This window comes from Mustela nivalis, assembly GCF_964662115.1.
Source record: "Mustela nivalis genome assembly, chromosome: 15".
Classification (NCBI taxonomy): domain Eukaryota; kingdom Metazoa; phylum Chordata; class Mammalia; order Carnivora; family Mustelidae; genus Mustela; species Mustela nivalis.
Genome location: NC_139034.1, coordinates 89,274,883 through 89,326,699, shown reverse-complemented (window position 1 = coordinate 89,326,699; position 51,817 = coordinate 89,274,883). Strand labels below are relative to the sequence as shown.

At 46.3% G+C, this 51,817-nt stretch overlaps 1 protein-coding gene across 4 annotated transcripts; it reads right to left on the bottom strand.

The window, feature by feature from the left end:
- Positions 1 to 9,188: 9,188 nt before the first annotated feature.
- CFAP97D2 (CFAP97 domain containing 2) lies at positions 9,189 to 26,682 on the bottom strand. Of its 4 annotated transcripts, XM_082701209.1 has the most exons (5): positions 26,543 to 26,682; positions 22,121 to 22,308; positions 12,420 to 12,500; positions 11,497 to 11,615; positions 9,189 to 10,269 (listed from the first exon to the last, which is right to left on the bottom strand). In XM_082701209.1, the coding sequence occupies exons 2-5, from the start codon at positions 22,208 to 22,210 to the stop codon at positions 10,086 to 10,088; spliced, it is 474 nt and encodes a 157-aa protein (XP_082557335.1). In that variant the 5' UTR covers positions 22,211 to 22,308; positions 26,543 to 26,682; the 3' UTR covers positions 9,189 to 10,085. The 4 variants fall into 4 exon arrangements, 3 of the variants coding, with proteins under 3 accessions (XP_082557335.1, XP_082557337.1, XP_082557336.1); XR_014303410.1 differs by lacking the exon at positions 26,543 to 26,682 and having other exon boundaries at positions 12,420 to 12,587; positions 22,121 to 22,577; XM_082701211.1 differs by lacking the exon at positions 12,420 to 12,500.
- Between the last annotated feature and the right edge of the window lie 25,135 nt (positions 26,683 to 51,817).

Here is a 51,817-nt window from a genome sequence, read left to right as displayed (position 1 = left end):
ACTGAGGGTTGCCGGAGGGGAGGGAGTGAGGGGAGGGATAACTGGGGGATGGGCGTTGAGGAGGGCACGTGACATATTGAGCACTGGTGGGATATGCAACTGATGAATCACTGAATTCTACCTCTGAAACTGATAATACATTATCTGTTAATTAATTGATTAAGTTAAAAAAAAAAAAGAATCTCCTAGTAGGCTTATGGTGGGTGGGGGCAACAAGACTAAAGACCTGGTCAGTGGAGGAATGTGCAGCAGCGGAGTGATGCGGAGAGAGGGCAGGGGGCGGAGGGGCCGGCCCTTCTGGGCAGTCAGGAGAACCTGAGGGCAAGACAGGCCAGAAGAGAAGTGTGAGGGACAGTGCAAAGAGCTGCACCTGGAGAGGAGTGAGGTCCTCCCACAGGAGAGGAGTGAGCTCCTCCCACAGCACAGGAAGCCGCACACAAGGGACTCGCACTGGGGTCGATCGAACAAAATGGACACTTGTGCAGGCCGGAAACAGTGAAAAATCCCAATGATTGCATCCAACACAAAAAGAGCAGCACGGGAAAGAGTCTTGGTGAGCACTGGTGCATCTGTTTACAGCAGCGTGGACGTGGTGTCACCTACAGCCCGGCTGCCGAGGTACTGAGCACATCCACAGTGGGGTCACCCCACGGAAACAGGCCGCGAGCACATGCAGTGGTATGCAAGAAGACATTTTAATGAGGTGTAAACATTCTTTTCATTTAATGTTAGATGAAAAAATTTAGGATATAAGATTATATATGAGGAACAATTCTGACTATACTCAATACACTTCTATATGCACAAAAGTAAAACTATGAGAAAATGCAGACAAATAACACAAAAATTATCTCTGGGTGATGGAATTACACATAATTTTATTTTTTCCTTTATATTCTCTGATATAAATGCATATTACTTTCTAATTAGGAACCCCTGGAAATCCTGCCCAGAACTTCAAAGGGAAGCAAGTGAATCTGGCATCTGGGAAGTCACTGATGAGTTCTTCCGACTATTGGTCAACAAACATTTACTCCACACATGCTGGCGCCAGGCCCTGTGCTGGGCCGGTGGTCTGCACCTGTGAACAGCACAGACAGTGCCCGGTGATCGTGAGGCTTGTGGTTCTCAGGAAGATAGGAGTCAACAGGTAAACTCCCAAACCACAGAGTGTGCCCCATCTGATGAGGGAAAAGAGCGTTGTCACAGTGAGTGTCAACGGGGGTGTCTTTTAGAGAGGGTGTCAAGCCTTCCTCAGGACACACCGTGTGCACTAAGACAGAAGCTGAAGAGAACTTTCTAGATATCCACCCGCAGACACAGAGGGCCCTGAGATACTCTGGGAGGGAGAGTGTGGGGAGACAGTGTGTTCCTTGGCAATGCAGACCCGCTCGCTTCGCACCGGTCTTGCTTTAGGAGACCGCGGCCCAGACGGTTGTGTCAGCGGGACGACATCCAGCCGAGCCGCTGCTTTTCTTTTCACGTTGAAAGGTACATGTACAGATGACCTGTGGCTACTCGAGGTTTGACAGGATCCCAGGGTTTCACACAGTTAGGAGCTCTGTACATATTCTGGATATTAATCCTTGTCAGATCATATCATCTGTGACCAAGATCATTTGACTTCTTCCTTTCCAATTTGGATATGTCTTATTTCCCTTGACTAATTGTTCTTGAGAGAACCCCCAGTCGATGCTGAACAGAAGTGTTGAAAGCAAGACCTTCTTGTTCTTAGAGGAAAAGCTCTCAGTCTTTCAACCTCATCACATCCATGGCAGTTGTCATACATTACTTCTATCATGTGGAGGTACATTCCCTTCTAGTCCTTGCCTACTGAGTATTTTTTATCATGAAAAAATGCTGAATCATGTCAAACACTCTTTCTGCATCAATTGAGATAATCATCTTTTCCCCCTTTCATTCTGGTAATGTGGTGTATTATATCATTTCATTTTCTTATGTTAAACCAACCTTGTATTCTAGGAATAATTCTCACTCGGTCATGGTGTATGATCCTTTTAATATGCTGCTAGTTGGTTTACTGGCATTTTGTTGAGGATTTTTGCATCAATGTTCATAAGGGATATTGGTATCCAGTCTTTTCTTGTGGAGTCTTTGTCTGGCTTAGGTACAAGGAATGTTGCACTCAGAATGAGTTAGGAAGTAATTCCTCTTCTTCAATTTTTTGGAAGTTTGACAAGCATTGGTATTAGTTTTTCTTTAAGTATTTGGTAGAATTCACCAATGAAGCCACTGGGTCCAGGGCTTTTTTGTTGGGGGATTTTTGATTACTGATTCAATCTCCTTACTAATTATAAGTCTATTCAGATCTGTTTTCATGACTTAGTGTTGGTAGGTTTTCCAGTTCTATAAATCTGTCCATTCCATCTATGCATGCGATTTGTTTGGCATATGATTTTTCGTAGTATTTTCCTGTAATTCTTTTTTTCCAGATTTTACTTACTTGGAGTCAGCAGACTCCAGACTCCAAGCTGAGTGCAGATCCTGGGGCCCTGAGACCATGACCTGAGCCAAACGAACTACCCAGGTTCCCACATTTCTTATTTTAGTAATTTGAGTCTTTTCTCTTTTTTCCTTATTACATCTACCTCAAGGTTTATTAATTTTTTTAATCTTTTTGAAAAACCAGTTTTTAGTTTCATTGATTGTCTCTATTTTTTTCTACACTTTATTTCATTTATCTGTGCTCTGTGCTTTATTATTTCCTTCCTTCTGCTGGCTTTGAATTCAGTTTGTTCTTTCCCTGGTTCCTCAGGTAATAAAATTATGCTGTTCATTTGAGACCTCTCTTTTTTTTTTTTAAATGTGTTTATAGCTACAAATTTCCTGCTTAACACCAATTTCCTGCATATCCCATGAGTTTTGGTATGTTGTACATTTATTTTTATTTGTCTCTAAGGATATACTAATTTCCCTTGTGTTTTCTTCTTTTAACCATTGGTTGCTTAAGAGTATGTTGTTTAATTTCCAGAATTTTGTGAATTTTCCAGTTTCCCATTCTGTTACTGATTTATAATTTCATCCTGTTGTGGTCTGAGAAGACACTTTGCATAATATTTATCTCTTTAAATCTATTGATACTTACTTCATGGCCTAAAATATGACCTATTCTGGAAAATGTCACATGTACATACTTCAGAAGAATGTGTATACTGTTGTTGCTGGGTAGAGTGTCTGTGTATGTCTGTATGATCTAGTTGGTTTGTTGTGTTAAGTCCTCTGTTTCCTTATTTATCTTCTGCTTGTTCTGTCCATTGTTTTAAGTGAATACTGAAGTCTCCAGTTATTACTATAGAATTGTCTATTTCTCCCGTCTATTTGATCAGAGTTTGCTTCATATATTTTAGTGGTCTGTCCTTAGTGCACAAATGTTTATAATTTTTTATTTTCTTGATGTATTAAAACTTTTTGAGTACATAATATCCTTCTTGTCACCTTTTTTTAATCTAAAGTATATTTTGTTGGATATTAGAATGCTCTTATGCTTATGCTCTCTTTTGGTTGTGATTTGCCTGAGATATTTGTTTTTATCCTTTGACTTTCAATCTATTCGGTTCTGAAGTCAGTCTCTTATAAATGGTATATAGTTTGATCATGTGTTTTTATACATTATACCAATCTCTATCTTCTGATTGGAGAGTTTATCCATTTATATTTAAAGTAATAATAAATTACTGATAAGGAGGGACTTCTGGTATTTTGCTATTTGTTTTCCATATGCCTTATAGCTTTATATTATTTATTTCCAGCATTACTATCTTCTTTTGTGCTTAGTTGATTTTTTGTAGTAAAACATTTTAAATTATTTCCTTGTTTCTTTTTGCATATATTCTATAGCTATTTTATTTGTGATTATCACTAGGATTGCATTTAATATCCTAAAGTTATAACACTCTAAATTGAGTTTATACTAGATTAACTTCAATAACTTACAAAAACTGTTCCTTTACAGCTGTGTTCCCATCCTTTTTAGTTATTGATATCATAAAATTACACTCTTACCCATCATGTGCTGCCAAACATAAAATAACAAATCTTTTAAATAAATTAGTCTCTTAAACTGTGTGTATAAAATAATATTTAAAGTTCCAAAATTCCAATATACCAGCTTTGATATTTGCCCATGTATTTACTGTTATTGAGATCTTTATTTCTCTGTATGGCTTTGATTCACTGCATCATAACTAGTAATTTCACTCAGGACTCCCTTCAACATTTCCTGTGGGTCAGGTCTAGTGGTGATGAACCCCGTGAGCCTTCATATATTTGGGAGTGTCTTGATTTCTCCCTCACTTCTAAAGGACAGATTTGCTAGATATGGGGTTCTTGACTGATTTTTTTTTCTTTTAGTTCTCAGAATATATCAGACCACTGCCTTCTGGTCTCCAAAGGTTCTGATGAGAAATATGCTAATTCTCTTATTGATGATCCTTGTATATAATGATTTTCTTCTTTTTTGGTGCTTTTAAGACTCTCTCTGTCTTGTCTTTCTAAAGTATGATTATAATGTGTCTTGGCATGGGTCTCTCTGAGTTCATCTTACTTGAAGTTCACTGAACTTCTCAGATGGAATTTGGGAAGTTCTTAACCATTATTTCTTCAAATATTCTCTCTACCCCTTCCTCTCTCTCTTCTCCTTCTGGAACTCCTATAATACATATGTTGATCCACTTAATGTTGTCACACAGGTCCTTTAGGTTCTGCCTGCTTTTCTTCGCTCTTTTTAATTTCTGTTCCTCAGCCTGGATGATTTCCATTGCTTATCTTCAAGTTCACTGATTCTTTCTTCTGCCTGCTTAAATCTTCCTTTGAATCCGTCCAGTAAATTTTGCATTTCATTTATGTGCTTTTTCAACTTCAGAGTTTCTTTTTTAGGTTTTTTTTTAGGTTTTATATTTCCTCGTTGATCTTTCCATATTGTTCATACCTCATTTTCTTTTTTTTTTTTTAAGATTTTATTTATTTATTTGACAGAGAGAGATCACAAGTAGGCAGAGAGGCAGGCAGAGAGAGAGAGAGGAGGAAGCAGGCTCCCCGCTGAGCAGAGAGCCCGATGCGGGACTCGATCCCAGGACCCTGAGATCATGACCTGAGCCGAAGGCAGCGGCTTAACCCACTGAGCCACCCAGGCGCCCCCATACCTTATTTTCTTGACTTTCTCCACATCTTCCTTCAATTCTTTGAGTATCTAAAACCATTGTTTTAAAGTCTTTGTCTTGTATATCTGACATCAGGTCCATTCTCTGGGACAGTTTTTGTTGATGCATTTTTTCCCACTTTGAATGGGTATTAGTTTCCTGTTTCTTTGTATGCTTTGGTTGAAAACTGGATATTTGAATCAGTAATGTGGTAGCTCTGGAAAAAAAATTCATATAAGTATCTTGGATATTTGCAACCACCAGCATAGTCAATGAGAACATTTTCATCACCCTCAAAAAGAAACCGTGTACCATTTTTTAAATTTTATTTATTTATTTTTCGAGAGACAGAGAGAGCAGGGGTAGAGGTAGAGGGTGAGGGAGAGAGAGAATCTCAAGCAGACTCCCCACTGAGCACAGAGCCTGACAAGTGGCTTGATTCTACAACCCTGAGATCATGACCTGAACTGAAATCCAGGGTCAGATGTTTAACCAGTTGAGCCACTCAGGAGCCTCAGAATCCTTGTACGCTTTAACTATCAGTTCACTATCCCTCTGCGCACCCAACCCTAAGTAATCACTAATCTACTTTCCATTTCTCTGGAATTACCTAACCTGGACATTTCATATAAGTGGAACCATATAACATATGGTCTTTGGGGACTGGCTTCATTCTCTTAGCATGATGTTTTCAAGGTTCATCCATGTTGTAGCATTTTCAATACTTTACCCCTTTTATTTTATTATTTATTTTTTAAAAGATTTTATTTATTTATTTGATAGAGAGAGAACACAAGTAGAGGGGAGGGGCTGAGGACAGGGGAGAAGCAGACGCGTGCTGAGCAGGGAGCTGAAGGCAGGCACTTAACCGACTGAACAATCCAGGTGCCCAGTACTTAATTTAATTCCTTTTAATGGCTGAATAACATTCCATGTTATGGGTTTATTCGTTTTTCAGTTTTGAACATTTGGATCGTTTCTACCTTTTGGCTATTATGAGTAATACTGCTGTGAATATTCATATACAAGTTTTGCTTTTGGACATGTTTTCATTTCTCTTGTGTATGTATCTAGGAGTGGAATTACTGAATCATGTGGTAACTCTATGTTTAAATATTTGAAAAACGGTCAGACTGTCTTCCACAGTGACTGCAGCATTTTACATTCCCATCAGCAGTGGATAAGGGCTCCAGTTTTCCACATCCTCAGCAACATTTGTTATCTGCCTTTTATTCTTGTGGGAGTAAAGTTGTATCACACTGTGGTTGTGACTTGCCTTTTCATGATGACTAATGATGTTGAGCATTTTTTTGCATGTGCCTGTTGGCTCTTTATATATCTTCCTTGGAGGAATATTTACTCAGATCCTTTGCCTATCTTTTAATTGGGCCATTTTTCTTTTTATCATTTGACTATAAGAGGTTTTCATACATTCTTGATGCAAGTCCTTATCAGATATATGACTTGCAAATAGTTTCTCCCATCCTGCGGGCTGTCTTTTCACCTTCTTGATATTGTTCTTTGAAACACAAAAGTTTTTAATAAAAAAAAAGTTATTAATTTTGACTAACCCTAACTTATCCAAGTTACTATTTTCTTTTTTGTTCATGGTTTTGGCGTCATATCTATTAACGTTGCCAAATATGAGGTGAAGAAGAATCACCTCTGTGTTTTCTTATGTGAATTTTTATATTCTCAGCTTTATATTGTGGTCTGATCCATTTTGAGTTAATTCTTGTATATGGTGTGAAGAGTCCAAATTTATTCTTGTGCATATGAGTATAGAGTTGTTCTAGCACTATTTGTTGAAAAGACTATTCTTTCCCCATCAAATGGTCCTGGCACCTTAACTTGAAAATAATTGGCATAGACACATGGGTTTATTTCTGGACTCTTGATTGTATTCCATTAATCTATACTGCCTTTATGCTGGTACCACATTGTCCTGATCACCATTGCTTTACAGAAAGTTTTGGAATCAGGACACATGATTCCCACTTTGTTCTTCTTTTTAGAATTGTTGTGACAATTTGCTGTCCCTTGCAGTTCCGAAGAATGTTCATATCTACTTGTCAACTCCTACAAAGAAGTCAGCTGGGATTCTGGTAGGGTTTACATTAAATCTGAGATCGGTTTGAGAAGTACTGCCATCTTAACAATATGAAGTCTTCTGATTTATGAACATGGTTTTTTTTTTTAATTTAGATATTCTTTAATTTCTTTCAACAATATTTTATAGTTTTCAAAATATGAGATTTGCACTTCTTTTATTAAATTTATTCCCAAGTATTTTGTTCTTTTTGATGCTTTTGTGAATGGAATACTTCTCTTAATCCCATTTTCAAACTGTTAATTGCAAGTATATAAAAATAAAATGGACTTTCCATTAATCTTCTATCTTGCCACCTTGTTGAACTTGTCTATTAGTTCTAATACTTTTTTTTTTTAGTCGTTTCCTTGGGATTTTCTGTATGCAAAATCATATCATCTGTGAATGGAGGCAGATTTATGCTTTCCTTCCCAATGTGGATGTCTTTTATTTCATGTCCAATGAAGTTTGGAACTTGCCCACACTCTGTTGCAAAAGAAGTCAGTTACTTTGAGGGGACATCAGGAGCCATTGGTTTTATGGCATGTTTATCTCCCAGGCAAAATCTCAGAGCTCTGAAGCTCAGAGTGGGGGAGATGCCAAGCATCTCCATATGTGACACCCCATGCCCTTCCACTGTGTAGGGGAGGACATGTAGACCTTCATGGCTTCAAATCACTATAGTAATTGAACTAGGCCAAGGGGATCAGGCCCCAGGATTCCCAGCAACACTGCACTTGAGATAGAGCCTCCATTCTTGAGTGGGAGCTGGGCAGAAAGGAGCCCCCATCTCTGGGCCATACTCATCTGAGACTTGGTCTCAGTAGTAGGCAGCTGGGGACAGGATGATAAATGCTGAAGTCCTGCCTTTTCCAGGAAGAAAGCTCTCCAGCTGGGAGTAAGTGAGAGAAGGAGTCCTCTGTTGTCAGCTGTGGCCGTCTGGAACAGTCTCTGCTTTGCTGAGCTGGGAGGGAGGGGAAAAGGAGTCGGTCCCAGTTCCAGTAATATGAAACCTATCTGTTCTGGCCACATTTTAGCAGCTTTTCTTGGAAAAATGTTTCTTTATATGGTATATGCCCTTAGGGCCATTTCCATAAACTTAAATTAGTTGTTTTAAAAATAATTTTTACCAGTTTCGCTGGGGAGTGGGTCCAGGGACCTCATTATGCTGTCATGCTTGGAAGATCTTCTCTGTGTGACTCATAGTTGAGATTCTTCATTTATCATTGAATTTTCAGTCTTGGGCAGAGATAATAGGTTTTGATTTTTTTAAAAACGTGATACTCCTAGCAGCCTTATTTGTAATACCCAAGGACTAGAAACAGTCCAAATGCTCACCTGTAGGTGGGTGGATAAAAAACCGTGAGGGCAACTCGGCACAAAAAGGAATGGTCTGTCGACTCTCTCAGCCACGACATTGCGTGGAGTGAAAGGCAGGAAAATGCAGACACTGCAGGGAGATACTCCCACAAAACTCAGAAAAATGCAAGCTTGTCCCTAGGGACACCAAGCAGATTGTGGATGCATGTGGACGGGAAAGAGGAAGGGTTGGGTGATGATTGATGGGAATAGGAGACCTCGGGGGGGGCGATGGATGTAGCTATTATCTTGATTGTGGGGATATTCTCCCAGGGGTAAAGCGTGTCAGACTTGTCAAGTGGAACAGCGCACATACACAGTTTGCCGTATGCCGACTACAATCTCAATAAAGCCCTGAAGAATAACAGGAGGAGTGAAAGCCCAATTGCTGGTTATGTAGTTTCTCTTAGACTTGTTGAGTAGTTAGGTAGCTAGGTAATTTTATACTAATTGAACCAACTGGTTTGCAGTGCTCTGGGTGGCTTCCGTTCCACACCATTTATTAATTTGATAAGTGTCTTTTATTAACTAAAGGACAGAGAAATGAAATGGTCAGTTATCAGGCTCAAACTGATGAATTCTTTTTTTTTTTTTTAAGATTTTATTTATTTATTTGACAGACAGAGACCACAAGTAGGCGGAGAGGCAGGCAGAGAGAGGAGGAAGCAGGCTCCACGCTGAGCAGAGAACCTGATATGGGGCTCGATCCCAGGACCCTGGGATCATGACCTGAGCCGAAGGCAGAGGCTTGACCCACTGAGCCACCCAGGTGCCCCCTGATGCATTCTTTTTTTTTTTTTTTAACATTACCTATGCTTATGTATTTTTTAAGACATATTTTATTTTATTTATTTATTTTTTGAGAGAGAGAGAGAATGAGAGGAGAGAGGTCAGCGAGAGAAGTAGACTCCCCGCTGAGCAGGGAGCCCGAGGTGGGGCTCGATCCCAGGACTCCAGGATCATGACCTGAGCCGAAGGCAGTTGCTTAACCCACTGAGCCACCCAGGTGCCCCCCCACCCCGCGTCCCCACTGATGCATTCTTGACAAAAATCATTGACTTCCATTCTTGCTGGGGCTTCGTTAAACTAATCACAAGGAGACACGTCATTTCTACTGTTACCTTGTGATTAGCTCGGTGCTCTCTGCTTCAACACAGGAGTGATGCTGAACTGATCCTGAGTCTGAACATGCAAAGTGACCACACTCTGTTCTCGACATATGGCCCAGAGTTGAACAAAGAGAAGTGCATAGAAAGGCACAAGCGGGTCTTTGCTTTAAAATCCAAGCAGGTGAAGGAGGTGGCATGTCGCTTGCAGGGCCCGTGAAGACGGTGTCCTGGTGTGGGAGGAGCTGGTTGGCCTCGCAGCCCCCTCTGGCCCTCATGCCTTTTATGTTTCCGGAAGTCTGGCCCTGTCTGGCCCCTTGTTCAAGCTCAGGCACTTCCTGTGCCCTCTGACTGGCTGGCCCCTCCCCGGGATCACTTCTGCTCCCTCTTTTCCCTCCTTCTTCCCCCATTTCCTGAGTGTGACATATCAGGCAGGCGAGGAGGAGGAGAGGGAAGCCACTCGATGGTGTGGGGTGACCTGCAGGCTGGCTGGGACTTGCGTTTTTCAAAGAGAATCCAGGCAGCAGGTGGGGGGCTCTCCCTGCAGGATCCTGTCCTGGATTGAGGTGCATGGAAATGAACGATTAGTTTAGGCTACTTCGTTACAGGGGTTTTTATACTCCAGCTAATATCTGTCTTTAAAGCAGAAAGTGATTCCGAATCTAATGTAAACTAACCCAGGAAAATGGAGGTTGACCCATTCCTCCGGGTTTTTAATGGCAGGGGCTGGACATGGAGGCATTTCGACACCCAGACCCACTCCCTGTCCCCCACCCGCACCCTCCCACCTCCCCGTGAAACCTCAGTTGAACCACTGCTGGAGAACTCCTTCCAGGAGGCCAGCTCAGCTGGAATGCAGGATCCGCCCCTCCTGTGGAGCCCTCCTCTGTGACACACTTCCTGGTGCTTGAGGGTCAACTAAATCTTAATTTATTGTGAAATCTGGAAACCACTGTGAGCTTCTCTGAGACTGGCGCAGGCTCAAGTAGGACTGAAAACCCGCCCGCCTGAAACCATCCCTCACAGGCACTGCGGGACGGAACGGACAGTGATGAAACCAGGGGCCGACTCTGGGGCTTTGTAGGGTGTAGGGGACAGGGGCTGTGTGCTTTAGAGAAGAGGGGCTCTTGGGGTTCATAAGTGTCTCTAAATATTTGTAGCAGGTTTTCAAGACTGTGGAGGCCTGCTGTCCTGCACCTCCACAGAGAGCCCCGGTTTGGGTAAAAACAATGTTGTTGGTCGAGAGTAGCACCAGCAGCAGGCTCCCCGTAACAAACAGGAGCAGTCACCATGCCACGCGGGACACAAAGTCACATGACCTTCCATGCATTTTCCAGACGGACATCGGGCCGTTTTTGCACATGGAAGTACAGGAGCCCAGCCTGAGCACAGGCCCTGGGGCAGGAATCTGCTTCCTACCGCCTCCTGGGGGCTGACTTGGCCATGTTCCTCGCTGCCTGCTGCCTCCGTTTCCCCACGGCCCCTTCCTCATGGGGTGCTTATGAGGGTTTGGTGGGAGGACGGTGCAGCAGGCTTGGGACGGCACAGAGGGACACTGCGAGCTGCTGTCGGTGTCCTTGTTCGGTTGTGGGCACAGAATTAGCCCGAGCCCCAGGAAACCCTCTGATTTAGGAAGGACAGAGGAAAAAGCACAGGGCTCCCTGCACGGAGGGTGGCAAGAAAACGTTCCAGCTCCGGGGCAGCGCCTCTGCGTGGGCCCCGGAGCGGCGCTCTGGGCCCTGCCCGGGCTGGTGCTGACTGTAGGGTGCGGGGGCCCCGGTACCTCTTGTGCGCGTGGTGGTTTCCGCTCTCGGTCTGTCCCCCGGTCCTCATGACGCAGGACAGCTTCTCCAGCAGCAGGCGGTTGTCCCTGTCGATGGTGGCAAGCCGCGCCTCCTCCAGCTGGGGACAGACACACAGGGAGCCTCTGGGGCACCAGCCACGTCCGGCCGTGACTGCACAGACTCACTCAGAGGGTCACTTCAAGCCCACACTCCCTTCGACTTGAGCCCACCGCGCCTTCTAACGCGCTCGTGGGCATCAGCGCCCCCAGTGCTGGGTGGGGGGCGCTCCTCTGTCTGGGAATCGGAGTCCGTGAGGGCGCTCAGAGTGGGGGTAAGGGCGAGGGTGCCACGCGTCTTTGTGAAATTAGGTCACCCTCTGAAACTCCGAAGCGGGGATGCTAAAGAGGAAATCACTTCAGGTTTCAAGAGAGCAATTTTAGAAGACGCGCTCGGAGCCCAGAGGAAAGGGACTCCCTCTTGCTTTAGGGCCGGACACCGGCGGGTCTGCACCGGGCCCGGCCAGCCCCCGCCCGCCCTCCTCGGACCCCGTCCCCGGCAGCACAGCCATGAGAGGCTTATTCTCACTCGGTGGCTTAGGCTTCCAGAAATAAAGAGTCTGTGGTGGGCAAGACGTGGTCTTGTTTGTTATTTTTTGAAGAAAGGTCTTGTTTAGAGGAAGGGTACTGACTGGCCTCCTTAAGGCCGCCGCCCTCGCTTCCCGGAGAGGAAGGGTCCTCGGAGGACCGGAGAGGACCCCCGGCGTCCCCGCCGCCCCACGGCTCCGGCCGGCACCATGAGGCTCACTGGCGTGGATGCGGCCGGTCGTTGACGACAGGAACCGTGCATTTTCCACGTCCCTAGTCTCTGAGTTGACATTTCCTCATGAGCTGCACCCGCACCCGAGAGGTAGCAGAGAAATTACCTTCAGCTTCTTGAGTTTCAGGCGGAGGTGGCCGAGGCTCCAGGGGGCGCGGGCGTCCACGAGGGGCTGGGCGTCCTGGACCTGTGGTGCAGGGCAGCCTGTGACCCTGGGCACACGTTAGCTGGTGATTACCATGAACCCAGACTGGGCAGCTTCTGGGCTGTGGCCCTGGGGACAAGTATCGATGATTGTTTGTGGCACCAAAGATTCCAGGTCAGCCTGGGGCAGATGGTCCTGAATGAGGCTCAGGACTTGAGTCAAAGCCCAGTTATTCCCTGGGGAACACGGGCAGCCCTGGGGGATGAGCTTGCCACGTGGTTTTCAAGTAGAGAATTAAGTACAGAGTAAGAAGTCATCAAACGTAAGTGCCAGCCGACACTTCTGTTCTGTTGCCAGAGGCCTTTAAGGCAGTGAGTTATGAGGCTGTGTCCACCTCACCCTGATCTCTGGGCCTCCAGCAGGATGAGCCCCTGAAACACTGACGAGCTTCCAAGTGATCTCTGCAGCTTCCCGTCAGAAAACGTACCAGCGAGGGGTGAAAACCTAGATCCCAGAATGTGATGGCGTGAATGCATCAGGGGCTATCTGCGTTACCATCTTCGACAAAAAGGGACCCCCCCCCATATTCCAGACCCCGCTTGACCGCTAGCCAGACCACTAGTTCCCAGACACATCAGCTGATGTCCTGAAAGCCACCGTGTTGGGAAAGGCCCGCCGCCGGGTGACTCTGGAACCATGACGTGAGCATCATTCGCTCCAGGAGTGAAAGCCAGCGGGCTGGGCAGCAGGAGCCAGGACAGGGCAGAGGGGCTAGCTGGCAAGAGGCTTGGACAGCACACTCAGTGATGGATGCGTGGCCCCTGAAGGGAGGGGAAGACCAAGGAACAGAAATGAGACAATAGCACGACTACATTCATGACCTGGGGCCCTCTGTCACCAGCTGTGGAAGCAGCCAGGACCAGAGGTGGGCTGGTCAGAGCTGTGGGGATGGTGGGATTAAAAACACACTTGGTACCTTACTTTTTCACGTTATCTTTTAAATCAAAGCTCCTGGGTGGCTCAGTGGGTTAACACCTCTGCCTTCAGCTCAGGTCATGATCCTGGAGTCCTGGGATCGAGTCCCGCATTGGGATCCCTGCTCAGCGGGGAGCCTGCTTCTCCCTCTGATCACCTCCCCAAGCTCTCCCTTTCCCTCTCTCATTCTGTCTCTCAAATAAATAAATTAAATCTTGAAAAAAGCCCTAAAACTGAAATAAATTGAATTAAGGAGCTGAGGATAAAACCAAGAAACCTCCCCAAAGTGAGCCAGAAGTAGAGACGGGCAGGAGGAGAGAAAGTGAAAGGACACTAGAGACTCAGTACTGGGTTAGGGACATTGGACTAGGAGGGTTTCTAGAAAATGGAAAGGGACAGAATTTTCAGAGTCTCTAAAATGAAAGAATCCATCAGAATAAACTCGACGAGACTCATAGAAGCATGTCATCATAAAGTGTCAGAACAACAGTAGTAAAGAGGAGTTCCTTCCCAAAAGTTTCCGAGAAGAAACACCTACATGCCCATGCCCTTGGTGACACAGGAGTCACAGGATTCTTTAGAGAAGGTGTTGGCTGAAGCAGAGGGCTGACCATCCATTAACTCACGCTCACCCTACCACCGTCTTGAGCTGTCACTCCTGTCGAGACAGGACCATGTTTCCTAGGACTCTTGGCACTGAGGTGTGGCTCCCTGATGATTTTTTGCCAAAGCAGCATCACAGATGTTCGTTTTAGGCCAAGGTCTCTACGAAGCAGGTGTGCCTTCTGTGCTCTACCCTGCCCCGCCCCCACCCCCACGCACCACCCCCCCAGCAGGACCCAGATTGTCACAGAGCCTAATGGGCAGAGGAGCCACAGGTGAGTGGGTCTGGTGCGGAGCCATCCACACACGGGAATGGGCGCAGGGATTGCACTCTGATAGTGCTGGGGTCTTCATACATTTGTAACATATATATGTATATGTTATAACATTATATGGTATAACATGTATAACATATACACGTTTTTATACATTTATACATTTTATACATGTATACTTTATACATTTAAGATCTATTTGTTACAGCAGCTCATATTACTCTAACTTATGATGAGGACCAATGCCTTCAGCATCCTAAGGGAAGGCTATTCCATCCTAGAATCTCATACCAAACTTTCTATCAGGAGCGATGGGAGCGGGGCACTCAGGTGGCTCAGTCGGTTAAGCGTCTGCTGCTCTGGCCAGGATCCTGGGTTTGGGGACTGAGTCCCGCATCAGGCTCCTTTCTCAGCGAGGAGCCTCCTTCTCCCTCTGCCCCTGACCCTGCTTGTGCACTCGCTCTCGCTCTTTCTCTCTCTCTGACAAATACATAAATAAAATCTGTAAAAAAAAAAAAAAAAAAAGAGTGATGGGAGAATGAAGAATTTTCAACACGGAGACCAAAAAAACATCCAAAACAAAAGAAAAAAGCACACTCCCCCACCCCCAGCAAAAAAGCTCCCTGCCCCTGTTCTTGGAAAACCACCCCCGGGATGTACTTCATCACCAGAGAAGCGCTTTCTGCAGGGGAGACCAGCAAAGGGAGCCCCGTAGCCAGCAGTTCTGTGGGCCGCACAGCTGGGAGCAGAGGACAGGCAGAAGGGGGTGGGGGGTGCTGAGAGATTATTCGAAGTTTCTGAGTGTTTGAGAATTTATTCATCAGCATTTGATGACTAATGGAATATTTGGGTGAAATGGCTACAGATATATAGGAAACTCAAGAACATGAAAACAAGGCGATATTAACTTTTACAGGAAATTGTAAGAGGAAGGACATAGAGCTACAACTTGACTCAACAGTGAAAGGTTTTGCATAGTCTCTTTAACTATCAATAGTCTACATTTCTTATTTAATTGGTTATTGATTGAATAAAAACTGATTCTCTCTATGTTGAGAAGAAATGGCAAACGAGCATCTTGTTCTGAGAAACGGAAGCCAAAACCAGGAGAAACTGCCAGAAGGGCTGAGCGTGGCTGCCTCAGAGCCAGGCTTTGCTGCTTTTTATCAAGCTGTTTTGATACTATTCTTTTTTTTTTTTTCAAAATGTATCTATATCACTCTGATAAAAAGTAAAAGGACTGCAGAATTATCAGACAGAGCGGGAGCTAGAACTGCGCGGGCTCCCAAGAAAGCAGGTGGCCTCCGGTACAGCCCGGTCCCCGGCGCTTCGAGCCCCTGCAGCGGAGCCCCTGCCCCCGCTGCCCAGAGAAGAGCGTGGGGCCCTCAGGTTCCCAACAGACCCCCGCAGCCTGCACCTCCCCCTCCTCTGACTCCTTCCCTGCTTCCCCATCTTTGCCGCGGGGAAGGCACTTACAACCCATCCACTCTACTATCACATTCTTAAATTTACGGAAACTGTTACCATCTATTATTACCACTCGGCTTCCTTTTTCACTCAAAATTATCGTTTCTAAAAAATATAAACTTTAAACATAAAAATGAGAAAAATCGCCCAGTGGACCCCCATGTAGCCTCACGCCCCTTCACCCAAACCAGCTCTGCCCCCGCCGGCCGCGCTCCCTCACCTGTGAGGATAGCAAAGCAAACCAAGCAAACCCTTTTCACCCTCAAATATTTTACCGTATGTCTCCGCAATACGGGGAACCTTTAAAAGACACAGAGCAGCGGGACCACAAGCACCGCGAGGTGACGACCGTTGTCCCAGTCTCCGGGCACCGCTCCTCTCTTCCGCTGGCTCTCCCTCCTCTCTCTTTCTCACTTGCTGGTGTGACTTTGGGCCCAAGTAAGAGGGTCCATAAGCTGCAATTACTTGATATGTCTCTTGCATCTCTCTCTTTGTTTAAAGCTTTATTGATTTATTCTAGAGTGAGAGAGAGCAAGCCAGGGGGAGAGGCAGAGGGCAGAGAACCGCAAGCAGACGCCCCGCTGAGCACTGAACCTGCTGACCAGGGGCTCGATCTCCTGACCCTGAGAATACCACCTGAGCCGAAATCAGGAGTCAGATGTTTAACCGACTGAGCCACCCCGGTGCCCCTGCATCTCTTAGAATGATAGCTCTCCCTCCATACCCCTCCCCTGCAATGTGTTACAAGGAAGCCAGATAATGTGTCCTGTGCACTTTCTCACTTGGATTTTGCTGATGGAATGCCTGGCACCACCTGTAAACTGACAGGAATTCAGGTTCGGTTTCTTCACTGGCAAGACTATCCCTTAGGTGATGCTGTGATATTTTATCACAAGGTACACATGTCTGCTTGTCTCTGTTTTTGTGAAAAAGAGACATTCTAAGTCCATCATTCATTCTGTTTATTTGCGGGAATACTTCGATGAAGACAAGCTTCAATTGGTAGGATACGTACTGGGCTCTTCTTAGGACTTGGTTCTTAAGCCCTTGCAATGGTGGCCAATATGGTGTTTCTGTTTAATATCATTGGAAAATCAAAGACTCAGACCTATTTGATGTGTTTCAGCCCACTGCCATGGATAGTCATTGTGCCCCACCTGTGGCCCGTGAGAAGGTGCTAATAACTTTGACAGCTTCCTTGCCCTCTGGAGTGACAAAGTGATGTGGGGTTAACACGTACATAGCCTCTCTCAACTTGGAATCTGCCGTTTCTACAGGAAAGCCTGGTTCTTCCAATGAAATGGCATTTAGAGACAAGTCTGGGTTCCCTGGAGTTTTGTTTGTACCAAGTTTGTTCTTTCAAGGCCTTTGCCATAGACAGAGCTCCCCTGGTCCTCCTAGCTCTGGTTCAGAGCCCCATTCCCCTTAGCTAGGCTAAGGGGTCTTACTTCTGCATTTCCCTTCTCCCGAGCTAAAATCCCCAGTTCTCAGTGACACCAACATGACCGTTCATTTGCTTATCCCACTCTAAACACACACGTAACCCGTAAGAGTGATCCTGGCATCTTGTGGACATCTGCCTCAGCCACAGACGTACGGGTCCGTCTCCACAGGCAAGGGGAACAGAAGCAGAAATGAACTATTGGGACGACACCAAAAAGAAAAGATTCTGCACAGTGAAGGAAACCTCCAGCAAAAAGAAAAGGCCACCTACCAAACCGGAGGAGATATCGGCAAATGACAAATACAGTAAGGGTTACGATCCAAAATACATAGAGAACTTGTGTAACTCAGTACTGAAAAACAATCCAATTCAAAATGGGCAAACAATCTGAACAGACATTTTCTCAAAGAAGACGCCCAGATGGCCAACAGACATGTGAAAAGAGGTTCAACGTTCCCCACGTCAGGAAAATGCAAATCAGGACCTGTCAGAATGGCTAGAATCAAAAAGACAAGAAATAACAAGTGTTGGAGAGGGTGCGGGAGAGAGGGAAGAAGAGAAACCCGATGCCTGTTGGTGAGAAGGTGAACCGGTACAGCCGCGGCAGAGAACAGTAGGGAGGTTCCTCCAAAAAATCAATAAATAAAAATAGAAATACCATAGGGTCCAGTAGTTTCCCTGTGAGGTGTTTCCCCAAAGGAAATGAAGACTCTAATTTGAAAAGATACGTGCGGCCCTCTGCTTGTGGTGGCACTCTCTACAACAGGCAGCTATGGAAGCGGCCCGAGTGCCCGCGGACACACGATGGGATGACAATGCTGCACTCGTGTCATGGAATGCTACTCAACCACAAAAAGAAAGAGATCTTGCCATTTGTGACAACATGGGTGGATCTAGAGGGCACGGTGCTGAGTGAGATATGTCAGAGCAAGATCAATAGCATACAATTTCACTTGTATGTGGAGTCCTAAAATCAAAGCAAACAAGCAAAAAACACACTCATGAATACAGAGAACAGGGCGCCTGGGTAGCTCCGTCGTTAAGCATCTGCCCTCAGCTCAGGTCATGAGCCCAGCATCCTGGGATCGAGCCCCGCGTCAGGCCCCCTGCTCGGCAGAAATCCTGCTTCTCCCTCTCCACTTCCCTGCTTGCTTTCCCTCTCGCTGTGTCTCTCTCTGACAAATACATACATAATATCTTAAAAACATAAATAAATACAGAGAACAGACTGACGGTTGCCAGAGGGGAGAGGGGTGGGGAGCGGTGAAACAGGTAAAGGGCATTATGGGCCACAAAACTCCACGTAGAAAACCCGTCAGTCGGGGAGACGGGGATGCCGTCGGTAACACTGTCATCACCTTGCACGGGGACAGACGGCGACGGCACTCTGGAGCTGAGCACGGAGCACGCAGAGGATTACGGAACCGTCGTGCTGTGCGCCTGTGACAAGCAGGGCACCGGCTGCGGACTGTGCTTCCACAACGATAAAGACCCAAACTAAAAAGACAAAGGCAGCTGCCACAGGCCCTTTCAATGTGGTCATGAAACCAATTGCTTCTACATTTTGGTCCATTTTATTTTCAATATTTTGGAATGCTTCCCAAGTTTAATTTTAATACTATGGGAAATATTTACCTGGCTCCAGAGTCAGATCTGACCATTAACTCTTTTTCTGAGAAGTCAAGGCTCCGTCCTGTCGCCTCTGCCCTTTTCCCTGTTGACGGATCTTATTTTACCGTCACTCCTTGAACTTGTGGAAATAAAGGATACACAGGATGTACGTGTTGATATGTTTGTGTGTATATATATTTCCATCCCTTCTTTTTTAGGCAAATGTAGCCTATTTTACACATTTTTCTTCACATTGCCTTTTCCATTTCACAGCGCATCTGACGTAATTCTGTAGTGCTGTGGAGAGAGGCTTCGGGTCCCTTTTCACACCTGCATAGCACGTCGTCCTGTGAAGCGACTCACCCAGCTTCCTTTGGATGATCATTTGAGTTCGCTCCCATTTTGCTATTACAAATACTGCTGCAATTAGTATCTTTTGCAATTTCTTTTCAGATCTTTGCCAGGGTGCCTTTGGAATGGGCACTGCCGGGTTAAAGGCTAAACACATGTGCAGTTTGACTGGGGATCGCTAGACCCTCCGTGGGGCCATGTCTGCCGCGTGCCCACCTGCACTGCAGATGGTGCCGCTCTCCCCAGAGCACGGCCAACAATTTGGGGGATCTTTGTCAACCTACGAGTTGAGAAATCGTATTATGGTGCACGTTTAATTTGCATTTCTCTGTTACAAGTGGAGTTGACCAACTTTTATAGTTTTTTTTCCAACTTTTTATAGGTTAAGAGCTATTTGCAGCTCTTTTTCTGTGGACTTTCATTTATCTCCCTTGCCCATCTTTATATGGGGTTTTTTTCTTTTCAGAAGTTCTATCTATATAAGGATATTAACCCTTTGTGCTGTAAGTTGCAATTATTTTTCCCAATTTATATTTGTTTTTCCATTGATTCTTCTGGGTTCTTTAGATATTTAATCATTTCATCTACAAATAGAAAGAAAAAAAACCCCAAAACCTACTTCACTACATTTTCATGCCTAACAGATTTGTATTGTCCGTTTGCTGATACCTCCAATACAATTCAAAAGGTATACAAGGTAGTAAGCATCCTTGTCCTATTTCTAACTTCACAGGGAGTGCCTTTAGTGTTTCCCTATTAATTAAGTTCTGCCTTAGGACTAAGACATTTATATTTTATTGTGTTTGGGAAATATCAGTAGCAATGTCTACTTTATGAAGGTCATTTTAATTTTATTTTCAGCATGAATGGATGTCTAGGCTCTGAGACAGAAAGTCCTGTTGACCTTCTGTCAGATGCTCGCTGGGCTGGGGACAAGGAGTTCCATCCTAGAGACGCTTTGGATACGGGACTCTCTGCAAACCCTTTCGGTCTCTTCTATTGCATTGAGGTCCTATATGTTCCCAAGGGTTCTCAGCCAAGTAGTAAGAAACTAAGTAACCCTAAAGAGCTGACTCCCCTTTCTCTTAATATGGAAGAAGAATTTGTTTCAAGCCAAGTTTCGGTGCCCACTGGTAAGATCTGGAGTTGGTTCCTGCTGTTGCCTCCGGGCAGCACTGAGCGGCCGCCGTCCCCGATACCTGCGCTGCTCTCCTGCTTCCTTCCGCCGCCCATGTTGCCCTCCTTATGGGGATCTCCACCCCCATGTCTTGTCTTCCCACAATGTGTTCTACTCCACAGGACAGCGCTGCCCCCTCCTCTCCTGACCTCTCCTCTCCTCTCCAGGAAAGCCCTGCCAAGACTCCTGGCCTCGTCCCTGCCTGGAATGGCCCCTCTGGCACCGTTGCTCCATTCCACACCCACACTTCCCTTCTTACAGTCGGCTGTATCTGAGACCTTCTCCCTGACGTCCTGTGGTCCCTCCCAGGTGAGACCTATGGCCTCCCTTTACACCTGATGCTGGGATCATGGATTCCTCGGCCCAGTGACCTCGGCTGCTGACCACGTGCTATTGGGGTGTCTCAGCAGTCCCTCCTCAGACCCAGCAAGTGCGAGCTCTTGAGTCATCTCAAAGGTGAGCGCGTCAGGACGAGGTAATTTCAGGCTCCAGCACCGCACCGCGGTCCTGCGCCAAATGCCAGGGTTCCCTAGTCGTCAGCCCCCGCTCCATACGATGACTGGTCGGATCTTCTCTGTCTTGCGGTTTCTCAGGTGCAGAGCACGGTTACTCACTCCCCCTGAGGGTGTTATCCGCCTGCAGGTCCCTGGGACGCACACGTGAACACCAAAACGCTCGTGGCTTACATTCTCATCTACCCTTTGAAGAAGCTGTGCCTGTTGTCTCGTTCTTACTACTGTAAGGGCTCTTCCAGCTTCCCCTGCTGAGCTCGACCTACTAGGTGCTCCGGGTGTCACGGACATCAGAGCAGCACCACGGGGCCACCCCCTGGCCAGGTGGGGGAAACAAACACGACAAGACGAATACATTACATCAATCACATGGTGACAGGAGACAGCAGAACGAGGACCCAGAGAGCGATGGGGGTGAGCTTCCTAAAAGAGGGCCCAGAGAAGACCGCAGGAAGCCCAGAGGTCTGAGGAAGCGAGGGTGAGCCCTGGGACGGCCGGGCTCCCAGGGAGGACAGCAGGCACAGGGCCCAGGCATGGGGGACACCAGAACAGCCTTACGGTAAGTGTGACCTCCCTGAGCCCACAGCGTCACCACCACTGAGGCACGCAGAATTCCAAAAGGAGCGAAGACTCACCTGGATCTTGTACCTTGCAGGAACCTGGGGCCCCCTCCCTGGTGAGATGCCTTCAGAGCGTCACAGAGTGACGCCCCCTTCCCAGCTTACTCCTCTCTTAGAGCATTTCTCAACCTGGAGGGACACAGACTTGGAGCCTCGTGCAGGGGGATGGGCCCACTGACGTCTCAGAGGCGTAAGACCACCATGGCAGGCCATTTCAAAAGCACAAGGTGACCTTCTCAAACGATATCCACATTTGCATCAAATAATGGAAATAGTAGCATATCTCCTAAAGGAGATAAAAGGCGGCTTTTAGTTCCCATGGGCAAATGCTGTTTTGACAGGGGAGAGGGCTCCTCGCTTTTCTGTGTCTTAAGATACTTTCGAGTCAATTAGGAAAAATTAAGTACTTTATAAATGTGTCATAATTCAAAGTCCTAAAAGACCACAATCCGTTTAACGGAATTTTTATCGTATGGTAATATATATGACCAAACTTCTAAGGAAGTACATTCCAACCATTCCATCTCTGAAAATAAAATTAGTTTTTGGTTTCCAGGGAAAGCCCTGGCAATCCGTAGGGGCTGCTCGGGCTGCTGAGCCATCTGGGCTGGCATTCAGCTTTCCTACCTTTCTCCTGTGATCCTGGTAGGCTTTCTCCCAGCTGCGCTGCAGGCTCTCGCTGCCACAGGGAAGAGCTGGCCGGGGGGCCCTCCGCATCTCCAACAGCCAAAACAGCCGCTCCCTTCCACCAGCCCAGCGCGATCTGCAGCGGTTGTGTTTGCTGGGTCAGCGGACCGCTGTCATGGCGTCCAAGCCTAGGAGGAAAGAAAGGGCCAGAAGACGTCCTAGCACAGGAGAACTGAAGATCCTTCTGCTCTAAAGGGCATTTTCTCCACAGATCTGAGATAGCTTCGTGATGCCATCGTGATGCGTCTGCTCAGCTCCCCCTGACTCGTGGAAAAGGGCAGAGTTTCTTCTGCAGCTGAGCTTCCCCTTCCCAGCCTCCCGTCTTCTCCTGCTTCCTTCCTTCCCTCTCCTCTCATTCCTTCCTCCCCTTCCTGCCTGCAGCCCTCTCCCCTGCGCCTCCTATCTTTGAAGAACTTTTAATAATTTGGACAACTCCAAATATTTTTATTTGCAGCTTAGGTGGGAGATCTTCATTTTTTTTTCAATTGTCTTGAGGATTAGGTACAGAAAGTTTTAGTCATTTTAAGCCATTCCTCTCTCTGTGGACTTATCTGGCTGGGACGGGTTTTCTGGGGGGCTGATGAAGGGACAGTGGTGCCAGACTGTCTGTCGAGCTGTTCGTCTTTGTCGAAATCATAGGCCTCATTTCAAGATGGCATGATTAGAGGAACTGACTAATGACGAAATAGCAATATTATTCTCATTTCAGGTTGCTGGTCTGACATCTCGCCACACTCACCCCAGAAACATGGTATATGGAATTTGTGATTCGGGGCTCACTGTTGAGCTGCTTGTCAGGAAACAGAACACAACGGAAAAGAGGCATTTTATGAAAAATTGTGTTCTGCATATTAGCACGATTCAGTGGCTGTCAGTCTGAAAGAGAATTAGCTAAGCCTAAATTGAATCAGACTTCGGAAAAATAAGATATGAATAAAATTAGAATATGAATTTCTCCTGTCTGGTGTTAGGTGGCTGAGGTATTGTGGACTGAGCTGGTTCCAGAGCTCTACAGAAGTGGGCAGAAGACTTTGCAGCTGCTAAGATTGTTGATGTACTGACAGTTTAAAAGTTGGGTTTTTCTTTCTTTTTTTTTTTTTAAGATTTTATTTATTTATTTGATAGACAGAGATCACAAGCAGGCAGAGAGAGAGGAGGAAGCAGGCTCCCCGCTGAGCAAAGAGCCCGATACAGGGCTCGATCCCAGGACCCTGAGATCATGACCTGAGCTAAAGGCAGAAGCTTAACCCACTAAGCCACCCAGGCGCCCCTAAAAGTTGGGTATTTAAAAATGAGTTTATCTTAGTTCACAAGTAGGAAATTATGCACATACAGTAGAAGGTAGATATAAGAATTACTGCCTGAAAAATACATATGGCGTCTTGAGACATGAGGCTTTATTAAGATTTCTTAGCCTATCAAATCTACATGTCATATTCCTCTGAATATATAAAGAAAGAAAGTACATGATAATGATAAATAAATAATTTTCTCTACCCAGTTATTGTCATTGATCAGGCCCAATATTCAATAGATGCTCAAGGAAACCATACGGTTAATGAAGTCGTGGTATTGATGATGACGATTTCCAAGATTTGTTTGTTCGGACTGCGGGGCTGGGTCTGTATGTTTCTTTTTCTTTACCCAAAGCCTGTCTGCCGCACACGCTGGCAAACCCCTGGCCAGTCAGCCGAGGAGGGGAGGCATCGCTCTGCCCAGCCTGTTCCTGCTCAGGATAGACCAGGGATGGGGGGCAAAGTAGAAACCGGCCAGAATAAATGATATGAAAGGCTCTCCGGGCTTTCTTCTGCACTGCCGTGCTCACGGCAGTGACAACACACACTGTTATTACTGCACCTTGTGCGGTGAGTCTGCGCACGTGGGAGTTTTGCCGCTGTGCTTCCCCTCATTTATGTTTGCTCTTTAAAAAAAAAAAGATTTTATTTAATTACTTGACAGAGAGAGCACAAACAGGGGAGCAGCAGGCAGAGGGAGAGGCAGACTCCCAGCGGAACAAGGAGCCCCACGTGGGGCTCAATCTGGCACCCTCCGACCACGACCGGAGCCGACGGCAGCCGCTTCGCAGCCTGAGCCACCCAGGCGCCCTGTTCACGTTTACGCTTAATAATAACATTGTATCTAATTAACATCTGTATCTGACTTGATATCTGACCTGATGGTGGGGTCCCACAGCAGAGGATCTGGGGAAACTAGACATACCCCACACCAAACCAGAAAGATTACTCTCAGCAGCATGGTACACCCACCAACCCAGGCTCCAACGGAGTTTGGTTCTTAACATATTCTTCTTTTTCTAAGTATGTCTTTGTTTTAGAGAGAGGGAGAAAGAGTATGCACGTGTGCAGGGGGGGGGACGGGGGAAGGAAGACAGGGAGAGGGAGGGAGAGAATCTGGAAGCAGACACCCCACAGAACGTGGAGCCAAGCCCACGACACTGAGGCCGTGACTTGAACAGAAATCAAGAGCTGGGTGGTCAGCGACTGAGGCCCCCAGCCTTGCGGTTTCCTCATATTCTTAGCACGATGAGATCAGAAAAATCAGCCAGCCAGAAACTCCTTGCACTCTGTCCTGAGGAAATAATCTGAAACATTGACAAGGATTTATGCACAGCAAAGAATTACTCATAAAAGTAGAAAATTGGGAAGCCTGGAGTTTAATTAATAGTGTCCATGTCAGTTTCTACTAATGTTCTTTTTTCTGTTCAGAGATTCAAATCACAATATCAGTTTCTATTTTGTGAATTTTTAAGTAAAGAAGTGTTTTTTTTTTTTTAAGATTTTATTTATTCATTTGACAGAGATCACAAGTAGGCAGAGAGGCAGGCAGAGAGAGAGAGAGGAGGAAGCAGGCTCCCTACTGAGCAGAGAGCCCGACGCGGGGCTTAATCCCAGGACCCGGATCCCGGGATCATGACCTGGATCCCGGGATCATGACCTGAGCCGAAGGCAGAGGCTTTAACCCACGGAGCCACGCAGGCGCCCCAAAGTAAAGAAGTTTTTTATCTTGAGCTAGGTTTGAATGCTTAATATTACACAGTTTCTGTTTATACTTTGTACAAAGTAACCCTATTTTGATTCGCTCATTCTGACAATACTGTATGCTCAGCCAGCCTTAATCATTATTGGCTCAATGTTGACTTGAGTATTGGGTTTATTAGGAATACTTTGAACTGGTGACTCCCTGAATATGTGAAGGCTATTAGTACAGTTGGTTATTACATTGTATGTAATACATGCTACAAAGTATTTGTGAAGTTATCTATGTTAATTCAACTCCTAATATTCCTAATTCTTGTATGTGTCTTGTGACTATAACCTGAAGTTCGAACTTTGGTTTTTATGTCCCCTGCTCTCCCACAAAGGCAGTGAGACCAAAACGAAGAAACAGGCCTCATTCTTATTCCACAGCACAGAGTAGTTTGAAAACCATCTCAAATGACTTCAGATGAATTCAGCTTTTGGGGGGCAAATATTGCTTCACACGAAGGCGTTTCCAGAGCCGTCTGGTGAGTGTGGGTCCCTGGAGAACCCTGAACAAAGGACTGGGATACGTGCTTTCAGGAAGGGTGGCCTGGGCTACTCTCCTCCTAGTGAAAACAACAGAAAATCCTGGGTATTGCCTTAGGAATAAACCTTTCCCCCAAAGCAGCCACCAAATTACTGCAGAGCAGGGAACGGAGTGGGGGAAGGTTCCTGGAGCCCAAACTCACATTGCTTAGGCAGCCCGAACACCCTCAAATAGTGCAATGGGCTCATAGTCCTGGGCTGACCATGTCTCAAGGGGCCGAGGAAAAGGGAGGTCCCTGAACTTCCCAGCAGCCCCAGACTCTCCTGGGGTCTCAGGGGCATAAGTGTCTTGCCAAGGGAATGGCCCACGACTGGACGGAGCCGAAACCTCAGAACAGATTTCCAGGACCAACAGACACCACAGAGTCATGAGACACAGATCACAGGAAAGCTACCCTTCCTGTGTTTCAAGGGGGGAAAGGCAAAATTGGAAATATCTGCAGGGTACAGAAACCACAAAAAAACATCCGTCCAGGAGGACCATTTACAGAATATGCAAAATTTGACTGTATGCTGAGCTGTAAAAAAGTCTCCACAAGTTTCAAAAGGCAACATTCATGCAGGTAGCGTGGGCAGAAAAACGGAGCTAGGAATTAGCCACAAGAGGTAACTAGGAATCCCCTGTACTTGGAAACTGAGCCAGGCAATTCTACGGTCAGGGGCGGGACACGGATGTCCCTTTGACCTTCCAGAGGAGCTCTCAGAATGAGCAGACACTCCTGTTGGGGCTGTGGTTACCATTCGGTAAAGTCGGGGCCACCTTCGCCTTACTTACCTGAGAAGGTTTGAGGGGCTTATGGAGCCTGCTCTGGGGATGCTCTCAGGGAGTCCACAGAGGACAAGCGACACACAGGAACGAGGAGGGTCACGGCTGGGGGAGAGCCGCAGCCGTGGCCATGGAGGCGGAGGCCACACTCGTAACAACAGCACAGCCGGTTGTTAGTGGGTGTGGCTGGAAGCCTGACAACCCAAGAAAGCAGAGACAAAACAGCTCCTCGTACAGTTGGTAACAGTCAGGAATGTCCACCCAGCCCGGAGCACATCTTGGAAAAGCTGACTTGTTGTCGGTGGGGAATGAAGTGATTTTTAACTTTTAAAATGGATTTTATCATATTTGTGTGGCTGATTTAAAAAAAAATACAATTTTTACTTATTTATTTGACAGAGAGAGTATGAGTGGAGGCAGAGGGAGAGGAGCCTGTTTCTCCCCTCCGAGCAGAGAGCCTGACGCAGGACTTGACCTCAGGACCCTGGGATCATGACCCAAACGGAGGGCACACGCATCACCGACTGAGCCACTCGGGTGCCCCTGTGCAGTGCATTTTGTAAAACTCGATTTGATGTGCATGTTGGGCCTTGCTCACCCCACTTAGAGCCCACGGCTTCCTCCCTGCGGCCGCTCTGTCACCATGAACTTGGAGAACTCACAGACCGGTAACAGGTAACTCCGTCCCACCCCCCACACCGATGTCACCTGTGAGGTGAACAAGCCACTCTTTGGCCTCGGCGTCAGGCTGTGCCCCTGGGTTCGCTCCCTGGGCCTGTGGCATCGCCAGCCCCACACTGTCCACATTGTGTCTGGCCATGCGGTGTGCCCGCTGTCAGGGGGCCTCAACGCGGGAAAATACTGAACCCCGGAACTGTCCAGGGCCGCGGAGTGTTCCTGGCAAGAACATCTGGGAAGGATTTCATGGAGCCTTCTTTGGCCTTCTGCCCTCTCCCACACCAGGGAGCAGAGAGCTGATTTGGACTTTCAGTCTGCTTTTGCTCAGAAAGTCAGGCAAAGCTGACCCCACGGGGCCACGGCACCAAGTCCCCACCAAGGAAGGGCACGGGCCTGCGCGCTCAGATGGGCACAGAGCTGGGGCCTGGGGGGGAGGTTCCTGTGCCCCACAGACTCTCCTGTTTGCAAGAGCGCCCTGTCTGCCCAGGGTCTCCAGCCCAGTGTGTTGATTATCTAGCAGCTACTTGTCACTTGCTGTGGGTCCTCAAGTCTGTCATCTGCAGGGCAGGGTCCCTCCCTGGGGGTGAGGGGTCTGGGGAACGGGTGTGGCCGAACAGAGCAACCCTTGGAAGAGAACCGCCTTCCATGGCCCACCAGGAGGCTGCGGGGAATGCCTGGCCCCCCTGGGTGGCTGCCACATCTCCAGGTCCTTGAAGTCTGGGCTCTGCAGAGTCACAAACAGGGTATATGAAGCTCAGAGCCTGGGAGACCCTGTCCTGGGAACCCTCCAGATGCCCGAGCACCTCAGGAGCCCTGGGGGGAGGGTGGAAGGCCCCTAGGCTCTCTTGCTGCCATTTTATTGTATTTATATTTATTTAAGTGGGGGGGTTGTGCTGCAGACCCCTGCTGAGTGAGGCACCAGAGCCAAGGACCCAGAGATCCCAGAGATCTATCTAGACCGGAGCTCAAACCACCCACGAATCACCCAGACACCTTCTTTGCTGCCATTTTAATGTAGATGTGACTCTAAAATAATTAAACCATTTTCTGGGTGCCTGGGTGGCTCAGTGGGTTAAGGCCTCTGCCTTCGGCTCAGGTCATGATCCCAGGGTCTGGGATCAAGCCCCGTATCGGGCTCTCTGCTCAGCAGGGAGCCTGCTTCCCTTCCTCTCTCTCTGCCTGCTTGTGATCTCTGTTTGTCAAATAAATAAATAAAATATTTAAAAGAATAAATAAAATAAAATAATTAAACCATTTTCTCCATCATAAAAACCAAGAAGCAGTCCGTGTCTCTTCGGCAACACATCCTTCCTTTCAAGAGAAAGGAGAAAATGCAACTGAAAAAACAGAGCTCACCCTCTCCTCCAATTCTGAAGGAAGATGGCCTTGAGGCAGGGGAGCCCTCCCCAGCCCAGCAAGGGACAGCTTGAGCTTCTGGTGGGGCATTGTCCCTGTGGGGCCATGACTTCCTGGCGTGTGTGTTCAGGTGACCAGAAGGAGGCTGTGAACGGGGGCTTCATCTCTCGGTGACAGCGGAGCCTTCCCTTGGGCACAACTCATCATGGATAATGTGACCTCCCCCAGGTGGTTTGGGTGGTGAGCTGTCTGCTGGTGATGGAGTTTTGGAATATAGATGAGGTTCACTGGGGTGAGGTCCAGAGCCAGCAGCCAAGAGGGAATTCTCGAAAAGTCTTTGGTGTGAACAGGCGGCTTATTAGAGCGCAGGGTGGGACCCATGGGCGGAAAGACTGGGGTTGTGAGGGCGGCTGACTAGGTACAGTGGGGTTGGGGGAGGGAAGGAACAGGGAGGTTTCAAGAGGATTTTTGGATGTTAAAAGAAGACTCGCAGGACACCAGAGGCCTTGCCATTGTTAAGCTAAGGTTGTCCTTCCTTCTAGTAAGGCATTACGTGAAGACCCTTGGGAGCTTCCTGGAGGAATGTCATACACATCCCAGCCAGGGGGGCAGTTGTGGGGTGTCAGCTTCTGCTTTGTCCTCAGCCCGCCTTCTACTCCCTCATCAAGATCTTTAGGGTCACACTGCCATGACCTGAGCTCTGCTCTGAGCCATGCTCTGAGCTCCCTAACATGGAAGTGTTCTGCTTGCTCTGGGTGACAGGACAATCACTGAGTCATTAGAATCTGGAAATCATGGGGCGCCTGGGGGACTCAGGCATTAAGCATCTCCCTTCAGCTCAGGTCAGGATCCCAGGGTCCTGGGATCAAGACCCACATCCGGCTCTCTGCTCAGCAGGGAGCCTGCTTCCTCCTCTCTCTCTGCCTGCCTCTCTGCCTACTTGTGATCTCTGTCTCTCTCTGTCAAATAAATAAATAAAATCTTTAAAAAACAAAAACTGAGACCCTAGTCTCCCTCCTCAGACCGGCTTCCTCTTCCCTACCGTTTATCACTTCGTTCAGAGTAAGCTGACATGGCACTTAAGCTTCTCCCAGGAAAAAACTGAGTTTTAAATGAGAGAGTGCTCTGCAGCCATCTTACCCTCGGGCCAGTGACACTCCTGGGTTGCTGACCGTTTGCAGATAGGAGTGGTTGTGGACAGGAGGACACCCAGATCCAGTGAGTAGTCAGACCCACGCTTCCAACCTTACAAGGAAGGCCCGGATGGTGTGGAGACAGAGCTGGTCCCCAGGTTTTCTGATTCTTGGTCCAGGGATGCTCCCCTCTGCTTTGACCTTTGTGGTTGTGATGTGTTGGTGATGCACCTGGAGTGGTTCCACAAGAATTCACCTTCCTTTGCAGACATCATAATAAATGACTGGTTTTAAGGACATGAAAGTCAGAAGTGTTAAAAACCAAAATTCAACTTAATGAATTGGAAGATCTAATTGGTTTTATTCAGTGACTCACGAATCAGACAGCTACCGTCCAGCAGATGGACAGGAAATCTGGGGAGCTGTGTGAGACAGAAAGCTGTTACAGGCAGAAACAAGTGGACAAGGAAGTTATCGGTGAAGGAGAAGAAAGGATTGTTTTGAGCGAGGTCACGTTCCTTCGGGGAACGGTAAGGGTCTTCAGGCAGCCTTGCAGGTGGAAACAATACCTAAATCTTGGTTTGCTGGGGCCTGGGTGGGGTAGGTAGGCAGTTGGGTGTCCAGCTCTTGGTTTCGGCTCGGGTCCTGATCTCAGAGCTGTGGGATGGAGGATGGCGTCGGGCCCCACACTCAGTGGGAGTCTGCTGGAGATTCTCTCTCTCCCCTGACCTTCCCCCCATTCACGCGCACTCACTCTCTCTCCCTCAAATAAATAAATATTTTTTAAAAATCTTGGCTTGCTGTCCATGGGGCGAGTGACTCCATTTTGGACCTGCTGTTCCGTTTTTAACAATCCCTCCCTCATACTCAGCTGACGGCGGATGTGGTCAGAATTCGAGGCGCTGGTGCCACCCTGAGCTCCAGCTTGGCAGTCCTCAGCATCATTGACCTCCTGTGACTTTCACACTCAGGCTCACACGTCTAAGTTGGCCACGTGTTTCATTCTTTTTCTGATCTTCCCACCTCAGGGAGATCATTTGCCTGGTGGTTATCAGCTGTGAAGATGCAATTAAAGATTTTGAGAGAACACAATATGCCAGGGAGACTGCTATGATGGCACAGGGTCCCTCCCAACATCTGGAGCGCACCCAGAGTCATGGCTCTCAGGACTCAAACGGATGAATATTTTTAAAAGTCAAAGAAAGACCCCATAGAAGGGATCATGTGTTAGAGCCAGTAGCCTTGCTCAGTGATTCTACGTAATGCAGTTTCTACTCCCCCAGAAGTGTCCCTCCAGGTGCACAGGTGACATCGCCTACAACAGACACCTCCTTTTCCGCTGAAAGGTAACCAGGGCCTAGTCACGTATCAAGAAATACCTGGAACAGAAAGTCTAAGGGTCTTGGGGTGGGGGTGGGAGGTGGCTTTTGCCTTGGCACCAGAGTCTGTAACACTTTCAAGACCCAAGTTCCTGATCATGGCTTCATTTACGTTTACTCCCAACTAGGGAAGGAGGGACCTGCTAGAGGAGTGAAGGCTGAATAGAGAAAGCCTCCTTGAAAGTCCTTTCTCATCAACAATGCAAATTCAGGCCTTTCGATGGCTGAGGCGTCCCTGTGTCTGTGAACACTTAGGTGCACCGTCAGATCACTAAGAGGCATTGGTGGGGTCTGCCCCAGCCGTGTAGGTATTCACTGGTCCGAGGAGAATGATACAGACAGAGATAAATCCTGTCGGGGCACAGACCACTCCTGCAGAGGTGGGGCTGTTAATGGACAGATTAGGGTTTCTAGCGACAAACCCAGCAATCGGAAAAGTCCTTAGCAATAGCCCGGGAGAGGTGGGGGACGGCAGTACTAGAACTGGAAGTACTAGTACTTCCAGCCCAGTACTAGAGTAAAGGAAAGACAGAATAGAAGGAAGGGTTTCATGCTCAGGTCACAGGGTGCGGGTCTCCAACCAGTGTCTGGGGCAGAAGCAGTCCCGGTGGGTGCCGGCTGCCTCTCTCCCCGCCAGGTTGGCTCTGAGTCTTCCAGCAACTGTGGGGGACCGGGAGTCAGGTGGGGTCTTTCTCAGCCGGGAGATACATGCCCAAGGCTTGCTGCCTGTGGCACAGCAGCAGCGTCAGGGGGCAGGAGCCAGGGAGAAGGCATGGTACCACCCCTTCCGAGGGGATTCAAGGACAGTCCTTTCCAGTAACTCCACATCAGAAGGGTGGAGAAAAGTGGGAACGTTAGCTTGTAGATTTGAACTCCCATCCAGTCCTGTTCACAGGTTATACAACAGAGTCGCAAAGACTGTCAATTTTCTCTCAATAATTTACTCATAGTTAAATCACAGTTAATTTATTTCTATTAAATTTGTCCTGGTTATTTACATTAGTGCACTAGAATAGTGACTGATCATAAAGCCCTTTTTAAGACTTTTTAAGGCTTCTTTGCTGGATCTTTTCATAAGGAACCTCAGACTGAACTCTTACAAACTTCTTGAGGCCAGGAAGCCAAGCCAATGACTTGTCATCAGATTTTGCCTATAATAACTATAGTTTGGGTGAATTCCTAACTAAGCCTTGGTAATACAACCAGTATTTCCCATTGTGTCCTATTATAAGGAGGACGAATACTTACTGAACTTATGCAAATAACTTATGCATGATAGTAACAATACTGTCATGAAAAGAATATTTAACATTTCCCAAACTCTGGAGTAGAGAGAGAAAGCAAATATTTCATCTTTGTTTATAAAGATGTACTTTACCAAATGGCTGTATGACATAAATAGTTTACGAGAAAAAATTTTCTCAAATCTGGAGAAACAAAACATTAAGGAACCAGCAGTGTTTCCAATAAAAATTCATAGAAATTTGTCACCATCCTCCACAGTTCATTCAGTCCCATGTGATTAATATCTTGTCTACTTGAAGCCAGTTTTTCCATCAGTTCGGAAATTCTTACCCAGTTCAGTTTTATGAGCTGAAACTTTTGTCAGAAGCCTGTGCTTGTCAAAGTCCTTTCTATTAATCTCCTTGAAGATGAAGTCATTTTGCAGGGACACACTTGCAAAACATAGAGTAAAACAATAACTCTCTGTAAATGACCAAAGACTCAAAAATGCCCATAATGAAAGATCTGATGAGGATTCATTATAATAGAATTAACAAGAAAATTTTGTTATTTCTGTGCCACACAACATTTAAAGATAGTAACAGAATAATGACTGATAACATTATATCAAGACATGTCACATTTCTAGGAATGTCACACAATTTCTGGAATACTTGTATAGCTACACAAATACTACACAGAGAAGGGTTATTATTACTTATTTGACAATGTTCCCCATGTAATTTAACATGTTAAATAAGCCTAGCTAGTTCAACATCTCTCTTTTCATAAGAGGAAAGCAAATCTTTTGAGATGTTTCAGGGACCCTTTGGAAAAGCCAAAGATAGTTTAAGGTCAAAAAGACTATTTAGAATTTGATTTGGGGAAATTTGTCAAAAATATCAAAAGATTTTTTTAAATTTTTATTTTATTTATTTGACAGAGGAGACACAGTGAGAGAGGGAACACAGGTAGGGTAGAGGGAGAAGCAGAGAGGGGAAAGCAGGCTTCCCGTGGAGCAAGGAGCCCGAGCGGGAGTCGATACAGGACTGCAGGACCATGACCTGAGCGGAAGGCAGAGGCTTAATGACTGAGCCACCCTGGTGCCCCCCAAAATATCAAAAGATTTTAAAACACTTGATAAAGTAGGATCATAGGGAACTGTGAAATTATATTTAGTTATTCATTTAACCAAAATGACAATTAAAGACTTCACAGACAAATACAAAAAGTTAAACAACTGTTCAAAAAAAACTTAGCTCTTTGCAGGGTGGGTGGAGGTTAGGGGAAAACAAAACAAAACAAAACAAAACAAGAAAACTTAGCTCTTCTACATAATAGCTTTAATACTAAATATTTTCCTTGAAATTCATGTGGGTTGGTTTCTATTACATTTCTGAGAATTTAATTTATATAAATATTTAATTTTCTTTAGGCCAATTAAATCTAGCTCATTTACAAATTAGTTTTGGCAATACCATCCAGAGACACAAAACACCACACACCCGTCACACATGCATACAGATGGGCACGAACACATGGACAGGCACAGAGACCTCCTTGTTCTTGTTCTCAAATTACTGTCATGAATCAAAGTTTCAAATGTCCTCTTCCTCTTTTGTTTTTCTTCTGATGAGAATTACCTCCCTGAAGTTGATATTTTAAAGACTTGACCTAGATGGGACTGTGAGTGTTCCCGGTGAAGGCCAGGTAGAACATTGACATCTCAAAGGCATGGGGAAAGAATGCCAGATCCTTTGAGAAGGACTTTTGTGCTCTTAAGGCCAAATTTTTTTTTCTTTTTCTTTTTCTTTTTTTTTTTACAATACCTTATAAGCCCTTTGAAATAAGTAGGGGAGGTTTGGGGATTGGTAAAAAGGGTTGGTGGACTTTAAATCATTTTGGAGCTGCACCTTTGGTCCTATAAAGCCTAGATTTATAAAACAAGGACAGTTGGGTTTTGGGTCACCACCTGCATAATGTCAAGTCTGACACATCCATTCATTTACGTCAGAATGTTTTTCTTTCCTTCCAAGTACATTTAGCTTAGAAGCCTTAAAAAATTCTTACCAGGCTCTAAAAATCAGCTTCCAATTTGGCCAAACTTCTGATCAGAGAGTTATTAAATTCTTTCAAATATCTTGTCAGGTTTCAAGTGGGGACAAACAGCAAATATTTCTGGTCATATTAAACAACCCATGGGACTGGAAGGTGTCCTCAAAGAGGATGCAAAAGTCACCACCTTCCTAAGACTTCGAGTCACTCCTGAAGGTGACAAAAGGAAGAACTGACAGCTTGCGCATCCCAGATGGATAGAAAGCAGGTCAAGTTCTTAAGACACAAAACAGGACAAGCAAGAGGGAGTAGCTCTCTCTGACAGAAGAAGGATCAATAACCAGCAGACTTGATGTTGGTCAGGAAGGGAGAACTCGAAATTTTATTTCCCTCCCTCGACTGAGCTCCCCAGACAGACACTGGGGGCCGAGTCATGAGAATGTTCCCCATCACGATTCCGGTTTTCCAGGGTCCCCTCTGCAGACTCCAGTATCAACCAGAATTTGGCAAGGTTTTTCATTAAGTTTAATCTTTACTTTCCCTTGGTTGTTTAAGAGAATAACGTCGCAGTTCGCCAGACCATCCCAGAGAGGCCTGTCCGTTCCCGGTGGGACCCACACGGGAGCTTCCTTTGGATGCGGGCATGAAGACATCTGTGTGGGGCTGAAGGGTTTACACAAAACCTTTGAAGACAACCTCTTTTCTTGTGTTCCAGTTGATTGCAAATGCAGTGTCCATCTCTGGGCCAGGAGGGTATAATGGGGAAGTCCTGCTGTTGGCAAGGCATTTTTGTGTCTTTTATTTTTCACTAGCCTCTTGTAATGACACTTTCAATAAAGCTATTTTGGAAACTTAAAGCCTAGTTGGAAACTTCTGAAATAGATATCCCATTCTGTTTGTTTAATATGGGAATCTTTACTGTCAAGGGCACTTTTTAATTGATCTTATCTAATCAGACAACTCCTCATAATGGCCATTGTAATTCTAGGTTGTTGTTGGTAAGATTTTGCTTTTTCGTAGATATTTATAGCTTCCAGGACCACAGTTTTTAGATTTAAAATAGTCTGCTGGAAAGCACACTTACCTCCTATATAGTTGAAAGATCTTACTTCCTTTAGCTAAGCCCTTGGGCGTCTTGCAGCCAGCAAATAGGTAAAAGAGATGTGCCACTGGGTTGGGTAGTATTTTAATGTAGCGTGCTGCATGGACATTTCTCGAGTTGGCAAGTGACCTAGTGTCAATCTAGCCCATTCCATGACCAGCTGAACCTAACGTGAGAATCTTCAGTTGGTGCACAATTTTTTTTTTTCCTTTTGGTTTCCAAGATTCCTGTTAGCAATAGCCTTTAGCTACAAAAACAAGAAAAGCAGATATGCACACCTTAATGTAGGGTCATTAACTAAGAGATGTTGCCGTGTCCTGGCCACAGGAAGGCCCTCCGTTGGTTCCTGTGGAGGCTTGAGCTGGCGAAGGTCTGAACCAGCAAACCTCAGCCAGCAGGGCTTGTGGATGGGGGAACTGCACATAATCGGGGGCCGCAACGCGCCACTATCTGTTCTCAGGTGGATCTTGGAAAAGAATCAAGAGCGGGGCGTGTCCGCCAGTTGGGAATCGTGGGCTGAAAACCCCGTTAGGCCAGGAGTTCTCTGCAACCACGGCGGAGCTGAGAACCCAGGAGAGCGGACCCGCAGCCCTTGGAAATGGCAGGAGAGCCAGAGAACCCAAGGAGAGTTCGGGTTCCGTCCACGTGTCCCCCCGACGCGCCGTCAGAAGTTCGCGGCGGATCCCACCGCCGCCGCAGATCTGCTCCACGACAAACCCGCGCAGATCTAACGGGCGCTCTGAATCCCGATCGGGCCGCGCCCCGTCTGGCAATGGAGAGGACTTCCAAGGTGCGGTGCGAAGCGGGACGCGGTGACGCCGGGAGCACAGGACAAGGAAGCTTCCAGCGAGGAGTGGCGGGGGCAAACCATCTTCCTGCGGAAAGGTGGGGCCCGTGGGGCCGCCTCGCGAGCACGGACAGAAGCCCCCGGCGCGCCGACTCAAGGGCTCGGGCTCGGGCCCGGGTTCGCGTCCGCCGGGCACCCGGCCCCGTCTTGGCCCCGCCGGACCTTGGCTTCGGCGGACGGTCAACCAGGCGGGTACGGAGACCCACGGCTGTTTGCCTCGAGGCGACGACACGCGGGCGCAGGGTCCGGAGAAAGCGAGCGAAGGGGCCGAGCCGGTCGGGCCGACCGCGGCCTCCGGGCCTTTGTCCGGATCTGAGGCTGCCGCGAGCCGCGTCCTCCGCTGCGCGAGTTTCCCGGGAACAGTGTCCAGCGGACGCTTCCCGGGCGGCTCCGGGCCGACGGGCCTTCCGCAGGCGGACCCCGACTTCTGAGTGGACGTGGTCTCCCCTGAACCCGAGGGCTCCGGCTCCGGCTCCCGCCGCCACGCCCGCAGGTTCCCTGACCCGCGCCCAGGCCACTCGGCTGCCCCGGCTCCTCTGCGGGGAAACGCGGATTTACGCTCAAGCTCGCGAAGACCGAGTCAGACGCCGGCGCGGGCCCCACAGGGAGACCTGGCTCCCTTCCTCTCCGTAGTTGTAGCTCCTTTCTTGTCCGTCTTTGCCATCTAACCCGAACCCGCACCCGAACCCGCACCCTAACTACCCGCACCCGCACCCGAACCCGCACCCTAACTACCCGCACCCTAACCCGTCCCAACATGACCCACCTGTATCAGCTTCAGCCCCCACCGGACCTGGAAAAGGCTTCCGACCCCCCGGCTTGTTATGGCCTCGCAGTGGGGGACGTGTCCTCACACACGCGTGTGCGACGAGCTCTTGATTCTTTCCCGGTTCTCTCTGCCGTTGGTCCCCGAGGGAGGTTCAGGAGCCAGAACGTGCAGCCCGAGAGCCTCCCGCACGCGGCCCCGACAGCTCCTCTCCGCTAGATGTTGGCCTGTTGGTGTGGTGGTTCGTTTTCTTGAAGAAAATGGCCTGGAACTCACAGTAATTATGAAAACCGGAGTTCCAAGTAGTCCCTGGAGGTATCTTGAATATTAATGTCAATAACTTGCTAACGTATATGATTTTTCTCATGAGCACAGAATAATAATTTGCTATAGGATCTAACTTTAAAAAATACCCATGAACTGGACAATCAGCACAATTCTTCCCACTGGGTGAAACACACAGCTAGGAGCGCAGGTTTTTCTTTTCTTCACCTTGTGAGCGTAGAGATTTGGCAGGTCGTGAAGCCAGAGGTTTGACTCCGACCCCAATGCATTCTTCTAGCTATGGGTGACATGGCCCGCACGAAGGTAAAACACAAAGTGTGGTTGGTGGGAATATGCTGCAACCATGCTGCGTGTTACTGACCCCAACAAACTGAAAACAAAAATTCAGAGGGTGCACACACCCCGCGTTTCTTGTTGCATCATCCACAATAACCATGTTATGGGAGCAGCCCAGATGTGTCCTGAGGGATGGATGGATAAGAAGGTGTGGTATGGTCTACGGCCATACCACCCTGAACGCGCCCGATCTCGTCTGATCTCGGAAGCTAAGCAGGGTCGGGCCTGGTTAGTACTTGGATGGAAGAAGGTGTGGTATGTACACACGATGCAATATTACTCAGCCAGGAAAAGAATGACATCTTGCCCTTTGCCATGACACAGATGGAGCTAGAGAGCATCGTGCTAAGTGAAACAAGTCAGAGAAAGACAAATGCCGTGTGATCTCACTTGTATGCACAATTAAAAAAAAAAAAAAAGGAGGAAAAAGAGACAAACCAAAAAACAGATTCAACTGCAGAGAACACATTGATGGTCACCAGAGGGGAGGCAGGTGGGCGGGATGGGGGAGACGGGATGGGGATGAGGAGGGCACTTGTCCTGGTGAGCACTGAGTGATGTACGCAAGTGTCAAATCACTGTATGTTCCCCCCAAAAATCACTCTATGTAGGTTAACCATATTCAAATTTAAAAGAAAGAAATATCACCAAAAAGAAGAAGAAAAGAAAAGAAAAAGAAAGAGTGGTGGTCAATGAGAACATGCTGTGTCCCCCAGAGCATCCAAGAGCAGAGCGGTGGACTCGCACATGCAGTCGAAGGTCTCCTACAAGCTCGACACACACAGGCAATCAAGATGAAACTGTGCCAGATGCCTTCAGTGTGTACTACTTGTAGGTTAGCCCTCCCTTTCTGAGACTGACCGTCAGCTAGAAAACCACTTCATCCCCAGGGCCCACATTCAATAATGACAGAAGCAAATGGAGGACCTACATGTCAGAGCTTTCCAGCGCAAGCTGATACTAACAAACAAGAGGACAAGGGAACGCTGGTTGGCGGGGGGGCGTCACAACAAAATGATGCACCGAAAAGAGTCAGCAATAGAATAGGTATGGTGTGGGCACCTGAGTGGCTCAGTTGGTCAGGCATCTGCCTTCAGCTCAGATCACGATCTCAGGGTCCTGGGATCGAGTCCCACGTTGGGCTCCCTGCTCAGCGGGGAGTCTGCTTCCCCTCTGATCCTCCCCCACCATGCTCTCTCTCTCTCTCTCTCTCTCTCGCAAAAATAAATAAATATACATATTTTTAAGAATAGATGTGGTTTTAGAGTCACCTGCCACAGGGTGCCCCACAGCAGAGTGTGACCCAAGACAGTAATTCGCCCTCTACGCTCAGCATCGTCTAAGCTCTCAGAGGAGTCATAGACCTAATTTTCATTTCCACGTTTTAAGAAGGATCCTAGAAATACTATGTAAGGGGGTGTTTTAACAGGTTGACTGTCCCCAAGTTTTGGGCACTGTGGACTAGAGAGAGCATCTGTCTGACCCTCAAGCAGTGGAGGGGTATCATCCTCCTGAAGGGCTGCCAGAGCAGCTCTGAGAGGCAGGCTGAGATTGTGCATGAACAAGCTTCTTGCACCGACAGTCCGCTCTGCCTGCTGTCCTTCCCTCACCCGCGGAGATGGGTCTCCAGCCTGCAGACACCAAAGAGGTCTTCTTCAAAGACCTTGAATGAACAATCTTTGGGTTCCAGCTTCTGGTGTGAGTCTGGGGCTGCTCAGTAAAATCTTCCTCGCTCTGGCTTGGGTTGGGGTAGCTCAGAGGGTGGGAAGGAGAGGGAATCGCTAGCCTACTGCCAGTGCCTCAGTCATCTTCCCTGAAACACAGCAACAACCCCATCTGTGGGCACAGAATTCCCAGCTTGCCTCCCCATTCAGAGAAGTCTCTGGAGCACCCACAGCAGCTTATCAGAACAAGCCACTGATTCTTAATATATGTGAGCATCCAAGTATCTCCAGACCTTCGGAAGAAAATCAGCAACATAGAACCAGAGATGGAGTTGCACAGAAACAGCTCATCTTAGAGAGAACAGCCATGTTCAAAACCACCAAAAATTAAATATCATCTCAGAAAGAGTCAAGAAAATATTGCATGTCCATAATCTAAGAACAGGATGAAGAAATGTAAAATATGAGTGCTAAACTTAATGTCATGGAGAAGTTCGAGGCTAAGATCAAAGGAGTCTTGCAGAATACGTATCGCAAAACAGAAAGATGAGAAATAAGCCAGAGAGACAGTCAGAAACAGGCCTCTGAGGAGTACAGTCTGAGCACTCAGGGCTTCAGGAAAAACAAAGAAGGGTGACTAATCATTAAGACATACCAGGAACATTTCCCAGAGCAGAAAGAAGATGTGAGTCATGACGCAGCCCCCACTCCAGGCTGAAGAACTCAGGCTGTGACCAGCCACATGCAGGCCCGGCCAGTGAGAGTCCAGGGACACTTGGAAGAGGAGCCCATTGGAAAGCCTGGTCAGGAAGAGACAAGATCACATGTGAGGGTCTGGAATCACACTGGCTTCAGACCCACAGCTGGAAGACAAAGGGGCTGTCATGCAGTAAAATGGCAAGCTGCCCCCTCTCCTCCGAGAACAAAAACAAAGAACAGGAGAAAGAGAAACACATTTCAGCCCCACCAAAGCCAAACAGAGCCTCAGTCGAAACCACGCCGGATGGGAGCAGGGAGACCCCGGCAGGCTGTGGGTCACAGCACGTTACAGCCAGTGCACATCCTGAGGGAAAGGGTGCAGGTCCGGCCTCACTGGGCACAGAAAAGAAGCAGGGTTCAAGCCACCAGGAAGGGTGTTCTTAGAGGGAGGGGGAGGGGACACCGCGAGTGTCCACACGCCCCCTGTGCGCTGCGCTTGGTCCATCCTCACATCCAACCTCATCTCCGCACTGAATTTCCTATAAAAAGCTGACCCAGGGAGGATGCACTATACTCGAAGATGAGTCATAATCAGAAAGAAACCAGCACAGATTCACACAAAAATAGAGTCAGGAAAAATACATAAAAGAAAAGGAAAGGAGAAAGTAAGACCGACAGCAACAGAGGAGTGTGGGCACGAAGGGAGTGGAAACGGACCAGAGACATATGCTGGGACAGAAACTCTGCCCTCCAACCTCAGAAAGACACACACAGCAAACCAGATATTTTTAAAGGGAAATCAAGATGACTAGACGATAATGTGAAATACATTTTCAAAACGAAGTCTAACGTGCACTTTCTGACACTCAGTAATGCCCTGAAATGAACTCAACTTGGGTATTAAAATAAATAGGCTGCCAAGCTGAATCACAGAGCAAAACCCAGCATCCCGTGTGTGCAGGAACAGCCCAGATGAGAGAGATTCAGAATGTGCAGGAAAAGGGCTGACACAGAGGGAACAGAGAGTCTGTGGGAACAGGGCTGATGTACAGGATCGTAGAGGGTGTGCAATGAAACGACAGGCACAGCCACACCAGATCCTGAAAAAGTTATCATGTAGAATTTTCAAATTAACATATAAAGTATTATTTGTTTCAGGGGCTCATGTCTGTGAATCATCAGCCTTATCACAATTCACAGCACTCACCATAGTACATACCTCCCCAATGTCCATCATCCAGCTACCCTGTCCCTACCCCCACCTCCAGCAACCTTCAGTGTTTAGAGTTAAGAGTCTCCTGTGGTTTGTCTCAATCCCTGATCCCATCCTGTTTCATTTTTCCCTCCCTTCCCCCCATGACACCCCTCCCTGCCACTCAAATTTCTCATATCAGGGAGATCATATGATAATTGCCTTTCTCTGATTGACTCATTTCGCTCAGCATAATACCCTCTAGTTTTAGCTGCATCACTGCAAATGGCAAGATTTCTTTTGATGGCTGCATAGTATTCCATTGTGTATGTGTATACACACACACACACACACATGCACGCACACACACACAAACACACCACATCTTCTTTATCCATTCGTCTGTTGATGGACATCTAGGTTCTTTCCACAGTTTGGCTATCGAGGACATTGTCGCTATGAACATTGAGGTGCACGTGTCCCTTGGATCACTACATTTGTATCATTGGGGTAAACACCCAATTGTGTGATTGCTGGGTCATACGATAGCTCTATGTTCCACTTTTTGAGGAACCTCCATGCTGTTTCCCAAAGTGGCTACACCAGCTTGCATTCCCACCAACAGTGTAGGAGGCTCCCTTTTTCCTGCATCCTCTCCAGCCTCTGTCATTTCCTGACTTGTTCATTTTAGCTATTCTGACTGGTGTGAGGTGGTATCTCATTGTGGTTTTGATTTGTGTTTCCCTGATGCCAAGTGGTGTGGAGCATTTTTTCATGGGTCTGTTGGCCATCTGGATATCTTCTTCTTTGTTCATGTCTTCTGACCATTTCTTGATTGGATTATTTGTTCTTTGGGTGCTGAGTTTGATAAATTCCTTATAGATTTTAGATACTAGCCCTTTATCTGATATGTCGTTTACAAATATCTTTTCTCATTCTGTTGGTTGCCTTTTGGTTTTGTTGACTGTTTCCTTTGCTGTGCAAGAGGTTTTGATCTTGATGAAGTCCCAATAGGTCATTTTTACCCTTACTTCCCTTGCCTTTGGCAATGTTTCTAGGAAGAGATGCTGAGGCTGAAGTCGAAGAGGTTGCTGCCTGTGTTCTCCTCAAGGATTTGGATGGATTCCTGTCTCACATTGAGGTCTTTCATCCATTTTGAGTCTATTTTTGTGTGTGGTGTAAGGAAATGGTCCAATTTCATTCTTCCACTTGTGGCTGTCCAATTCTCCCAGCACCATTTGTTGAAGAGTGTTTTTTTTTTTTTTTTTTTTTTTTTTTTACAATGGACATTCTTTCCTGCTTTGTCAGAAACTAGTTGACCATAGAGTTGAGGGTCCATTTCTGAGCTCTCTATTCTGTTCCATTGATCTATGAGTCTGTTTTTGTGCCAGTACCATACTGTCTTGAGGATTATAGCTTTGTAATAGAGCTTGAAGTCTGGAATTATGTTGTCAGGTTCGGTTTTCTTTTTCAACATTCCTCTGGCTATTGGGGGTCTTTTCTGGTTCCATATAAATTTTAGGGTTATTGGTTCCATTTCTTTGAAAACAGGTAATGGTATTTTGATAGGGATTGCATGAAATGTGTAGATTACTTTAGGTAACATAGCTATTTTCACAATATTTGTTCTTCCAATCCATGACCATGGAACATTTTTCCATTTCTTTGGGTCCTCCTCAATATCTTTCATGAGTACTTATACTTTTCTTAGTACAGATTCTTGGCCTCTTTGGTTAGGTTTATTCCTAGATATCTTATGGTTCTGGGTGCAATTGTAAATGGGATTGCCTCCTTAATTTCTCTTTCTTCTGTCTTGTTGTTGGTGTATAGAAATGCAACTGATTTCTTTGCATTGATTTTCCATCCTGACACTTTACTAAATTCCTGTATGGGTTGTAGCAGTTTTGGAATGGAGTCTTTAGGGTTTTCCACATAAAATATTATATCATCTGCAAAGAGTGAGAGTTTGACTTATTCTTCACTGGTTCACATGCCTTTTATTTCATTCTGTTGTCTGATTGCTGAGTCTAGGACTTCTAGTACTATGTTGAATAGCAGTGGTGATAGTGGACATCCCTGTCATGTTCCTGACCTTAGGGGAAAAGATCTCGGTTTTTCTCCATTGAGAATGATATTCACTGTGGGTTTTTCATAGATGGCTTTGATGATATTGAGGTATATACTTTATATCCCTACATTTTGAAGAGTTTTGTTCAAGAAAGCATGCTGTACTTTGTCAGATGCTTTTTCAGCATCCATTGAGAGTATTATATGGTTCTTGTCCTTTCCTTTATTAATGTATTATATCACATTGATTGATTTGTGGATGTTGAAGCAACCTTGCAGCCCAGAAATAAATCCCACTTGGTTGTGGTGAATAATCCCTTTAATGTACTGTTGGATCCTATTGGCTAGTATTTTGGTGAGAATTTTTGCATCCACATTCATCAAGGATATTGGTCTCTAATTCTCCTTTCTGGTGGGGTCTTTATCTGGTTTTGGGATCAAGATAATGCTGGCCTCATCAAATGAGTTTGGAAGTTTTCCTTCCATTTCCATTTTTTGAAACAGTTTCAGGAGAATAGTTGTTAATTCTTCTTTAAATGTTTGGTAAAATTTCCCTGGGAAGCCGTCTGACCCTGGGCTCTTGTTTGTTGGGAAATTTTTGGTGACTGCTTCAATCTCCTTACTGGTTATGGGTCTGTTCAGGTTTTCTATTTCTTCCTGGTTCAGTTGTGGTAGTTTATATGTCTCTAGGAATGCATCCATTTCTTCCAGATTGTCAAATTTGCTGGTATATAGTTGCTCATAATATGTTCTTATAATTGTTTGTATTTCTTTGTTGTTGGTTATGATCTCTCCTCTTTCATTCATGATTTTATTTATTTGGGTCCTTTCTCTTTTCGTTTTGATAAGTCTGGCCAGGGGTTTATCAATCTTATTAGTTCTTTCAAAGAACCAACTCATAGTTTCATTGATCTGTTCCACTGTTCTTTTGGTTTCTAGTTCATTGATATCTGATCTAATCTTTATTATTTATTTTCTCCTCCTGGGTTTATGCTTTCTTTGCTGTTCTTTCTCCGGCTCCCCTACACCTAAGGGAGCCGGAGAAAGAACAGCTGGGTATTTGAGATCTTTCTTGTTTCTTGAGAAAGTCTTATTACTATATACTCTCCTCTCAGAACTACTGTTGCTGTATCCCAAAGATTTTTAACAGTTGTGTTTTCATTATCATTTGTTTCCATGAAATTTTTAAATTCTTTAATTTCCTGGTTGACCCATTCATTCTTTATTAGGATGCTCTTTAGCCTCTACGTATTTTAGTTCTTTCCAACTTTCTTCTTGTGATTGAGCTCTAGTTTCAAAGCATTGTGATCTGAAAATATGCAGGGAATGATCCCAATCTTTTGGTACCAGATGAGACCAGATTTGTGATCAGGATGTGATCTATTCTGGAGAATGTTCCATGTGCACTAGAGAAGAATATGTATTCTGTTGCTTTCGGATGGAATGTTCTGAATATATCTGTGATGTCTATCTGGTCCAGTAGGTCACTTAAGGCCTTTATTTACTTGTTGACCTTTTGCTTAGATGATCTGTCCATTTCAGTGGGGGGGGGGTGTGATAAAATCCCCTAGTATTATTGTATTATTGTTGATGTGTTTCTTTGATTTTATTATTAATTGGTTTATATAATTGGCTGCTTCCATGTTAGGGGAATAGATATTTAGAATTGTTAGATCCTCTCATTGGACAAAGTTTTAATTATGGTAGAGTGTCCTTACTCATCTCTTATTATAGTCTTTGGCTTAAGATCTAATTTATCAGATGTAAGTCTTGCCAACACCAGTTTCTTTTGATATCCATTAGCATAATAAATTGTTTTCCACCTCCTCACTTTAAATTTGGAGGTGTCTTTGGGTCTAAAATGAGTTTCTTGTAGTCAGTGTATCAATGGCTCTTGTTTTTTATCTATTCTGATACCCTGTGTCTTTTGATTGGGGCATTTAGCCCATTACATTCAGGGTAACTATTGAGAGATATGAATTTAGTGCCATTGTATTGCCTGTCAGGCGACTGTTACTGTATATAGCCTCTCTTCCTTTCTGGTTTATTATTTTTAGGTTTTCTCTTTGCTTAGAGGACCCCTTTCAATATTTTCTGTAAGGTTGGTTTGGGGTTTGCAAATTCTTTCAGTTTTTGTTTGTCCTGGAAGCTTTTTATCTCTCCTTGTATTTTCAATGACAGCCTAGCTGGTTATAGTATTCCTGGCTGCATATTTTTCTTGTTTAGTGCTCTGAATATATCATAGCAGTTCCTTCTGGCCTGCCAGGTCTCTGTGGCTAGGTCTGCTGCCAATCTAATATTTCTATCATTGTATGTTACAAACCTCTGGTCCCAAGCTGCTTTCAGGGTTTTCTCTTTGTCACTGAGACTTGTAAATTTTACTATTAGATGACGGAGTGTTGACTTAGTTTTATTGATTTTGAGGGGGGTTATCTGTGTCTCCAGCATTTTGATGCTTGTTCTCTTCCCCAAATTAGGGGATTTGCTATAATTTGCTCCAATATACCTTCTGCCCCCTCCCCCTTTCTTCTTCTTCTGGGATCCCAATTATTCTAATATTGTTTCATCTTATGATATCACCTATCTCTCTAATTCTCCCCTCTTGGCCCAGTAGTTGTTTGTCTCTCTTTTGCTCAGCTTCTGTATTCTCCCTCTTTTGGTCTTCTATATCACCAATTCTCTCTTCTGCCTCATTTTTCCTAGCAGTAAAACCTTCTATTTTTGATTGCACCTCATTAATAGCTTTTTTAAAATTTCAACTTGGTTAGATTTTAGTCCTTTTATTTCTCCAAAAAGGGATTTTATTTGTCCAGAAAGGGATTCTCTAGTATCCTCTATGCTTTTTAGAAGCCCCCCCTAACATCTTGATAATCGTCATTCTGAATTACCAATGTCCATATTGATTAGGTCCCTAGCTGTTGGTACTGGCTCTTACACTTTTTTTTTTTTTTGAGGTGAGTTTTTTCCATCTTGTCATTTTATCCAGATAAGAATAGATGGATGAGAGAACAAAATACTAATGGATAGCAATGACCCCAGAAAAATATACACTAACCAAATCAGAAGAGACCTGAAAGTGGGGGGAGAAAAAAGGAGAAAACCAAAACAAAGCATATATATATATATGTGGATATATCCACATATATATATGTGGATATATATATATATCCACACACATACATACACACACACACACATTTAGTTGGTGAACAGAACAGAGAAGAGAGTGGCACACTTGATTTTTGTTGAATTTTGGTCTGTTAGAAGAAACTGCCTCCCAAAATTTTAAAGAAAGAAAAACTTATTATATAAAAATAAGAGTAAATATGATAAAGGGATGGAATTTGACTGTAAAGATGAAAATCTGAAAAGATTCCAAAGAAAGGAATTGATAAGAAGTTGTTTAAAGAAGAAAAAAAAAGGAGAGAATGTGATCAGGCTGGAAACTAGAACAAAGCCATACACTAGATTTAGGGTATATTTTGATCCATTAGAAGGAACTATGTCTCAAAATTTTAAAGAAAAAAAAACTTACATGTATACAAAAAGTAAGGTTAAATACAACAAGGAGTTAGAATATGACTATAACAAGGAAAATTTAAAAAGACTTTTTAAAAGGTATTGATAAAATAAAATATTTTAAAAGGTTCAAATAGGAAAGAGGAAAAAATTTTTAAAATAGTATAAGAAAAAAATAAAATTAAAAAAAATTTACCTTTGAAAGACTAAAGAATCATGGGGGAAAAAATCCAGGAATTCTATGTGTTGCTTTCCCCCAACTCTGGAGTTCCACTGTTCTCATTGATCAGAAAACTTGGTCTTGGCTGGATGTTCTTGTTGATCTTCTGGTGGGGAGGGCCTGTTGCAGTGATTCTCAAATTTCTTTGCCCAAGGCGGAATTGTACTGCCTTGCCAGGAGCCGGGCTAAGCGATCTGTAATCTGCTAGGGGTTGCTCTCCGAGCTTTTGTTCCCTAAACGCTTTCCATTCTGCTTTGGAGGATGGGAATGAAAATGGTGGCCTCCCGATCTCTGGCCTGGAGGAGCCAAGGCTTGGGGACCCCTCCTCAATGCACCCTTAGAGAGAAGGAGTCAGTCCCTCCCGTCTCCCTGATCTCTGGCTGTGCTCTGAGTTCACCCGGCCTATGACTGAGCGTGTCTATCTCTGGCATGCGGCCCTGTTTGGAGACTCCAAACCCAGCACATTCCTGCTGCAGGCTCCCGCGCCACTCATCCCGGAGTTAGGCAGATGAGTCTCCACAGATCTGCCACTTGTGGGGTCCCTGCTCGAAGGGCAATGGCCCCACTGTGCCTCAGATCATGGTTTAAGGTAACCCCAATCTGAGAACTGACTCCTTGGCTCTGTCTCTGCAGCCGGATTCCCCGCTGCGATACACCCTCAATCCTCTGGTGACCCTGCGGGACTTGAGATCACACTGTCCCCGCGATGGCTCCACCCCCACTTAGCCTCTGGAGCGATGTCCCTCTGTGGAGTCGACTTCTAGAAGTTTGGATTTTGTGCTCCGCTGCTCCACAGCTTGCCGGGAGCCACCCCTCCCCCGTGGTCGATCTTCCCATCACCTTGGAGTCACTTCTCCACACGTCCTACCTTCCAGAAAGTGGTTGACTTTCTGATCCTAGAATCGCTGCTCTTTTTCTCGTCAATCTCCTGTTGGGTGTGTTGGTGCTTGGAATGGTCTGATAACTGTCCAGCTGATCGCCTGCGAGCTGATGTCATCTCGGTCTGCTACTCCTCTGCCATCTTGTTCCTCCCTTAGAATTTATTTTTAATTGGAGAGGTAAATAATTAAAATAGCCAGAGAAGAAGGCTTATGTTAATAGAGTTATGTTGTTGTATGAATGACAAATCAGGGAATCAAAGAAAGCTCTGATATATACGAACTATCCAGGCATAACTATGATATGTTAGTATATAGTGTAAATGTAACTATGACTTTTCAAATCATGAGGTAAAGGGTGAGTACATAAGGGTCTTATGACAACTAAACAGCTGTCAGAAAAATTAGGTTCACCCTACTTGTCAACTCACACTGCAATAAATTCTAGATAAATCAAAATTTAATTGGAGAGAATAAAAGCATGAAGTTAGTAAATGATAATATGAGTGATTAAAAAAAACCAAGAGAAGTTCTTTCTAAATATGACAAAACTCCAAAAGATAAAAAGATTAATTTCTTTACATAAATGTAGACTATATCTTCAACCTAAAAAAACAGCATAAACAATCCAATGACAAAATAACAATCTGGGTGTTCGTAACCTCTAATCACAGACAAAGGTTGGGTACCAGCAAATCAAGAAAGAAGACCACAGAGCCAATAGGAATCTGAGCAATAAGTTGAATAGACGTTTCACAACAAAAGAAATACATACATGGACCTTAAAGTTGGGAAAGCGCTCATGACAGCAGGAAATGCAAGCTGATGAGGATGGCAGTGGGGTCTGAGACTTGTAGAGAACAACCCTCCCTCCTCTGTGAGCCCAGATTCAAAGGCATCTGTGGGTCCCTTTGAAGTGGGCAGTGGCCCCGTTGAGTGCAGGAGACACACACTGTTTCTAAGATCAGGCCTTCAGACTACTGTGGTGCCTCCTCTGCCCTTTTCTGGGGTGGGGCCAGGGCTGGTGACACAGCTGTGACCACAGAGACAGACAGGCTCAGAGGACACAGGTGCTTGAGTGACCCCATGGAGCAGAGCTGCTGACCAGTGTAAACACAAGCCCTGCTTGAAAGAGAAAGAAATAAGATGTACACGATGGTGTTTGCAGGAGGAGACATCGCCGAAGCCCTCGACACATCTTGACACATTCCTACAGTGGAAAACGACGCAGACACTTCTTTTGGCGGGGGGTGGGGGGGGCAGGTAGCTGTGTATTTGGTGACTCGGAAAGAAGAAAGCACATGTTATAGGAAGAAAGTGGCATGGGGGTCACTGAGCGGCACACTCTTTACAGATGGAAAGGGTACCAGACGCATGTCTCTGTTCACCATGCCCAGACTGCTCTGTTGGCCCTGGAAGGTGCTCTCCAGCTGGGGCACAGGGTGAGCAAAGGGTCTGCTTGTCATCACTGTTGAACTTTGTACCAGGCACATGAACGACCTCTATGGAAAAAACAAAGCAAGTAATTCTTACAAACAAAAAACAACACCCTCTCTGTCTTTTCTTTTCCTGAGACCCTCTTACAACGCTGCAGGGGAACTATATATGTGTCAAACGAGAGCCACGAATGGATCAGGAGACAAGAGGCTGTGGCGTTTGCTTGAAGATGGAGGCCTATGGGGGCAGGGCACAGGACGAGGAGGGAGTCAGGGAGTGCGCACACTCCCAGGGCACGCCGGACCTCCAAGGGAAGACCCTGAAGGAAGAGAGATTGTTCAGGAAGAGAGATTGTTCAAGAAAGCATGAAAACAAAACAAAACAGAAACCCTCCAAACGTCCCATCAATATCTTCAAGACTAGGATGCTCTTGTAGAACAAAGAAGACCTTCCTGAAAGGTTAAAAAGCTCAACAGAGGCTGGGACATAAAACTGAAGAAATTGCAAAGTAAAAAGAATGAAAGATTTTTTTTAAAAAAATGGAAGATAAAAATTCTGTCAGGCAAAGAGTTCCGACTCTCCACTGACAGGCCCTGGGGGAAAAGAATCAGATGAAAATCACACAAAGGAAGTTACTCAAGAAACAACACAAGAGTATTTCCCAAAGCTGAGGGTGACACTCTTTTGAATAAAAGAGCCGACAGCAGGGATAAGTGCCTGTCCTTGTGAACGGTGCTCCTCCAGCGGGAGGGGGGCCAGCAGCGCCTGGAGTTCAAAGGTGATGCTGGCAGCAGCCCCAGCAGGAAGAGGAGGAAGGCCCAGTCCAACACTGGCAGGGAACCCTGGTGCTAACCTAGGGTCTAGGTCAAGTGCACAGATAAAGAATAATAAAATCAAAGATCTCGTGAGAGCTGCAGACTCAGAAAGTTTAGAGGAAGGTGGTTGAATTCTCACTAGTTATGGTGAGAGACCTGGACTGGACTCTTCTCCCCCGATCTAAAACTGAGTGGTGTGAACATGGGGCCTCATACCCATGAGGCTAGTGCTGGGTCGTGGGAAACCTTGGCCAGCTGGAGGGGTGGAGTGTGATCTGCATGGGATGGGGGCATGAGGAAGGGGGCGGCAGGCACCATGGATTCCTGTGAGAGGTCCCTGGCACTGCCTGATTTTCTTTAAATAAGTGCATATATTTTGACGCATAGAACAAGCTGTCCAAATCCTTACCCAGGTGCACCCCAAGATACTCCGTTCGTTTCTGGAAGATGTCAGACCTCCCCTGAGTAAGGAAGAGCTCCCACTGGCTTGGTGCTTTTGTTGTGGAGCTGCTCAGAGCACTGCCCAAGCCCTGCTGATTCTGCTCACACACCGTCTGGAGGCGGAAGGGCCCTGCCCATGCTCCACTGAACTGTCATATCTCCACCGACAGAAGACTCTGTAGGACCCAGTGGGTCACCTGATTTTAAACCAAACAATGACAACTTACTCAGCCAAATGAGGTTGGTTCTTCCAAGTAGTGTAGTGGAAAGACCTTGTGCTTTGGGACTTGGGACCTACTCTGGAACTTTGTGCCTAAGAAGAGGGGCCCCTGTGTTGGGGGATAGAGCATGAGCTTGGTTGGGCCTAGGAAAAGATGCCAACCACGGTTCTGCACTTACTGGCTACAGAGCTGTGGGCGAGGGGCCAGCAGTAATGTGTGTCTCGTGGTAGGGAGAACTGATGGTCTCACCTGCGGAGGCCTGCACCGTGCCTGCAGGGACCTGCTCATGGAATGCCAAGTGTTCTCGCCCCGCAGAGACCCGCACGGAGCCCGCACGCGCCGTCAGCGCAGGCTCAGCTCCGCGCGGCTGCCATGCCTGCGGGCTGCGACACGACCTCTGTGACCGGGCGCTGAGGTGGGGGACACCTGATTCTGCTGCTCTTGAGAACAGTGACGTGTTCTTGGGAAAGTCCTTAAATACAGCAAGTCTTTGTCATTAAGGTAAATTTGCATTTTATTTTTCAACACAACGCAAGTAATTTGGATTATTTTAGACGAAGCGAACCGTGAGCCCAGGGCGATGGTCGCACTCCTCCCAAGTGCTGCGCCGCATCAGCGGTGGGAGCCCCGGGGCGGCTGTGTCTCAGAGGTCACAGCGCTCTGGCTGAAGCCTCAGCCTCGCTGCTCGCTTACAAGAGCATCTGTAAAATGGGCCAAAGATCGTTTGAGTCCCGCGAAGGGATCCGAGGGCGGCCAGCTGTCTCAGTCCGCCCAGGCCTGCGGGGTGTCCTCTGTCCGGAGCGGCGGAGTAGCCACGGGCAGCGCCGCCGGCTGGACCCCGGCCCCCTGCGGGTGGGGAAGGCTGGCCGGCGTGGCCTTGGGGAGGGCTCCGCTAGCGAGCCTTCCCTACTTCTCGCAAGTTATTTGTTGATTTATATTTGTTTAGGAAGAACAACTGATTCTGGGTGCC

What these genes read in the sequence shown, in the direction of transcription:
- CFAP97D2 (XM_082701209.1), bottom strand. Translation starts at nt 22,210, where the DNA reads ATGCGGAGGGCCCCCCGGCCAGCTCTTCCCTGTGGCAGCGAGAGCCTG. An exon ending in TGAAACTCAAGAAGCTGAAG is followed by an intron (nt 11,616 to 12,419) that starts GTAATTTCTCTG and finishes GTCTGTCCCCAG; the next exon opens with CTGGAGGAGGCGCGGCTTGC. An exon ending in AACCACCACGCGCACAAGAG is followed by an intron (nt 10,270 to 11,496) that starts GTACCGGGGCCC and finishes ACCTCAATCCAG; the next exon opens with GACAGGATCCTGCAGGGAGA.